This window comes from Cibotium barometz, chromosome 33 (genome assembly GCF_041138505.1).
Source record: "Cibotium barometz isolate CiBa-2024 chromosome 33, ASM4113850v1, whole genome shotgun sequence".
Lineage (NCBI taxonomy): Eukaryota > Viridiplantae > Streptophyta > Polypodiopsida > Cyatheales > Cibotiaceae > Cibotium > Cibotium barometz.
This window is the reverse complement of record NC_141078.1, coordinates 47855391-47927479: the sequence shown is the minus strand read 5'-3', so window position 1 is coordinate 47927479 and position 72089 is coordinate 47855391. Positions and strand designations below refer to the sequence as shown.

The 72089-nt window shown below is 43.5% G+C and overlaps 1 protein-coding gene across 2 annotated transcripts; it reads right to left on the bottom strand.

Moving 5' to 3' along the window:
- Positions 1-20171: 20171 nt before the first annotated feature.
- Positions 20172-69744, bottom strand: LOC147619667 (protein ROOT INITIATION DEFECTIVE 3-like). Of its 2 annotated transcripts, none has more exons than XM_086773355.1 (8): positions 69047-69744; positions 47730-47843; positions 44625-44758; positions 38210-38369; positions 37786-37988; positions 23923-24050; positions 21015-21289; positions 20172-20906 (listed from the first exon to the last, which is right to left on the bottom strand). In XM_086773355.1, exons 1-8 carry the CDS (start codon positions 69209-69211, stop codon positions 20670-20672), a joined length of 1416 nt encoding a protein of 471 aa, XP_086629481.1. In that variant the 5' UTR covers positions 69212-69744; the 3' UTR covers positions 20172-20669. The 2 variants fall into 2 exon arrangements, with proteins under 2 accessions (XP_086629481.1, XP_086629482.1); XM_086773356.1 differs by having other exon boundaries at positions 47730-47837; positions 69047-69489.
- Between the last annotated feature and the right edge of the window lie 2345 nt (positions 69745-72089).

The following is a 72089-nucleotide window of genomic DNA, read 5'->3' as shown; positions in this document are numbered from 1 at the left end:
TGTGGAGGTAATTCCAAAATCAATTTTACTCTGCTCTCATCTGTGGAAATACCATTCTTAGACACAATGTGCCCTAATATTACATCATGCTCCACCTCGAATTGACACTTTAAGGGGTTTAAGAATATACGATATCATCAGCATCTCAAAAGCCTTCCTCAAGCAAGCCAAGTGTTCCATCTAGCGTGAGTGTGCACACAGATTGTCAATGAGTACCTCTAGCCACTTTTGTAAGTAGTCCTTGAAGATCATGCACATCAGTCGTCTCGCGAAAAGTTTTTGGGGCATTGGTGAGGCCAAAAGGCATAACCTTATAAGCATATGTTCCCCACATCGTATTGAAATCCATCTTGTGTTGGTCTTTTGGTGCTATGAACACATGATTATAGCCTGAAAACCCATCTAAGAAGCTGTATGCTTCTTCACCTACTACATGTTCCCTATACGGTAGTGGGTAGTGGTCTTTCATGGTGGCTACATTCACCTTTTTGAAATCAACACAAACTCTCAATTTTCCATTCTTCTCTTTAGCACAATCACGATTGGTGAAAGCCAATCTATGTGCTCAATTTCATAGATGAAATCCACAATGAAGTTTATCAATGTCCTCCTTTACAATCGCTGCATATTTCGGATTCATCTACTTGTACGATTTTCGCCTGGATGGTCTCAATCCTTCCATGATTGGAATAGTGTGTTGAACCACCTCAGGTGGTACACCCTTCATTTCTGTGTATTTCCAAGCAAAATAGTCTTTGAATTCTTTTAAGAGAACAATGAGCTCTTCTTCTTCAACCCACAAAACAGTTAAGTCTTTAGCAATGTACACAGGTTTGGTATCCTCCCTTGGCTCTCCCTTGGCTCTGCAATGTCTGCCTCCTTAACTTTCACTGGTCTGTCGCATAAGACGTGGATTGGCCATTTTCCTTTACTCTTTTGGCCATCAATTGGACCACCTTTCGTTCATCAATGGTGTATGTTTTGAAATGGTCCGACACTGAGCAAGTCTGGCTTGTCGTCCTCCTCATCTTTTGTCCAAGCCATCACCTTTTTTTCCTCACACGCTCAGCTTCAGCTAGAGCCTTATTTCGTCTTCTATGTCCTACCTTAGTGAGTTTAGGAATTTTCAGCTCTTGTGGTGTAGCCTTTTCCTCTCATTTTCCTTCCAGGGTTATCTTAACTCCTCACCCCAGTTCTTAGAAAATTCCTCATGCACCTTAGTGAACTCGAGATATCTTAGCCACTGGGCATCCTTGGGTTTACGTCATAAAAGGGCATTTTGTTGAGCAATATATCTCTTTTGTTTATGCCATCTCCCTCCTGAGGTGTTGGATGCTGCGGCCCTGTGATCCAGACCCTTCTGTGTTGTTGGAGGCTTCATCCTCTCTTTCCTCTTCATTAGGTTGCACATCTACCATGGACACCGAGGTGGTAGGAATGTTTCCCGATTCAACGTATTGGGTTCCTCTGGGGGCAACACATCTATAGTGGCAAGCACATGCATCCAATTTTCAGTAAAATTTAGAGGTGGAAGCGACGCGTACATGTCGGCCTCTTCCTCTCCTCAACTAAGTGACATACTTGTAAGGATGTGGTTCGTTCTATAGTGACCGAATCAATTCCAAACAATTGCCTTTCCATGGGGTGTGCCTTCCACGTATGCAGATTGATTTTCAGAATCTGTGAATCCTTTCGAACATACACTTGGTATAACGCCCAATCATGCACCAATTTGGCTTCCCTCATGAAGGATCTGCCCAAGATAATGTCATATGAATCCAGCTAGCACAGAACGTCCATTACAACAAATGTATGATGGTAGCGGAACGAAAAGACCTTAAGCCAAATGTTTTTCAACAACCCCATTGGTCTTGAGGTTGTTCCATCTGCCATCTCTTGATGATTAGATCTACTCTTTCCAATTCTAGTTTTCCCCAGTTTTCCTAACATCATTTGGTAATAATGCTCACACCCACATCTCCATCCAGGATAGCCAATGCCTGGTACCCGTTATGGTGGATTGGAATTGTGGCATTCGTATCATCACTCTCATAATACCGGCCCAATCGGTTGACATGTATTTTGACAAATCTAGGTGTTCCTTCTTCCTCATGCACTACGTTTTTCTCTGCTAGAGGTGACTGGGTCTCTTCTGTGTGGTGGACATTAGGTTCAATCTTCCTTCTACCCAGTCCTTGACATCTGCCCACAATGCCGACGTGTTGCGTAGCAATGGTCCTAGCGGCATTTTGACAATTGTGGATGGTATGGCTGCAAGACTACCTATCTCTAGGTTCCCTGACAAGTGAGGGCTCCTTACACATATTTTGTTGAGAAGTATGGTGCCATAGAGCACAAGGAAGAGGTAGAGAGTGAGATGAGTAGCCAAGAAAGTGCAAAGAATAGCATGAAGCCCACATAAGCAAAGGGGATTTATCCCACATTGTTGTACAAGCCCAAGGGTGTACCTCCTCATATAAAAGGGAACCATTTCAAGCAATGAAATCAAGCCTTTCTATGAGTACAAGTCTTAATCTTGTAACCTAATTGTGCTTAAGTCTATTGCACACACTCATCATCATAAGTAAGCTTAGATTACACCCACCTTAGATTAATTCACTCTAATCATATTCAATTAGATTAATTATATCACTTGAACACATCTTAAGCCTCTTTATGAGTATAAGTCTTAATCTTGTAACCTAATTGTGCTTGATTCTATTGCACACATTCATCATCATAACTAAGCTTAGATTATGTTGAGATATCAAGCTCAACTCCGCCAGATTGATATCATTAGCAGAGTGTGGACACTAGGACATTAGTGTGTGGACAATAATGGCCGACTTGTTGAAATTTGAGCATAATGATGAGCTATGGTGCATCAAACACTAGAATCAACATAATTAACAAAGTGATTAGTAAATGATTAAGACATAATTAGTGAATAATTAGCAAATAGATTAATGTAGGCATGGATACTCAAAAACTAGAAAATTCTCATTAGGGCTATGCCTCAATTTATAGAGTTTACATCAAGCATCAAATCCCATTGATTTCTCCATGATTCACTCCCAGAATATCTCCACCTTTTGCCTGATTCTCTCCACCTCTTCTCTTTTCCCTGAATATCTCCCAGAATATCTCCACACTCCTAAATTCCCTCATGCTACCCATTATTCTCACCCAGTAGATTCTTCTAACCTTTTCACAGGTTCTTTCACAATTACATCTCCTCTTTTATAGCCTCTATCCAAGAGCTTGTTCCCACACACACCCTATTCACTTGTATATTTCAACACCTCCCCTCAAGTGAATAATCCTAGCACACCTGGACCCTATATCAAGTTTCCCTCTTACTTGATAGCCCGTGACCAGTGCCTCAAGTCCCTAAACTCCATAGTCCTTGACACTCTCTCTCTCTATGTGTCCAAGGCTACTATAAGTGCCCGCGACCTTGACTAAAGTGCTCACACATACATCTACCACGTGGCCTACATCATCGGTGGCTCAGAGGTGGTTTTACTTTATTGGGGCAGGTTACATTGGGTTGTGGGGTCTCTCTCTCTCTCTCTCAGAAAAGATGATCCGACTCCACTTCCCTTGGAGCCTCCATGAAGTTTGCCGATGTCGTTCCTTCTTCACTGGGTTTGCTGTAGCAGTCTCTCGCATGTGTCCTGGCTTTCCACATTTGTGGCAAGTGAAGGTCCTCCCTCCTACTCTGCCTCTTCCTCGTCCTCGTCCTCGAGAGAATCCTCCTCGGGTGAAGAATGCTTTTTCCTCTCCTGCTGTTGAGTCGAGCCCTTTCTTCTCTTTGCCTCTGCTCTCTTGCTCTAGTAGAGCTGCTTCTATCTCGTGTATCTTCAGTTCAGGTACATTCTTTAGTGTTGCTACAATGTTTTCATAATCTCCTTTGTCCACACTCTTCAAAAGTACAGCTAATGCTTCATCATCTTCTACCTTTTTGCCAATATAGCTGCCAGCTGTTGCTTAATGCTTTTAGATTTGTTCAAGTGTGTGATTAAAGGTTCACTTTCCTTCATGTCCAATTTGTAGAATTGCATTAATAGATTTATCTTGGAATTTTTTGCTTGTGTACCAAATAATTTATTAAGTTCATCCCATGCATCTTTTGCCCACTGTATCCCTATGATATGATGAATGATTTCATCATTTAAACTGAGTGCAATAAGTCCCAATGCTTTTTCATTCCTGCTCTTCCACTCATTTTTCCCTCTCTCTGGGCATTCATCTCTCCCTTCAACTAATCCCCATAGATTTTTCCTCATCAGCAAATACATGGTTTTTATCTGCCATGTATAAAACTGTTCCCCATTAAATTTGGCTATTTCCTGTGCTGAACTCATGGTGATGTGAAGGGGGTCTTACCTCTTGATCCAAATTCAAGATTCAAGGGCAGTGTCTACCCTTTTACAACTCAATCTGGTGTTTAATAGATGATTAAAACAATTTTATCAGCATAAAATCACCAGAAATTACATTAAATTATGGGTAACCAATTTGTACGGGATAGTTGGAGTATCAAACCAACTCTGATTTGCAATCTAAAGCTATAGGGATTTGTATCAGATACCTAATGGTTAATTTGAACCCTCAATTGCACCAAAATATAGTGATTAGCATTGATTAGTCACTGATTAGCAAATTAATGCTCTGGTTTGTGTGTAGAAAACAGAGTATGCAGGGAGTCCAGATCTGGTGCCTTCCACTTCAAATGAGCTCAAATGCTTTTAAAGGCATCAATAGCAATGATTCTAGTAGAGGATTAAGCCAAGAAACACAAGATTTGACTAAATATTAAAAGCTTAATCTCTGTTTTACCAAAGTCACCTGCAGATTTGATGAAGAGCTTGGATCTCACTGTAGACTTGATGAAATTGAATTCTGTCTTCACCAGCTTGTAGAGCATGCTTGATTACCCCTTGGGCTAAGAGGAATTAGAAGGATTTGATTTGAGCAAGGAGAGATCTGCAGTTCCCTTCAGAAAAAACGCGCTAGAAAAAACGTCAAATTCTCCTTCATCCGTTGGCGGTTTGCTGCGTTTTCTTCATGGGCTTGAAGCCAAGAGGTTAGCTATGATACGCTAGAAGCTTGTGCCCTAATTGTGAGTGTGCAAGGTGCTAGAGATCCTACACTGTGGTTGGGGGTGAAGGGGAAGGTGAAAAACTCACTAAAAATTGATTTTTTTGCTAATTATCTACTAATCCTAATTAATTAACTAATGGGCTCATAAACCTAATTGATTCTAGGCATGACTCTGATACCATGTTGAAATTTGAGCATAATGATGAGCTATGGTGGATCAAACACTAGAATCAACATAATTAACAAAGTGATTAGCAAATGATTAAGATGTAATTAGTGAATAATTAGCAAATAGATTAATGTAGGCATGGATACTCAAAAACCAGCAAATTCTCATTAGGGCTATGCCTCAATTTATAGAGTTTACATCAAGCATCAAATCCCATTGATTTCTCCATGAGTCACTCCTAGAATATCTCCACCTTTTGCCTGATTCTCTCCACCTCTTCTCTTTTCCCTGAATATCTCCCAGAATATCTTCACACTCCTAAATTCCCTCATGCTACCCATTATTCTCTCCCAGTAGATTCTTCTAACCTTTTCACAGGTTCTCTCACAATTACATCTCCTCTTTTACAGCCTCTATCCAAGAGCTTGTTCCCACACACACCCTATTCACTTGTATATTTCAACACGACCCCAGATGGCCAGAGTGTGTGGACATTTAGTCTAGGTTTACTTTAGTGTGAACGCACATCATTATGTGTGCGTAGCTTGTGTGGAGAATAATGAAGCAAAGCTATGGTGCTCCTCTATCTTGTGTTGATTATTAGAATATAGATCTGGTGTGTGTCTCCTATGTATTGCCCTCTTCTATTTCTTATTACGGTATCAGAGCCTGAGTTGCAAAAAATCTGAGTTGAAGGTGGAAGGAATTGGGATTGGAAATGCAGGTTATGACTCATCTGGCAGTGAGCCTTGATGGAGAGTTGGGCATCCCAGTGGTGAGGACTCCATGTGTAAGGAAAGATAGGTACATTCCACCACATGTGAGAGCTCATGGAGCTCGTAGTGACCCTCAGCCTGTGAGGAAGTCACAAAGGGTTAAGTATCTTGTTGTTCAGAGAAGATTGATGTACATAAGAACTATGCTATGCATTATGCATATGACTTCCATGGTGAAACAGGTTGAGCCCACTCATTTTGAGGAGGCTATTGGGGCAAACAGGCTTGGGACAGTGCCATGGATGACGAGATGGATGCATTGTCTAGCAATGAGACATGGGAGTTGGTTGCCTTACCAAAAGGCAAGAATGCAATTGGTTGCAAATGGGTGTACAAAGTGAAGTGTAAGTTAGATGGATCTGTGGAGAGACATAAGGCAAGGCTAGTTGCAAAGGGTTATGCACAAACTCATGGCCTTAACTATGATGAGACATTTAGTCCAGTGGCCAAGATGGCCACCGCCGTGAGATCCGTGATTTCTATGGCTGCACTCAAAGGTTGGGAGTTGCACCAAATGGATGTGAAGAATGCTTTCTTGAATGGTGAATTACAAGAGGAAGTATTCATGGAGCAACCACAGGGATATGTACATCCAGAGTTTCCCACATATGTATGCAAATTAAGACAAAGCCTTGTATGGGCTTAAGCAGGCACCTCGAGCTTGGACTGATAAGCAGGTACCTTATTAGCATTGGATTTCATGTGGGAATTCAGATTCTTCATTGTATGTGAAGAAGACAAAGAGAAGCATTGTGGTGATAGTCATCTATGTGAATGACTTGATAGTCACAGGTGATCATGGGCATGATGTTGCAGATGTGAAAGCATCATTGAATAGCCAGTTTGACATGACGGATTTGGGAGAGCTGAGATTCTTTCTTGGCATTGAGGTGATTAGGACATCACATAGCATATGGCTGGTGCAAAGGCAATATGCCTTGGACATGTTTGCAAAGTATGGGATGACAGGATGCAAGCCTATGTCTATACCATTGGAGCAAAATGTGAAGCTCAAGGCTGACTTGGGTGATGAGTTGGAAGATGTCACCACCATGTACAGGAAAATGGTTAGTAGTCTTATCTACTCCTATCACGAGGCCTGACTTATGTTATGCAGTGGGACTAGTGAGTCAGTTTATGCAGTCCCAAGAAGCCTCATTTGGATGCCGTCAGGAGGATCATGAGGTATGTGAAGACTACTGCCTATTATGGCTTATTCTATGAGCATAGGGGAGATGTGCTCTCGTGTTAGGACATTTAGTGGCATGATATTCCCAGGCTACACACACTTATAGTCTTGATCATGGCATGGTTAGAAGTAGAAGCAGAACCATTGGCGTGATATGGAAAGTCTTTGATCAAATGATCAACACCACACTTAACACATGAAAGTATAGGCATGACGTTAAACTGTGCTGCGATTGGTTGGGTTTGGCTAGTAGTATCTACCACATTCTTTAGAGGACACTCCGCTACTTGATGAGGTCCATTACAACAAAAACATTGTATGGGTCCCCTTCTCATAGTTGATTTTATGTCTTTTCCCTTATATTGTACCATGGTTTGAAACACATAAGACATAATACTCTGTTGTGATCTCCGTGGGCTTCTCGTAGTAGTCGTTTTATTGACTTCTACCTTGCACATGATTTATCCCTCATCCAAGGGCTCCTCAATCAACACCTGGTTGATTTTGGCCTATGGTGGCTGTGGTGGTAGAACAGGTGGTGGCAAAGGCAACGTCCTGCATTCAGAATATCCCTCTTGGTAGGTAGGTATTTGGCTACCCTGCAATCGCATTGGTTTGCACTGGTGGTGCTAGTAAGGCTAGTGGCACTCTGGGTGCTGGCAATTATGCTAAGGGCTGGACCCTCGGATATCTGCACATGGCAGTGTCATGGTTCCCCAATCTTTGATAGTGAGCTCAATAGAGTAATTGCCTTGGTCTTAAGTGAGGGCATTCGGTGCTCGTGTGATTTTATCTCTCTCCGGGGGTAGAGATAAGCATTCCATGATGCTTCTCTCCCATCCTTGAACTTTAATTTCTCTAAGATGGAATTACTGAGGTCTTCCATTGTCATATTGCTAACTTGCTTGCTCTTGGTTCATGTGTCTTGATGACTGGAGACTCGTGATGTTGCCACTATCGAAGCTACCTTGGCGTCTTCTGGTTCCATGATGCTTCTCTCCCATCCTTGAACTTTAATTTCTCTAAGATGGCATTACTGAGGTCTTCCATTGTCATATTGCTAACTTGCTTGCTCTTGGTTCATGTGTCTTGATGACTGGAGACTCGTGATGTTGCCACTATCGAAGCTACCTTGGCGTCTTCTGGTTCGGCAACTCAAGCATATTGTCCTCATATTCGATTGCCAGCTTACAGCAAGTATCTAGAGTAGCAAGTCGGGCTAACACTAGATAATCATGCATCTTATGATCTCGGACTCGTCCCTCAAAAAGCAAGGCAATAACTGATCTCATCAGTCAGCCTTTCTCTCAACTTACATCTTGAATTCAAGTGCTTGAGCCAAGAAACATAGTCCCACATGGACTCATTTTCTTTTTGTTTGATATTGTGGGAGCTGAGCCCAGGGCTCCATCTGTCACCACTTCAAGCAAAGCCAAGAAACATAGTCCCACATGGACTCATTTTCTTTTTGTTTGATATTGTGGAGCTGATGAGCCACAGGGCTCCATCTTTCACCACTTCGAGCAAAGCTCAGTATATGAACACATTCTTAAGCCGAGTGAAGTTGACTTTATCCTCCGGCTTTAAGGTTCAATACCATTGGTGAGCCTTCCCTTCTAGGGTCAGACAAAAAGTACATATCATGGTTACATCGGTCCTGGCCCACAAGTTTCACAGCTAGACTCAAAGACCTCTATATGTTGGATCGGGTCCCCATCTCCCAAGAAGTTTTGCACAATCTTTGAGATAATATGTGGCTTTATCTGGGAAGGTCTAGATTCTAGGGATATACCTAGTTCCCTAACCATACCTCGGCCCATTTTCGCGGCCATATTCAGTAGGTCCGCCCTTGTGACTGCGTTTAGATCTACGTTGGGATCTACAATTGGCCTCCAAGGAGCTACCCCCCATACCTAGACCATGTCCTCTTCTTGGATAGGTTCTTCTATTCAATTTGGGTCTATGGCTGCTAGTCCTCATTGCCTGGCTCATTGTTAGTAGCCTTAGCCGGGCTTTGTTGGATTAGGAGTTCCATGCTCTGCAAGAACGTGGGATCATTGATCATTTATTGTATATCCTCTATTGTATAGAGACGATCCTCACTTCTTTCAGTGCCCTAGAAGATTGTCCACCTCTTCTTGTGTCTCAAGGCTTTTGTCAGCCTTTGATTCCTCATTGATGGGTTCTAGAGTTGGTATCCCTCCTTTTGTTATTCCCATCCACATGATATCAGTGGCATTTCTAGATGTTTCTAGTTCTTTGCCACGTGGTCGAAACACGTGGCTGAAACGGATTCAAATTCTCCATTTCCCTCTGTTTTGCCCTTGTTCTTTGCATATCAAGTGCTTGTTTTTTTAAGCTTAATAGCCGCAATTGTTGCTCTGCTAGCCTCAGCCCTCTTCAAGTCTGTTTTCATATCCTCCGATGTGGGCAAGAAGACTTGACATGTCTTGGTGGCACTTTCTTTATCCCTTCTAACCCTAGGGATCATCCCACTAATCCTCACTATGTTAGAATTCAGGGAGCCAGAAGGTTGAGTTGGTAAATCCGATCTTAGACTGTGTCCCACGCTTGTTGATGGGCACGTGCCCAAAGGGGTATTCACAAGTTGAATAGAAAAAGGGTGTGTTTTATTCATGAAAAATTCACAAATAAGAGATTTTTAGAGTAAGCCTCGAACACACATGATACACAGAGGGTTTACATATAGTGAACCCCCTGAGCAAGGATTAGGAATGCAATGCAAGTCATGAACACAACCAATGGCTCCTTGTTTTTGTAGCTTTCATGATTTTTAGAAAAAACAATACAATGCATGTCACCAACTGCTAGCTCACGTTGGTGATTAAAAAAATAGCAAAATTGAAGGTAAAACTAAGTGTAGCTTTCCTCTAGGTACTACCAAGTACTTACCCACACTTCCAATACACGATTTTCCACAACTACTGTAATTCCTTCTCTACAACTCAAACCTTATCTACACAGTTTCTTCACAGTGCGCCTTCCAAATGCAAAGACAATAGTCAATCTTGTATAATGGGAGCTAGAGCGCCAAAAATGTTATGGTCGACTACACCTCCCAAGAGAGAAATCTACCCATTCAAAATCTAAAGAAGCAATAGACAACAACTATCATTGGGTACTTACCAATGCTAAGGTCACATCCCTTGAGGCTCCCCAAGCTCGCTTTTGGAAGGTCCACTCCTCTAATCTCTGACCACAATGCAAGGCAATCTACTTGTCACTCTCCCACACACATGCATAGAAGAGGAACATGCACTAGAGTACACTCTCACTCTCTCTCACACACACACAAGACAAAGCAAGAGCTCTCATAGCACAAAGGGGGATTTTCCTCTTTACCTTTTATACATCTAGCCCTTATTCACACTTGGGAGCCCAAAACTTACTAACTAAGGCCTTGGGTGGCTAGTATCTCAAAATGTATAACTTTTATAGTACCTTTACATAACACTTATTAATGTCCTCAATTGGAGGAGCATCTTTGTTAATCCAAAATGGATTAACAATAGTCAAGTTGAAGGCTGCAATCTACTGAGTGCTTATAAGGTTGGATCCTTGTGTGGTGAAAGTGGTCTAAGCATCTACAGGTGTCAGCTGACAATGGATAGAGTCAGATTGAATCAGTTAAGCAGTATCAGAACTGTTATCTATAGGTATATAGGGCTTGCCTTGATCTGTTTAAGTGAGTGTGAAGTGCTTGTAAGCCTGGTCTAGGGGCTATCAATAGTCAGGAGTCAGAAGGGTTGTTTTGATGGTGTTTCTGTGGCAGCGCCAAGAGTCAGTTGTTCTCAGCTGAGTGCTTATAAGGTTGGATCCTTATGTGGTAATAGTGGTCTAAGCATCTAGAGGTGTGAGAGCTAACACAAAGGAAGGAAGTTTGCTTGAGTTGTGTCAGTTTAGTTAGTTGGTCGAAGACAGGCAGTTCGGAGGCAATTGTGTCAACTGCAATCAGCTGAGTGCTTATAAGGTTTGATCCTTATGTGGTAAGAGTGGTCTGAGCAGCTAGAGATGTCAGCCTCACAGAGGAAGGATGTATGCTTCTCATCTGTGTCAGTTTAGTTAGTTGGTCGGGGACAGTTAGTTTGGAGGCAGCTGTGTGTCAGCTCAATCAGCAGTTTAGTTAGTTTGGTTGGGGGGACAGTCAGTTTTTGGAGGCAGCTGTGTGTCAGCTTAGTCAATAGTTTAGTTAGTTTGGAGGCAGCTATGTGAGAGCTCCAGTCAACAAGGTGCCTATAATGTGAGATCCCTTCAAGTTTAGAGGTGCCTGACGGCCTATGAGTGTCAAAGGACATTTGGAGTGGTTTCTAGGTCAAACAGAGGGTCAGATTGTTGAGGCAGAACTCAGTTAGTAGTTTAGTTAGAGGAGGGTCATAAGGGGGTCGGTAGAGTGTCCAAAGAGTTCCTGGGGTTGTGCATATAAGGTCACTTGTCGCGACAAGAGGACATTCTAGAGGTTTAGAGGACATGATTTTGACTGGGGATAAGTGAAGCCATTCAGAGGCAAAAATAGGTGGTTTTGTGTCAACTGAGAGTGGATTTGGTCAGCTGGTTGTCAATTGTGGTCAGGAGGGGCTTTAAGTGAGTGATTAGATCATTTGGAGGTGAGAGCTGAGGAGAGAATAGCTGGAGGTGGCGACTAGATTAGATAGGGATATATGTGAAGGGTGTTTGCCTTTGCAGGTTTCCTAGAGAGTTTTTTCATTCCACCTTACAGATCGTCCTAGCAAGCATCTAAGAATGGTTCCATATCCTCCTAGTAGCAAGAATCTTCAGAGTAAGTGATGATTTTTAGTGTTGTTACATTCATTAGTTTTTTCATGCATGAAAAGTTTTTGAATATAATTTGGGTTTTCTTGTACACCATAGAGGCCACTATGAGCTATGCTCTCACATCGGGACAGACAGGCCGTAGGCATCTTGCCTCCATGAGTCAATGGGCTCATCAACCTCAAGCAAAAGACCTAAGCGCAGTGGTTTGATGCCCATTATTTTGGAGGGAAACAATGCAGAGAATCAAGAGAATGAGGGGGATGATGTGAGTCATGAGGTGGAGGTGAATCAAGATGTTGCACCTATAGTGGAGAATAGTGTCACTATTGTTGATTGACCTCCAAATCATCCAGTTGTCTTTGAGAAAGAGATTCCTAAGAGGCTACTAGAAAACGTGATAGAAGTGTTCATAGAGAAGCATCAAAGTGATCCCCTGAGAATTCCTTTGTGTAGGCTTCTACCAAATGAGACAATTAGAGCAGTGGGGGTTAGGCACCTCGATGTCTTAGCAGCTAAGTTTAGAAGATCTAGGTATTTGGTTTTGTCTGCCCCATTTCTACTATCGTTGAAAAAGCCAAGACAAGATCAACAATTTGTATTACTGATGATGACCTTGAAGAATAGGGCCCACTATGGAGAGAGGTTAATGATGAGTTTGAAAGAGAGCTCCCTCTAGAGTGGAAGGATCTTCGTGGCAAGAAATTCATAGTGTGGGATGGAAATCATCATCTAAAAACATGGTTTTTCCATGATAAATAGAGGTACAAGTGATCTTCTTTCATCATTTTATCATTTATTTCTATTAGAGATGATTCTCAATGGTCAATATGATTTGGAGAATACTCTATGGTGAGATGGAGGCATTGTCGGGTCAAATGCCTATTTGTGCATGTAGATCGTGATACAGAGGGAGAGCTGTTGCTTTACACTACGAGCCCAAAATGAGTAAGTACTCTTCTATATACCTAACTATATATGGCATGGGGTCCATGATGTTTTGTGAATGTTTTTGAGAAACAAATGTTAGGTGTTATAATAGTATTGCTTGGACCACAGTGGCCACAAATTTCTCTCAAGATGTCTTCATGTTTCCAAAATTTGGCACGGCCAATAAAGAGTCCCTATTAAGGGGTGTACCAGTAGAAGATAGACATTGAATTGAGGTTGAGCTTGCATGTGAGCAGAAGACAGGTGGCTCAAGGGGCTCATGGTACAATACCCCAGTGGCTACAATGGCCCAGCTAGTTTGGAAGGTAATCTTCATGTTTTTAAACTTTGAAAGGTTTCGTTGTGATTAAGTAAAGAACTTCTTGTGTATTTGAATTGGTAGAGTGAGTTTGATGCTTCTGTGGTGGAGAAAGCTTGAGGAGATTGCTAGAGACATGACCATTGATGCCTCTATCACCAATAAGAAGAGTGCGGCAATAGCCAAGGTGGAAAGGACATTTAAAGAACATGCCTATAAGGTGATAATTACCTCCTTCAATTGTCTTTGTTTGATCATGCAGATACACATTGATGTTTTATTTCTATGTAAGATGATTGCAATTGCAAATCCAAGCAATGGGCCAGGCTTTTTCTCAATCTTTTTTAACTACAATTGGAAACAAGAGAAGGAGTTTCTTGGATTGACAAAGGATTTGCCGCACTCCTTAGTCAGCACACAAGAATCCCTCCCGAAAGGTATCTTTCAAAAAGTGCATGTGCAAATGGTTATTGTGTTCTATTTACCATCTAATGTTGTTTATGTTTGTGGGTAGAAAAAAAGAAATATTACACTCTATGGCCACTACAAAGCAGAAAAAAAATATTGGTTTTCGGTATAGTAGTGCAGAGAAATTTCGAATCCATATGTGCAAGGAGGTCTATCGGTGCTTTGTGTATAACCATTGTAAGAAACTAAGAGCAAAAATTGAAAATGGATTTCTAGAGGGCTTTGACCTTTGGTTTGGTAGATAGAGAAAGGAGCACATAGACAATGCCTTCGTAGAGCTATGGGGGAAATTCAAGAACAAAGAAGGTGAAAAGAATCAACCAGAGCTTGAGGAGTCATAATCAACCAGAGCTTGAGGAGTCATAATCAACCAGAGCTTGGGGAGTCATCCAAGTGTGTTCTATATAGGTTAAATATCACATACTCTTAGCAATACCATGATATGACTTCTTCTTTTTTGCTTTCGATTCTAACAGATTCTAAGTTTGTATGTATAAGGTGGTTGGTTAAGGTCCATAAGTGACGAGACCACTCTTGAAAGTCTTCCTAAAGTGACAGAGGAATGGCTCAATATACATGGGGATATAAGCATGTATCCGAAATGGATGCAAGACCGTGGCATGAATGAATGGCAGATGCAGTATTACCCTTGGTGGTTGGAATACCCAATAGGAGATTATCCAAGGGAGGAAGCAATATTCTTTAAAGGTAATTTGTATTGCATTAGTAAAATGGCATGTATCTAGAAGTTCTTTAAGTTTTTAATGTTTTTGAAGTTTTTTTATTGTTAAGAGCATTGTCACATAAATCAATTGGAGAATGTTGGTGAGGTGGGGTTGGCATCTAAGATAAGCTCAAGGGAAAATACGACAAGTAGAGTGGTGGAATATTCTATTAAGAAGAGGCTTGATTAGGCATCTAAGAGAAGCTCAAGGGAAAATACGACAAGTAGAGTGGTGGAATATTCTATTAAGAAGAGGCTTGATTATTTGAGCTCAAATAATCAAGCCTCATCCTCGGCAAAGAGGAAGTCCAAGAAATCATCATTTATGACCTCGGGTTCATGATTTTTATTATCTTTTCCAAGTTCATGTTTGTATTTGATACATTGTTGTGCTGGGGTTGATTCCCAAATGGAAATTCTCTCAACTTATTTTTCTTTCGGTGTATGTTTTTCAAGATGATGCTTGTGTACAAATAGAAGCCATGTAATGTCTCTCTTAGCAGACATTGTGAACTTGACTTCACAGGACATTGGGTTTGTACTTACCTTACCATTTACTCACATGCATCTTTCTTGAATTTTGTGAATTGAGATTTTTTTTAATGTTACTCTTTTTATAGAATTGCAATGTTTCTACAAAAAGTGAAAGCCAATGGGTTGCGTCATTATGGAGAAGAAACAATTGAAGAAGCTGTCACGTATTCTTTGCGAATATTCCAACAAACTTCTTGATAGAGTCTAATGATGAGAAGGGGATTTGTATTAAATTTCATGGTCACTTTGACTTGAGCCTCTCACTAATGTAGACAAAGATTTAATGTTTTTGTCATTGTATTGCTGAAGGTGCCAGATTGGAATACATTCTCCATTGCTTTGTCATCTAAGGTTTCCTTCTTGGAAAACACTTATGTGGCCGATTCGGGTTGGTACATAGTGTCATGCTCATTAGACCACTTCGGAGTGGTCCAACAACATGACACAAAGCGAGGATTCAAGATGAAGCAGAGTCTCCATTATATACTAGCCACACATTACACTCAGAGGTCCACTAAGGAGAGGGTGAGCTACTACATCACATGATGATTAAATTAAATTTTTACCATCCATGTGGTAAAGTATTACTAAGTCATATATTCATTTATTACTTTATATCCTCTATAGGTGAAATAAACCCTTCGAGGCCAATAGTTGAGTAATCATGGAGCCTCTATCAGTCTTATATCATGGTCAAGGAAGACATCGTGGACTTGCAAACCGTGCTTTGGAGTTTTACAGGTTGGCGGATGATTATAATGGTATATGTGTATTAGTCTTTTTTTTATAGTACACATGCCAATATCATATTTGAGTTCCTTTTGCATATACCTTCACTGTGGAAGGGGAATCTGTTATTGGCATATTTTTAGGATGCGGAGGACCCAAAAAAAAAAAAAAAGCAAAGAAGAGGTATTATACCTATCCATGTGGCTGAAATGCCTAACAAAAGGAGGAAGTGGTCAAACCCACAAGGCTCTACGTAGACTTCCCTATGAACACACAAACCACAGCCAAACTTGCTTTATTAGATCTAGGAGCAGGAAGAAACTTGATGTCATATGAGACAGATCTCACTAGGGAAACTTGTCCTTGATCCGATGCAAGCTCTAGTACAAACAGTCTCTCAAGCCTATATAATGAATGCAAAGGGATGATAAAGCTTAAGTCCCACATCAATTTTGACCCCCTGGAAGGTACTTTTTTTGTTATGGCAGACGGGATGTTGCATTGCTTCATTACATAATTATGCTTGTCTTTTTCCAAGGTACTAGTGTATGTGCGTAGAGAGCATGCTTGGCTACCTCAAAGTCTTCTTGTTATTGAGCAAGCAAATATTTTGTTATTGCAACCATTAAGTTTAGAACACTAATTATCCCCTCATTGAGATTTGCTACTTGTCCTTGCGCACTCTAGATTATATCATCAAACGTTTTCTTGGCTAGAAAGACTTCTAGCTCGGCACCACCACACAGAGTTTCAAGCATGTTGGTTATGCTTGTGCTAGCCTCCCTATCCATGTCACAAAATGGGTGAAAGACAAGGTGAGCTATATTTGGATAGTCTTCTTGGATTAAATCTTGGTAAGGAAATATCATATACAATATCTAGATCAAACTAATAAATGTCATTAAGCCATAATCACTTTGCTAATCTAATTTTGCACTCTTCTACTCGTTCACTCAAATCAAGTGCTTGGCTTCTACTAAAGATTTGAGAAACCCAAAAGTCCACAAGAGCAAGGATATCATGTACAACAACTCACATCACGCATCCAATGTGGATCAAACTCAAACTGAAAGGCATTTTTAGATTTCTATGGTGACTGGATATGGACCCAGGAACTAGTACAAGTCATGTTTTTTTATGCAATTGAAGCTATAAGAATCTTCAAGTATCATTGATCCATTCTCACATCAATTCCTATAGCTTGATTCGCTTTCTAACCCACTCAAATCTCATCAATCTACTCTTTGTTTTCATAATATAAAGTTGTCTATATAAATAGAGAGTAATTAATGCTTAATTAATTACTCTCTATATAAATATAAAGTAATTAATGCTTAATATAAAGTGTTAATCTCAACTATTGAGGATTTAAATCTTTAATTAGGGTGTTGTTATTCCTTTGTAATCACTAATCCAAAACATGGTATAATTTGCATTTTTGTTTAAAATGAGATTAGTGCATAATTAGTAGAATTTGGGCTTGCATTGGTCATATTTGTACTCATATTGATTGTACAAGTGTTGACACTAACCTTGATATCAATCAAGGGCAAATATCCCCTTCATTGGCATAATCATGGCCACAGGATTTATATTAGAGTTCATGGGTGAGGGATTACCAAGTAAAAATCAAGTATGTACATGAGAGAGAGTTTGTGGAGCATTGTAAATGAGAGAGATGAGTATCTGAAGTCCGGAGTTGAGACGAATAGATAGAAGAGTAGAGATGAAAAGGCTATTTGAGAGAGGAATATCTGAAGTCTGGAGTTGAGATGAATAGATAGAAGAGTAGAGATAAAAAAGCTATATCCATTATTGCATTGGCACTAAGTGATGCATTCATACACCACATTGCATTGAAGAGAATTCCAAAGGCACATGGGATGAATTGGAAAATTTATTTAGGGCAAAGGAAAAGCACTCTAAAATCAGCCTTAAATTATAATTATAGAGGAATGTGACATTATTCCCCCATTTATATGAATACTTTCAGTGTTGAAAGTGAAGGATGAGCACTTTCAATGTTGAAAGTGGAGGATAGTGCATTGTTATAGAGTTATATAGCATGTGATAATGTCTTTACATGGTGAGCACTCGCTTCAAAATCGTTCTCAAGCATTCCCATTGGGAATTCTCATTATACATGTGAGCAACTTTTTCAATTGGGATTTCGATCACACAACAATGATTGCAAAAATACACTATAGACGCATGTGAGCAAAGGGCCCTTAGTCGTCATCACATCATGTCGTATCATTTCGGTCGATCGGTCAAGAAAGCCGAGAAAGCCCAAGGATGACAAGCTTGAACGCCACCACCCACAAGCCACATAAGACCATCGAGAGGTTAGTCAACCTATTAATGGTTACCCACAAAAAACAACCCCAACTAGTCACGCATGTGAACACCCGCTTGAGGCTTAAAATAAACAATAAACAATACCACCAAGTTGAGATTCTAAAAAGATGTATGGGACATTCTAACGTTGATTAAAACAAAGTCAAAGAAAGAGAGTGAGACTATGCACATGAAGAAAAAGTGCGACTCACTTGAGCCATAGAAGAGCAAGGCCCCTTGTAATATGATACGAGGGCAAGGCCACAACCCCATGCGAGGAATTGGACACCACGTCCATCCAAAAGAACCGCACATGGGCAGAGCATCCAAGGCTAAAAGGGGAAGTTTGGGAATGGAGGGCAGGCAATCTCTCCAAGTAGGTGTTTGGTTAGCCAGGCATGAGAGGGTGTTCATGCACCTGGTGCACAAGCTTAAATGATTGTAAACTTATTAGGATGAGAAAATGATTTAAACCTCAAACTGTTGAGCTTCAATTGTGTAATGCAACTGAGAAATTTTTACTCATAAAATGATTACGTGTTTGAACAAGATATGATGAGTCATCAAATGAATGCTTGTGCTTTTGCTTCTCCTTTTTCTTTGCAATTTGATTGCTCTAAGGTGTTATGCGACTAGTATTCTGCAAGCTCTGGATTCCCACAAGGGGGGAATCGATAGGACAGCCTTGTTTGATTCTTTAAGGAGTCGATAGCCAAAGAATTATGCCTTCTACACAAATTGACCTAGAATCAATATTATGACTTCAACAATGTTGTGCCACTTTGATGTGCCATCTCCTTAAAGTTCCTTGTGGATGCCCATTAGGTTAATGCAAGCCAACAATTTCTTTTTGTACATAATTCAATTTACTCTTGGTTTTGCAAAATATTAACAGTAATTCACCTAGAGAGTGACTTTCAATTTAAGCTATTAACATGTATCTTTTTGAGGTTTTACTTTAACTCAAAATAAGTTGAAATGATAGTTTTTTATTTTATTTTTTTGTAAAGGAGATTCACACACTCTTCACCCCTTTGTGGAGTAAGGGGGGGACAATGGGCCACAATCGAACCTACACCCTAGGAGGAGATGGGCGTCACCTGAACCACCCAGCTACTATAACCCCACCCAATTATTGTCCTAGGATTTTTTAACATGTATGGAAACTCTCCCTTGAGAGGGGTGTAGGTCATGTCAAATGATGCAACTAAATGAATAATACCATCACCAAGAGCTTTTTCAAAAAAGGGGTTTATCAAGATGACCAAACAGGCATAAATTTTGTCCATATGAATAGGATGCGTATGTATACGTGTTTTCAGCTCCATATAACTAGTCCTTTGATGACAAATAATTTGCATGATCAAACGCTCCCTTTTACATGTCTTCAACTCCACATAACTAGTCCTTTAATGAGAAATAGTTTGCATCGACACTATTGCTTTCACCTTTTTCAAGAAGTCATCAACCCTGAAACAAACAATCCACTTCACTCAAATCAATGAGTTTTACTTGGAAATATATTGTTCAATGTCCGATATGGAGATGGGATATGCTTGCCATCTCATTTACCACTCGCATTGGAACAACAAAGTAACGCGGGAAAGACAGAGAAGCTTTTTTTTCCCGTAAGGTACAGGGATCAATTAAATGAGATGAGGGATACCATTCTTGATGCTTGGTAGGTGGTGCCAACAAACCTACCCCATGCAATCCTAGACCTTCACTTGCAAGGCACGCCCTACTTGCATTTCATTTTTAATGGAGCACTACTGTTTTGTCCATAGAAAACTTTTCTGTAAATGGCTCCTGATTATACAGCAGCCATTATACTTAATTAAACCCATCCACTTGCAAATGCAAGTGAATCCTCCCCATGAGTTTTTACATTTTTTTTAAAAAACATGCAAGTTAATTGAAGACATCTGAATACAAAATATCATGCTTTATTTCTGTGTCAGTAGTCTCTCTCAACACAACACATCCAATGAGTACTAAAGATAATTGATCAATTCCATCATAGCATTGATGATCACAAGGTAACTTTTCATGGCTTATCGAGAGCCGAGAGTTGTGCTCCAAGATTTTAAAGCCAAAACTATTGAGTTCAAAACTCCCTTTTTTTTAAAGAAAACTTGCTCAAATGTCTGCATGAAAAAGGTGATAATAAGATCAACAGCCATCACATGTTGCACTACACTAACCAGTAATCATAACAACATTCCTAAGATGATCCCTCTTTGGAGCTTCACTTATCCAATCCCATAATTTAGGGAGTCACCAGGTGCCATTCATTTCAACCCACTAGATAATCTGGCGGAGTATCAAACACTTACCTGGATATTAAGTAAAGGGAAACACCTGACCACATTTTGTCTGCAAACTTGTAAGAGGGTTCACAATCTTGACAATTCTTTAAATGTGGGCAGCAGATGCTTTGAGGAAAGTGAGCAACCAATATAAGGAGACAGCATTACAGGAACATTAATAATTTCAGAGAATTTGCTTTTGCACAATTCAGCATTACATGCACTTTGAGAAAGCCAAAAGTCAATGTCTTCTCTATCTTAGCTTCCAAGCCAGAAGTCCTTGTCTTCTCATCTTGGCTTGGCAGCAACCTTACTCCTGCCCTTCTTCCCCTTCTCCATCTCTCTTTCTTTCTCGTTATCATCCTCTCCTTCCCTCTCCCTATTGCCACCCATCAGCTCTTCAACACAAAAATAATAAAGATCCTGGTGTACCTGCTGCCATTGTTGGATCATGATTAAGGCACGTCTTCGATCCGACCTCAGTCTTTCCAGCTCCAACTGCATGGCAGCAGTAGAGCCTTGTTGCTGAAAACCCATAAGAGCAAGACAATCATAAGACAGTAATCAAGTACCAAAGCATACCATTGCCTTAGAAAACGGTTGCACTACAGGGAAGGTGATTACAAGGCATACCTCGAATTCCTTTATTTGTCGCTCCATTGCTTTCAAACTATGAGTGAATCGATCCAAAGCAGTGTTGTCCACCGAACATTCGGATGGAAGAACTACAACAGGCCCCTTGCAAGTGATCAGATCTTGAGAAGTTGAATCGGCTGCAACATACTTGCTCAAGGGTGCTGCTGCAAATGTTGACAGATGCCTATTCATCGCAGAGCCTTGGGAATCAAAAAGTAGCCCATGTTGAAGAGTGGCCGGCCTTGGCAAAATCAGCAAGTTACTTAGAGGACCTGCAGGGCCATGTTACAACTGGTAGATGGTAGCTGGATTATACCAGATAAGTTGAGCTTCAAAAAAATTCTGAACAAATACAAAGCACAAGCATAAATCATAAGCTGAAGGGCACATGTGGCTTAGCAAATTCAAGGGACAACCTGTCTCCCATCATGGCATCTCACCTCTTGCTGTAGCTTAGTGTGAGGACCCTTCTTACCATGCGTGATTTCAGCATAATGAAACTGTCTATGACACTATAACCTTCATTGATCAACCATAAATGGCAATACAAATGTCTCCTCTTCTTCATGGTTGCAGGACCCCACCACCTAGGCTGATACAAGGTAATACCTTGCCATACTACCCTGTGCAGCACACCACCAGGTTATGCTCCAAAAGTTTTAGGGCATCAATAATTATACCTACAATGTCTGGTTGTAGCACCTCATATAGGATCTCCTGACCTAGGCCTCTGGCATTGAGCCCGCTCAAATAAAGCTACGTCAAGAACCTCAAAATCAATGGAAACGTTCAACCTTTGTAAGATTTGATGTTGAAGCATATCTTTAACAAGCTCCTCCATCGGTTCGAAGTCCAGCCTGGAACCTAAACAGGAAGGCCAACAAAGAGGTGCACTCAGGTTCTCCCGCAGAGTTTCTCTGAAGAACCACACACACCCATGGGGAGCAAGAAATTCAGCTTATCAAGGAGCTGAATCAAAACCCATCTCCCAACAGCCTGCATCTACAGGAAGGGTGGCTGGTTTCCTTCCCTCGAGTGTCTTGCTATGGTGGGGCCTAATACCTCTACCTCAACCTCTCTAAGCAATAGTTGTTGGCAAAATAATCATTGACATGGTTGATCTACATCCTTACTTGCAAGGCAAGCACCATTCTCATTAGAGAAGTATCTTTTATACAACTTACTAAGTTCCCGGGCACCCAAACTCGGGTGGCTGGCAAAGGTGCAGAGGGTGGTGTGTCAGGAGGTGAGAGAACACATGCAATTTGGGCTCATTGGCTACACATGGAGATCAGAAGGTTATGCACTCCTGAGGGGGCTGAAACAGGGAGCTACCATGGTAGCAAGGATGATGCAAGAAAAGGGTGTTGGCGGGGTTGTTTCCTCCTAGGCTGACATGTGGCACGCTTTATCCCAAATATATGAAAGCAGTGTTGCACACTTTCGTATAAAGGGTCAGATACCCTTGGGGCGCTCTCATCCCTCAACACACCTTTGGTGTGATTGGACAAACAGGATAGGAGGGAGAGAGAGAGCCCCGGCCTCGAGCTGGCCATGACCTTTCGTGGTTGCTGTTCGTCGGTGATGCGCCGTCTCCAACAGTGGTATCAGAGCCGGTTCCTGCTTTCGCCTCTGTGCGTCCTCTTGTACTCCCTCCGTGTGTACATGCTGCGGGGTATGGCCAAGCCAAGCCCGTTCGTGCCTCTGAGCCAAGCCATTCGTGCCTCTGTGCCCAAGCCTACTGCCGTGACCTCTGAGCTAAGCCATCGTGTCTCTGAGCTAAGTCATCCACATGTTATGCAGCCTCTGTTCGAATTCTGCACTGGGGGCCATGCCGGACAATAGGGGGGGGGGGGGGGGTGGCAGGGTCATTTCCTCCTAGGCTGACATGTGGCGCAAACGGGCGGGCTGCAGTAATTGCAATAGTTGAAGGCAACAATTCTGCTGCTGTTTATTGGTCAGCAAGTGATAGTGTATCAGAAGCGAAATCTGGCTCTCATACCAATTATTGAAAACTACGGTGGATCAAAAGCTAAATACTTCATGGTGATAATGGAAGCATGATTAGGGATACAAGATTAGCAGAATAAATAATGAGGCGGAATGACAGTAGAAAAAAACACCCATATCTTCCTTTGTATTAGATGCGCCTTTATATAGGCAAAAGGTTCAAGCGGTGTACATCACCAATTAGATTTGCAAGTTGCAAATTCTCCTCCACAATCTTCTGCACGAAATTAGCTCCTTGATTCTCTCAATCAGAGTAGATGCTCACAAGCTTCACCTTTTATGCTGGGTGAAAGTGTTTTACTAAATGACTCCTATAATTGCTAAAACAACCTTAGGAAATGTAGCACATGTTTGGGCACGGGGGTGAGAGGAGGAGAGAGAAAACGGAAAGGGAATGGAAAGGAAAGAAAGTGGCCATGGAAAGGAAGAGAGAAGAGGTGAGGAGATGGGAAGGTAGATAAAAGCCAAGAAACAAGCTACTTGACCTAAACTTAACTTGAGCAAACATATGCTGTGTCAGAGAAATGGGTGAAACAGCACAGGGAAAATGGCCGAAACATGGCAAATATGTCAAAGGGAAAGGCTGAAACTTGTTTCCAACATATGAGCCCCTTGAAAAAGGTGTTTTGACTTGGAGACCCCCTGTTTCAACCTAGAGCCCCCTGTTTCGGGGTGTTTCCCAGAACTACTCATCAATCTACAAGCAGCTCTATTATTCCAAAGTGCTAGAAAATCATCAAGTTCGCCATGCATAGCAGTGTCCTACAACATCTCGATTATCCACTTAACTCTATCAAAAGTTGGTATAGATGTATGAGGAAAGACATGTCCAATCTAATATTATAAGAACAATTTCACCATCTTTACATAACATTAGAGAGAATCTGATTATTACCTTTGTTGTGTTTGAAAATGCGTAGTCTTTGGCAGCTAACAGTATCCCAAAGGCATACTGTGCAATCCTCTGCAGCTGAGGCTAGTGAGAGACCATCCATGCTGAAGCCAAGCGCAGTAACGGGACCACTGCACAAGGCAGGAAAATATATGTGAATAAATATGATCACTCTAAAATTTTTGTAGCCTTTGATAAATGCATGTCAAGCCAAACTTCATGGACCGATACGAGCGCGCGAGAGAGAGAGAGGTTTTTTTAACGCCTCTGAAAGATCCAATGGGTCTATGAGAGCAAAAGTAGTAAAAGAGATCCATGTGATACTGAGCCCTGACGGAGACTAAAAGACTCGTACAACAGGATAGAACAGCTGTATCTCCATCTGATCATCATAGTGAGCATGTGGATATATGTGAAAATACGACTTCATAACGATACAAAGGAGAGCGAGAGAAATTGCAGCCTCTTAACACACACACAAAGAGGATGGGGAGGAAGGGGAAGGGGAAGGGGGGGGGGGGGGGGGGGGGGGGGGCTTGGGGGGGTGGTGTGCGGTTTTATTTTGGGTGCGAGAGTGAGAGAGAGAGATGATGACAATAATGATAATAATAACGTCCATAGGGGCCAACTATGACCTATGCGACCCGTACCAGCAAATACGAGTGTTAGAAGCCCAAAACATCGATAAAGGATTGACAAACAATCAAGCTGATAGTAGAAAAACAGAAGAAAAGAGAACCTACTAATCAGCTAATATCGGGTAAAGTCCAGGAGTTGGATCATCTGGTGCGAAATTCTTGGATGAGGGCTCTCCCTTCGCGAAGGACTGCGCACTTGCTTGCTTTGCAGGCTGCCCTCACCTTTTCCAATTCTTCTCCCTTTTGATTGAGCTACATTGGATATCCACAGCTTGGTGCATTTTAGGAGCCTGGATTGCTTAAGGACTTTTAATCTCGCCTCCCTCAAGTTGAAGGTCGCAATGGTATGACCCTGGGCGCTTGCTTGAATGGTAGCAGTCTTGTTTACATCCCATGTGATCTGTGGTGTGGCTTGGGTCATTGGTCATTGCTTGGAAAAACGCATCCCCACAACCTGGGGTGCACTATCCATCTTGTAGGCCAATACAGAGTGTAAGCGCTAGGGCTTCATGTGCTTTTTCTCCTTCAGTTGGACGGTAACCTATCCTTCCACTTCAAGTAAGACTTCCTTGGCTTGAGTCTTGACTTCTGCCTTGAGGCTTCCATCGTTTCATTGTTGATGTTGCCCTCACTTGTTTATCTTTGATGAGAATGGCCTGTGCTGTGCTGCCTCTTAGGAACTCTGCCACATTGAGACTGTTTTGAATGCTTGGAGCCACTCCTTCAGCTCCCAATTCTTGCTCTGCAGCTTGAGGATCTCATCCGGGAGATAGGCAGCCCATTTGCTCTGCCAGGTGGTGGGGGTTTCCGGTTACAAAGAATAGATTTTCCTTGATTCGTGGCTGTCGATGTTTTCACAGGACCGTTCTCTTAAAAGAAGATGAGTTTTGGAAAGAAAACCCTAGACTGCTGCATAAAACCCCCTTCTTACACAGGTATATAGAGGGTATTGTAATATCATGGAGGTGGTTGGCCAGTTTGGAGCGGCTGGGTATGGCAGCGAGCTGGAGACGACTTGAGCTGGAGCAGTGAGCTGGCACTGAAGACAACTGGATCTGGCATTCAAAAAAGATGCTGTCTTGTTAAGCTATGTCAGGCCATGCCGGGGTCGTGCTGAACTGGGCTGAGCTGAGCTGAGCTGAGCTGAGCCAGCCCGCAACTAGTGCTGGAAGAAACTGGCTCCAGCTTTCCTGCTTGTGAGCTCAGGACTAGGAGACAGGGTGCTGCCGCTACAGGGCTGGGGAGCTGCAGGTGAGGTTGAGACCAGGGGAAACGCCAAAGCAAATAGGCCCATGTGTACTACAAGTGTCCTATGTGTATAATGGGTAGTATGGTCCTGTGTAGAATGGGTAGTAGGGCCTCTTTGTGTATAATAGGTAGTAGGGCCAGTGAAACCAGTGGGGCTCATCAAGTGCCATCCTCCTCTATGATAGCATACAACGAGGCAATGTCCGATGCCAGGGGCGGTGCCGCTCTATGGCATTGGAATATATCCCTGGATCTAAAGCTGACGAGAAGATGTCCTGGAGCTTGAGGGGCGGAGGAATCTCACTCTCTGAAAAGAGAGAGAGAAAGAAAGTTGTTTTATCTATGAGATCAAAAATAGTAAAAGTGTTCCATGTGATACTGTGCCGTGGAAAAGACTTCAAAAAATAAAAAAATTCATACAAAAGAATAGACTAGCTGTATGTCTATTGCATCATATCATAGTGAGCATGTGGATACATGTGCAGATACATCTCCATATCAGTACAAAGGAGAGCTCATGTGTGTAGTATCATTCTTATCCATCCACAACATCCAGAATAGGGAAGTCTATGACTATCGAGAGGCTCGCCATGTCCACCATGAGTAAAGGAGTGTTCCTATGTTGCTGGACAATCTGATCTGGAGCTGCCGTGTAGAAGGCTGCCACAGACCGGCAGCTCATGGAGTAGGACATCCGCTGTGCTGCAGCTGGCAGCATGGTCCCAGGTGACTAGACTCAAACAGGTGCATGGGAAGTGCTAGCCGACCCCTTCTGCATGTACTCCACTGTTGGCCGGCTGATTTCCAGCTTGAAGAGAGGCTGGACAGGATAAAAACAAGGAGGAAGAGCAGGTCGTGGGCATCTGAACAGTTTTCCTTCTGACCGCGGGCTTGCAGGCTTGCGTACAACTGCTGGTTGATTTTCTTCAGAGGCTACTGAGGGCTGGTTGATTGCTGAAAACAACCTTTGAGGGCTGGTCGGCTTGCTCTATGAGCCAGATAGGAAGAAGACGATGATGTTGAGTTGTCTCGGGCTGATGTGGGAGTGCTATGGGCTGTCCATAGTTGTCTTGCATGTGCTTGATGCCGGGAGTGCTAACTTGTGCTGAGAATTGTCAGCAAATTCAGTTTATGTTATGTTTTCTTGTTAACATATTATATTGGAAGAAACAGGTGCAACCAGTGCTAAACCCTGGGCACCCGCAAAGTTGTATTGGACGCAGACTCCTTTTTGGTAATCTAACCATAAAGGGGGAGTGTCACCATTTGGCCACCCAATTGGTCCACCCGTGCTTTCTTATCATGTATGCACATTGGACTGGTGTCCATGGCAGTTGTATATGCCGGGGATTGATGCAACTCATGTGATACTGTGGACTCGGCTTTCCGTTGGGGCTTGTGCCTCCGTGTACATGCCCGGAAATGCTTGGTGGATTGGTGTTCCACGTACCTCGTGTACTTACCTGGAGCACGTCTATTTTGGTATAGTCTCATGAACGAGGATTGTCCATACCAATGCTGCATTGCATAGCATCTTTATGTGCTTGCTTGCAATTGAAATTGCATGCTGTTTTCATGCTTGCTTGACCAATGTGTAGTTCTGGGTAAGGGAACGCCTGTCCGCGAACCATGCGTGTGAAACTGTCTGCTGATATGGTTATGTGGCATGTGACAGGTGGTAAGTATTAGTCATAAACCCAGCCTTAAGAGTTAGCACTAATTTATAAGTGAGTGTGTATACACTTCATTAAGTTTTGGGCGACCAAAACTCACTTACAAATTATGACCAACCCAGTGTTGACACACACTCATGTCCCGATGTGGACCTACCACCTACACTGATAAACTCACAACCTCACTACTCCTCCTCTCTCTAGAGATTGGCGCCTCCTTCATGAAGGCTGTTGGGCTGCATTTTCTACACGTTTTTCCTTCCCAACTCCATTTCCAAGCTTGCTAAGGTGTTTCTCAAGCTTCCAACAGTGTTTCCGGATGCTAATCACTCTCCTACACACTCCCAATGACTGAAATTCAGTAAAACAGCTCTCTTTATTGCTGTAATTTCTGATCTTTTTACTAAAAACCCTAATTTCAGCCCTCCTTTCTCAAGTTGAACCATAGGGGAAGCTTTCCCAAGGTTCCCTTCATCCTCTTGAAGACTTTTGTCGTGAAGAAATGCGACAAATCGAAGATCTCTTCACTCCAAGGACTTCCATCGCGAAGACTTCCACTGTCATCGACTCTACTTGCAATTGGTAAGCTTTAATGCTTAAATATGGAAGAAGTGGCAAGAGGGAGGAACCGGATTACAAGATCACATACCCTGTGTAGTGTTCTCTTGTCCTACGTGCTCTCTTGCAGATTGTTGCTACCATGTGTTGGTGAAACAATAGAGAGCAGATGGTAGGGAACATGGGCACTTGAGAGGGTGGTGTGGATTGCAAGTCTACATCGACAACCACTTGTTTGCAATACTGTAAGCATATGCATTGGTATGGAAATCTAGTCAAAAATGCCCATGACTCTATGTACTTGATTCTCCCAAGATCAATATATTTTATTTGAGAGAGGAGTCGGCCGTTCTGGCTCATTGTGTGTCTCTTGTCAATTCAACAATTTACTTCTTGTATTTGAGCAAGTGTCCATCAAATCTTAGTATATTTAAGTGTATTGATTAGCATTGTGTTCAACAATGTTACATTGGTATCAGAGCATACGGTTCTCTTTCACTTCTATCGTGAGAGACAATCATCGTGAACACTAGCTATCTCTACACTTAGAAAATTATGGACAGCCATACAATGAATGTTGGCGATGCTAACACGAGAGGCAGGGACAATGAAATGCATGCTTCCAATGCTTTATAGGATGAGCAAACTCATGTGGTGAACATGAATATGTGGGACAGCCGTCCCGTGGCAAAGAGAAGATGCAGGAAGAAGAGTCCATAGTCTTGAGGGCTGAACTTACTCGTATGCAAGCTCTTCTCCATGCACAACAAGAAGAATTGAATCTCTACCGCCACGAGGATCCATTGGTACATGACCGTTTGAAGGCCAAGAAAGCTGAATCTTATATGGATCATGCAATGACAATGATTGCTCTAGAGTTGCACATGCAACCAAGGGATGCAACATGTGCATACTTGGCTCGTACCAAGGATGCCTATGCAGAAAAGACAACCATCCCACATGTCTTGGAATCCCCACAAGTGCCCGAACAAGAACTTATGTCTAAGAGGATGTATCTCCATGCTATGGGAGAGGAACAATCAGAGACTTCACGCCATGCAGAAATACCTTATTTAGCCCGTGAAGGATGCAATGTTTATGGCAGTGGTCAAAATGTATGTCAAATTGAAAGTGGTGCTTCAAAGCATATCACATCTCGCAAGGATTTGTTTTGTAATGTATGCCCTGCCCCTGTTGGCAAGACTGTTCAGTGTGCCAATAATGCTTCATATCCAGTTCGTGGCATTGGGGAGATTCAGCTCACAGCCATTGATGGCTCTATTCTTCGCCTTACAGATGTCTTATATGTACCAGGGATAAAGAAGAATCTGTTGTCCATTTCTTCTTTAGCACAGTGTGGTATGCAAGTCAACTTTGATGATGACAAATGCATGGTCAGAGACAAAACTAATGCCTTGACCTTGATGCTTACTGGTACATTATGTCATGAACTTTATCAGTTGGATGCATTTCAACCAGTGGATCAGTCTGCTTATAATGCATTCACTCTTACTCCAGCTATGGTTGATGCGGAGTTATGGCATGCTCGCATGGGGCATGTAAATTTTGGTAGTCTTATGCTTATGCAGCGACATAACATGTTCACAGACCTACCTCTTATGGAGAAGCCTCCAGATCACATATGTGAAGGATGTATTTTGGAAAAAATGCATCGCTTTTCCTTCCCACGTGATCAGGCTCTACGAGCAACTGCAAAGTTGCAGCTTATACACAGTGATCTTTGTGGTCCCATGCAGACGAAGTCATTAGGAGGTTGCTTCTATTTTGCTACATTTATTGATGACTTCTCTCGTATATGCTAGGTCTATCCGTTGACACAGAAATCACAGGTATATGATGCAATTTTGGCCTTTGTAGCACTTGCTGAAACAGAATCAGGATGCAAGGTTAAGACCTCCGTTCTGACCGAGGGGGAGAATATGTGTCACACATGTTGAATTCCTTTCTTGAGAGTAGAGGTATTAAGCATCAGTATACTACTCCTTATACTCCACAGCAGAATGGGGTTGCAGAAAGGAAGAATCGGTCACTCATGGAGATGGCTAGATGTATGTTAAAGGCAAAGAAGCTACCACATATCTTTTGGGTGGAAGCTGTTATGTGTGCTTGTCATATTTTGAATTGATGTCCCACAAAGACGTTGGTTTCCATTACTCCTTTTGAGACTTGGCATGGCCGCAAGCCTTCGGTATCACATTTTCATACTTTTGGGTGTCTTGCATATGCACACATACCAAAGAGTTGAGGAGGAAGTTGGATGATAAAGCCACAAAATGTATTTTTGTTGGGTATAGCCGTGAGAGCAAGGGCTACCGGTTATATGACCCACTGTCCAAGAAGATATTTACTAGTCGGGATGTGATTTTTGATGAAAAATCAGAAATATCCATGGCTGGTTATGATGCAAATCAGGCTGAAAAAGATGTGTTTTTAAGATCTACTACCTATGGAGTTTCATTCCACAATTGGTGATCCAACCCATAAGGGTGCAGGACAGCCAGCCAATCATGAAGGTGGTGCAGAAATTCAGCAGCAAATTGAGCCAGAAGTTGAGCCACATATGAGGCAACAGGCTCCACAGGTCAGACACATACCTAGATGGTACTTGAGGACATTAAAGGACAGCCATCTAGAGGGTCCTCTTGCTGGCCATACTCGTAGGGAGACACGGACCAATGAGCATGCACACATCATGGATTTAAATATGGTTATGGCAGCCAGTTTACAGGATGATGATGAGCCTAATTCATTTGTGGATCCACGAGACAATGTACATTGGAACAAAGCCATGCACGATGAACTTGATTCTATTAAAAAGAATCAAACGTGTGATTTGGTTGATCTGCCCAAAGGCAAGAAAGCCATTGGTACTAAGTGGGTCTATAAGTTGAAAAGATCTAAATTTTCGGTCACTTTTGGATCCTCGATCCTTTCAAGAATTCCTGATTCCTTTCTTAGGGAATCTAGGAATAAATCGGTCACAAGTATTTACATTTCATCCAACTAAGCATGTTTCAGGTCTTTTTTGGGAAATCCTTTTCCCGTTCAGAATATACCCAAGATTCTATTTTTCGAGAATCTAAACGTATACTTCATAATTCCAAAAGTTAAATGTGTTCATGATTCCTCTTTCTAATTAAAATTTATCCATGCTTTCTCGATGCATTCCTAAGAATATTTTCACATTCTTTTCTCGATTTTCCCAAAATAAAATATCATGGAAATCCCTCTTTTTGCATAAAATATTTATGCACACCTCCTAATAAGCCCGTCTAGTTGCAAAGGGCTATGCACAGAAGAAGGGCATTGATTATGAGGAGACATTTGCTCCTACATCCCGTATGTCGACACTTAGGTGTGTCATTGCATTGGCTGCACATCGTGGTTGGGTTGTTCATCAGTTGGACATCAAGACTGCTTTCCTACATGGGGACCTCGAGGAGGAAGTTTATGTACATCAACCCATAGGTTTTGCAGAACATGGTCATGAAGGGAAAGTATGCAGGCTGAAAAAGACCTTGTATGGTTTGAAACAAGCTCCACGAGCTTGGTATGCAAAGATAGATGCTTTCCTGCTCACTCAAGGCTTTGTGAACAGTCCATCAGAAGCCACTTTGTATGTAAAGAAAGAAGAGAAAGATCTACTGGTCTCATTAGTCTTTATGTAGATGATCTTTTGCTCATGGGATCAAATGATGACAAAATTGCAGCTTTTAAAGAGATACTGCAACAGACATTTGACATGTGTGATTTGGGGCTCATACACTACTATTTGGGCATACGGTTTGTGCAGGATAACAGAGGCATTGGGTTGTTGCAATCTCGGTATGTTGCTAAACTTCTGGAGAAGTTTAAATTTCAGGATTGCAAGCCTATTAGCACTCCTATGGAGCCTGAGATGAAACTGTCACTACAAGATGACAGTATTTTATTTGATGCTACTACATATGCTCAGGCTGTTGGGTGCCTTATTTACTTGTGTACTACACGGCCAGATATTCAGTATGCCGTATCTCAGTTGAGCAGATTCATGCACAGCCCGCGATTGTCACATTGGCAAGCTGTGAAGCGTGTATTTCGGTATTTGCAGGGTACCTTGTCTCTTGGATTGCTTTATCCTGAGGGGGGTGACATGCAGTTATATGCTTACAGCGATTCTGGTGATTTTGATACCAGACATTCCACTAGTGGAAATTGTTTCTTTCTTGGCTCTTCATGTATTTCTTGGCTAAGCAAGAAACAGACCACAGTGGCCACTTCATCTTGTGAGGCAGAGTACAGAGAGCAGCTTACACTACTACCGTTGAGTGTGTCTGGCTGCGTCGTCTTATGACTGATATGGATATTTCAGTGGAGGAGCCTACACCTATCTATACTGATAGTCAGAGTGCCATTGCCGTGGCCAGGAATCCTGTGTTTCATGCTCGCACGAAACACATTGAGATTCACTATCATTTTGTTCGGGAGAGACTCCAAGCAGGTGATATCAGTCTGATTTATTGCCCTACAGATCAGAATGTGGCAGACATCTTCACCAAGGCATTACCACGTCCGAAATTCGAAGCATTCCGCACTGCTTTGAATTTGTTTCCTTTTGGTGGATGATGTACAGTGATCACATATCACTCCATGGGGGTTTGTTGGGTTTTATGCTGTGTATGCACCCAGGGGAGTGCTAGTGATCATCAGTAGGTTACTGGGGTACTTTTTACTTCAGTTAGTGGAGGTTTTTTCCCCGAGTTTTAGCTTAGTTTCACTTATAATGGTTTATAAGTGATTTGGTCCATCTGGCACACTTTATGGCCGGACCATGTGAACACACCTTTTAGGTCACATCTTTATGTGGCTATTGTACTTCATTTTATCAACACTCAATACATGAGCAGTCGTGTTCCTCTCTCTGACTCTCACGCCTCTTGCTGAAGTGCCTTCTAAACCCTAACCCTAACAGCTCAAATCCCTACTGGGTTTTATGTTGTGTATGCACCCAGGGGAGTGCTAGTGATCATCAGAAGGTTACTGGGGCACTTTTTACTTCAGTTAGTGGAGGTTTTTTCTCCCAGCTTTAGCTTAGTTTCACTTATAATGGTTTATAAGTGATTTGGTCTATCTGGCACACTTTATGGCCGGACCATGTGAACACACCTTTTAGGTCACATCTTTATGTGGCTATTGTACTTCATTTTATCAACACTCAATACATGAGCAATCATGTTCCTCTCTCTGACTCTCACGCCTCTTGCTGAAGTACCTTCTAAATCCTAACCCTAACAGCTCAAATCCCTACACCACCTTTGGTGAGAGAATCATCTGTACCTTTCTCAGATATTTCACATGTGCTATCCTGTAATTAAAACCGAATTGGATCATATAGATGTACTAGCCTCTTATGTCTATCTTGGGATCACCTTTTCTGGGCCTCAGTTCTCTATGCGGAAAGCAGCCAAAGCCAAATTGATGCAAGGGTATGCAGCTCTGGGCTCACTTAAGAGGCATTGCTCACAAATACAGTTCGAGAAGCACAGGAAGAAGCTCTGGCTGTTTGACACATTAGTCACACCCACGTTATTGTATGGAGCTCCCATTTGGGGTCCCAATTCGGAGAAGAGTCAGCTGCAACACATACAGGAGAGGTATATAATGGACCACGAGTGATGATCTCGCACATGATCATAAAAAAAGCCTTCAGTGCCACATGAGATTGTGCGAGTAGAGGCTTAGCCTTAGGGTTACAGCTAGAACTCTACAACATCCTCTTACCTTGATTTCAGTATTAGTGTGGTGACTGGTAGGTAAGTTAGTGTTTTCAAGTTGTTTTCAAGTTTTGTGTCCTTAAACAAGTCCTTAATTTTTCCCACTGATGTGCCTCTCGAGGTTTAGTGCTTGTTAGTTAATTGTACAGGTTAAAAAGTTTGAGGTGGGTTCGCTTTCATAGTCCTGGGACTGTCGCAATGTTCATACATGGATATTTACATCAAATTGCAGGTATTTCTCATCGAATCAAGGAGATCTCCAAAATACAGATGTAATTCTTTCATGCCCACTCTCTTTCATTTTTACTGTTCAATTAATTACATGAACCATAATGCATGACCACATGGAATTTGTTACGCACTACTTAGTTTTTGAAGTTGCATAAAATGTTAGTGTAAATCATTAATTGAGTTTAACCTTATTTTAGAAATTCTTGATAATACATTATGTCTTTAGTTAATCTTGGAATATGGTTGTCTTAGGTCTAGGATTAAAACCATCTTAATGCGTGAACAACCTGGCCGTGTGTGTTGACCTCAAAGACATTGCTTCTACCCCTTTGTCTCAAAAGGATATAAGAACACATGATAATTTGGGAGCAAAAATCCAAAGAGATAAATAAAAAATAAAAAGAAAGGCCTATAAAAAATGACAATGTATGTCTGTTATGTGCTTTCATGTCAACCTATCGCCCTATTGACACTTGGTAGGTGAGGAGTATTCCACTCCAGACCGATACCCTAGGTTGGTAGGAGGTCGCCTTGCCTAAGGTGAACTAGTAGATTCCTGGAGAAGGCCTTGTGGTAAACATGACACCAGGATCGATGCTAGTTTTGCTTTAGGGAGGTCGTCATTGTTTGAAAAAATTGTCACGTGCATAAAAGAAATAAAGGCAAAAGACTCCTATGACTCTGATGTTTCTTGTGTCCTTAGGCTCTTGGGATTAGCTTGTTCTTAGAATGGACACATGGTGGTCATCTATTTATTTATTAAGCTTGGTAATTTTCCTTGACTTAGGCCTATTGTAGACCTTGATTAACCTTCAACACCTTGCTAACTCTTGAATTACTTTCAATAATTTTTAACTCTTGTTAATTTGCTACGCTAGCTCCTTAATGTGACCTCTTAAACTAGGTTCTCATGGCATACTTCCATTGTGGTCTAACATGCTTGATTTTATTTTTGATACACTCTATATCTTTTGAAGACCAAGCATGCTTTCACTCTACTTCCCTGTTTTGCAGATACAGTCTACCACAACAAACCCTATCGAGCTTCCCATACCATAGCTTCCGAGCACAGAATCTACATCAGGAAGGGGAGCATGTTAACCTATGGCGGACATTGAGACATATTACTTTTTACGTCATATAATTATTTTACGTATTCTGAGTCATGGGCCGGGCTTGTCGGCACCACATGTAAAGGGTAAGGAGATTGGGTGATCGCCGATGAGAGGCGTACCTCGAATTTCATCAGGATAAGGGTTAGGATCAGCCGGCCATGTGTGGGCGCCCATGTGTGAACGGCCAGATCACATATAAAATCAAATGTAACCTAAAACCTCTCATTCTCAATACAAGGAGTGCTCTTGCTTCATCTTCTCCATCTCCTTTTCCAGTGCGTGTGTGTGTGAGAGAGAGAGAGAGAGTGTGTGTGTGTGTAGCAATCGAGCATTGCGTGGCGACACAGCGACGGCGAGGCGGTAGAGCAGCGGCGGCGGCTCCTTCTTCATCGCGGCGCCAGAGTCCTTCACGACGGCGGTGTGAGCAGTGAGTGACACACCATTGCTCCCTGTTTTGAGCTTGCTGGTTTCCTGGTTGTGTGCTTGCAGCCATTTGTGGCTCGCACACGACGGTGTTTGGCAAGTCCCTAGCTCCGACACGTGCGGCAAAAGCGCACAACCACCTCCTATGGAACCAGTTTTGGAAGATCCAACAAAAGTGAATGAACTTGAGGAGATATTGCAACCTGAGCAGATGGTTTTTCATAAAGAGCGCAAGCATGCAGGTGGCAAGCTAGTGCGCAGGTATCTTGTGAAGTTTAAAAACTATTCGGCTATGGATGCAAAATGGATGGACGAGAATTATTTTGCGGATTATCCAGAACTTCTGAAAGCCTACTTGGAAGCTTTTCAGATGCGGCCAGCTGCTTAAAAGCCGGGAGGAATGTCACAAAATTCCTTACAGCTTCTATTTTTCTACTGTTCATGTGTGGCATGTGGATCCTGACATGACATACATGTGGTTGATGTAGCCAGACATGGTGTGTCTGTGTGGCATATGGAGCCTGACATGCCAGTACATGTATGGCTGGTGTAGCCTGACATGATAGTACATGTATGGCTCATAGAGCCTGACATGATGTAATTCCCTGGGACTAGCTATCCTAGAGATCTTTTGTATTTACGTTTTGGGAAGGTTCCGGAAGGATCATGAGCCCTGGACATTTTATCAGATACAACTGAGCATATGGGTGTTTCTTCCAATCTAGTTGCACTCATGTGTGTGCATGACTTTGATTTTATCTTTGGATGACTTGTCTTGTTTGCCTCGACAATGCCTGAGATTTCTCCCTGCGTTGTCCATGGAACCAGGGACGCCTGGGCACCCTGTGGACATGTATGTGCACACCTGTTTGGGAGTGAGAGGTGGTCTACATGTGTTTTGCAGGTGGTAAGTACTCCGAAAAACTCAATTTACAACTTTATAAGTTCACATGCTAATAATTATTGATGCAGGTTGACACTCACTTATAAGTGGCCAGGCAACTTATAAGTGAGTACACATTGAGCAAGACTTATTTAATACACGTGGCGGCCAAAAGCTGGGCACCGGACATTATTTGGGCCTCCTTCAAGTAGGCGCCTCCTTTTGCACCTAAAAAGCACACGTGGGAGCTAAAACTGGCAAAGGAGCTCCAATCTTGAGCAAAACTGCAGTTTTATGTGAGGCTCCTGCTTTTCTGGGTGCATGGGAGCTGGTCGACTGCTTCTACAGGCTGTTTACAGCCTTCTACCGCGACAAAAACCTAACAGGTGCATGGGAAGTGCTGGCCGACCCCTTCTGCATGTACTCCACTGTTGGCCGGCTGATTTCCAGCTTGAACAAAGGCTCGACAGAGGATAAAAACAAGGAGGAGGAGCTGGTCGTGGGCATCTGGACAGTTTTCCTTCTGACCGCGGGCTTGCAGGCTTGTGTACAACTGCTGGTCAATTTTCTTCTGAGGCTACTGAGGGCTGGTTGATTGCTGAAAACAGCCTTTGAGGGCTGGTCGACTTGCTCTATGAGCCAGACAGGAAGAAGATGATGATGTTGAGTGGTCCTCGGCTGATGTGGGAGTGCTATGGGCTGTCCATAGTTGTCCTGCATGTGCTTGATGCCGGGAATGCTCACTTGTGCTGAGAATCGTCAGCAAATTCAGTTTATGTTATGTTTTCTTGTTTTCATATTGTATTGGAGAAATAGGTGTAGCCAGTGGTGAACCCTAGGCACCCGCAAAGTTGTATTGGAAGCAGACTCCTTTTTGGTAATCTAACCATAAAGGGGCGGGGGGGGGGGAGGGGGGGTCAGCCCATCTTCTGGCCCCTAGTGTGGTGTAATGGTCACAGCTGTAAGGTGGCTGAAAGGTGTCCCAAGGCTGGGCTCTGCTAGCTCTAAGAAGTGAGAAAGAAAGAAAGAAAGTTATATTAAACGTCTTCAAAAGACCCAATGGGTCTATGAGACCAAAAGTGATACAATAGTGTCCATGTAATCTCATCATGGACAAAAGAAAACAAAGACGAGCTATGAGCTGGGGGGGGGGGGAGGGGGGGGAGAGAGATAGAGAGAAGCTATTGAGCTTTCCTTCTGGCAACAAGATATGCCATTTTAGGCTCCCTACACAATCAGCATGGTAGTCCAAGATTAAATAAACCCCCACAAAAAAAGGCCCTTCAAAACTGTCAAATCAACCACAGGAAAAAAAATCAATACCTGTGGCCAACAAGGAAGGAGATCATGCCATCTGTAATCATTCCGGTAGCTCCGGGTACCCCAAAGTTCAGAGCAATCACAAATATCCTGCCATCAGTACTGCCTGCATACAATGAGTATTCCCCAGGGTCTACAACAACTGCATTAATAGCACTTGGAAACCTGATGGTCCGAAGAAGACTCCCCAATGCTAAACTCCAAACCTGCACACGTATCATTCTGAATGCTCGTCAGCCTTAGTAGCAGTGAAAGAAGACAGATGGTCAGTACTACAGAGTGAACAAGTATCTTGCTTAAACAATCAAGTCACCAGCTTCAAAATATTAGTACAAAAGCTGATTAATAAAACACACAGATAAACATGTAAATCTTAACACCAACAGTACAAGGTGTGGATTTCTGCATGAAACCCAACAACACAGACCTTACAGAGAGTATCAAGGGAACATGACACGACGATTGCACTGGAGCCCCCACATCCACAAAAGACGCCCGTAACTCCCAAAGTGTGACCTGACCACGAATACAGGTATGGGACTTGTGTCTTCCCTTGACCTCCTCCCTCTTCTGACAGATCCAAGACCCTGGAGAAATCAGTCATCATCATTTTACAACTTCTCAAACACTACGAACCAGGAAAAATGAGCAGAAATGAAACATGAATGACAGTGAAGTCACTTCTCAGACATCATCATCTTTCAAAATCCAGCATAGCACAACCCATACACTCTAAAATTTTGAAAACAGCTCAGAGCTTTCCATCACATTGACAAGTGTAATGATCAGCTCAGAAAGCATAACTATTATATTGTAAGTAGAGTTTTTGCTAGGACATGGCACCTCTCCAATGGCCTGCAGGAAGGGGTGTGCACTAAATAAGCAAGGACCACCAGGTGTTTTAGGGCCTTCAGTGACATTGAATTAGGAGCCCAAGGAGCAGCAATGTCATATGCACCCATGCACTGAGGTGCAGTGTGACATATTGGCTCATCATGAGTGCTATACTTGCACAGAAAATAGTACCTTTTAGGAACATTTGTCGTACGCTATGACCCCATCGTGAGCCCAAGTCCGGGACATGTAAAGCACGAGCTACATAGGTCAGTCTCCCAGCCTTATCTGTCAGGGCCAGTCCCTTAACCCACTTGGAGAACAAGCATTTAGGTCACCTGAGGTTAGGGCATGAGATGTCACGTGAACGCCCGTGCCATACCTAATCTTCAGCATGAACAACATAATCCCTGATTACGACAGCAGTTAGGACAGCATTTAGGACATCAACAGTATCGTCTTCATCAATATCATCATCAATAGCATCATTACTGAATGAGTGCACAGAGCGGAAGCAAATAAGCACTAGAGTGTGCTGAGTAGAGAGTGCAAGAGAGAGAGAAGAGATATGGAGCAACTATGCTGAATATACTGAAGTGATGCAGTCCCAAGCAAGAGACAGAACGTGTCTCATAAGTGAGGGAGCAAAAGAAAGACTAGGCAAGATGGAAAAGTGAGAGGCCAGCCCACCTATTTATAGGTAAGAGGGGCTGGCCGACTGGACATGCTAATACTGGCTAACTGGACATGATGTAGCTGGCCGATTGGGGAAATTACATCCAAGCTAGGAAAAATCCCAGAAAAAAAAATAAAAAAAGGGGTGGCCAACCCACAATCAAGGGCCATGAAAAAGGGACCAAAAGGGACACCAAACATGGGCAAAAACTGGGGATGAATGTGCAAACACCCCCTCTCAGCACCAGATGTTGAACATACTCCGAGAAGCCGAAGATGAGAAGCCAAGGAAACCTAAGAAACCAGCTTGGTGAACAAATCTACAGCATTCTCCGCTGAAGGACAATACTCCCAACGCAAATCTCCAGCAAGAACCCGTTCACGAACGTAGTGATACTATATCTCAATGTGTTTCATACGAGCATCAAACACTTGGTTCTTGGCGATGCAACTCTGATTGTCACACCAAAGAAGAGTAGATCTGGTAGGAGGACAGCCAAGCTTCTCCAATAATCTCCGCAACCAAATCGCCTCACATGCAGCATAACAAACCACACGATACTCCACCTCTATAGAGGAAAGCGCCACAGTAGGCTGCTTTTTACTGCTCCAAGAAATGGCTCCAGACCCAAGTGAAAAACACAACCGGTGGTTGAACGCCGAGTATCTGGATCTCCAGGCCAATCTGAATCAGACCATCCAAGAAGAGTGCATCCTTGGCCATGGAAGATGCCAAAGTCCAGAGTGCCACGCAAGTACCAAAGAACTCTGAGAGCACACTACCAATGCTGCTGATGGGGTTTGGATGAGAAAGAACTCAATAAGCTGACTGTGAAACACACGTCCAATCGGGAGTAGGTCAACCAAACCAAACAACCGACGAGAACCCGATACTGTCCTTGATCAATCCCTAGAGAAGCATCAAGAAATTCTCACTAGTATCCATAGGAGAAGATACTGGTTTGCATCCAGTCATCTGAAATCTGTCAAGAATCTCCCGTGTGTACTTCTGTTGAGAGAAGAAAATGCCCGTCGGGGTCTGCCAAATCTCAAAGCCAAGAAAATAATGCAAAAGGCCAAGATCCGTCATCTCAAACTCCATCTCCAAAGCATCCATGACTGAACGGATCTTCACAGAGTAAGAACCTGTAAAGATGAGGTCATCAACATAGACCACAATGATAACAAGCAACCCCCTCTCAAGGAAGATATAAAGGTTCGAATCTGCATGAGAACGGCGTAGGCCGAGCTTCTGAAAGAACTCATCAATCCGTTGGTACCAAGCCTGCGGAGCCTGCTTCAGACCATATAAAGCTTTCTTCAGCCGATACACCTGATCTTGTTTGCCTGGAGCAACAAATCCCGACGGCTGATCAACATAAACCTCCTCTGAAAGCTCTCCATTCAGGAAAGTCGACTTGACGTCCATCTGGAATACGGGCCATCTATGATGTCCTGCAAGAGCAAGAACGGTGCGAATGATAGTCATCCGAACCGTCTGAGCGAAGGTCTCATCGAAGTCGACTCCAGGGCACTAAGCATAACCCTTGGCAACCAACCTCGCCTTGTGCGCCCCAAAATCTAAGTGCCATTCCGTTCAATAGCATCCAGCTCTGCCTGCATAGCACGACGCCAAGGCTCAAGTGAAAGAGTCTCGTCCACAAAAGTGGAATCAGAAGGACCATGAATGATAGAGGACATAAGAGCATAGTTAACAAACATGTTGCCCTCATGAATTTGTTTCCCTGAAACTTTGGAAGATCACCTGAGAGAACCAGGCGGAGGAGTAGCATGAAGCTCATGTAACCCAGAATCACGAACTGTCTGATAGTACCATCCAGGCACAGATCTACTCGAACTCGCTGGAGGAGGAGCAGAGTCATCATCATCTGACTGAGAATCCTCAGCTGGAGGTGTAACAGAAGTAGAGGGAGGAGGAGGAGGAGGAGGCGGAGGCGGAGAAGGAGGCGGAGGAAGAAGAAGCTCACCACCCCCCTCTGAAGATGTAGGAGTCTCGTCGAACACCACATCACGGCTCACAACAACTTTGCCGGCTTGCTAATCACAAAGACGATATACCTTGGACACAGTGCTGTATCCAAGAAAAGTCATGCGCTGAGACTTCAAGTCCAACTTCGAGCGATGCCCTTAGGCACATGTACATACGCCAAACAACCAAATACACGAAAAATGAACAACAGAGGGCTTCTCACCATGGAAAGCCTCATATGGAGTTTTATCTGGAAGCGCAGTAGTAGGAGACCTGTTCTGAACGTAGACAGTAGTAGAAGCCGCCTTAGCCCAGAAACGTCGAGGTAATGAAGAATGCTCAAGCATAGCATGAGCCAGTCGGGGACAGCCATCACAAAAGCTTGGGCTCAATCTCAAAAATATACACAATCTCGGAAGGAGTGTCTACCACAGGTACCAAGGTTGCCACCAAAGACAGAACCACCACAAGACCCGCTCTGCAAAAGGGAATGTCCACTGGAGAGGAAAACGCAGCCAAAGAGGGACTGCAGTCCTGAAAAAAACAGGCCGCCTAGTTCCAAACTCCAAGAAGGAAAAAAACGCTGATGAAAATATATACCTTCAGGCTGTAAGCGATGAAGCCAAAGTGAAGGGAAAACAATCAGCAGCAACGGTCCAGAAAACGCAGCATCCAGAGGGCTGCAAATCTGAGAAAAACGCAGAGGTGAAGGAGTTGTAGATAGGGCACAATCTGGGGCAGCAGAGGGAATCGCTAAAACGAGAGCGATGATACCATGAATGAGTGCACAGAGTGGAAGCAAATAAGCACTAGAGTGTGCTGAGTAAAGAGTGCAAGAGAGAGAGAGATATGGAGCAACTATGCTGAATATACTGAAGTGATACAGTCCCAAGCAAGAGACAGAAAGTGTCTCATAAGAAAGACTAGGCAAGATGGAAAAGTGAGAGGCCAACCCACCTATTTATAGGTAAGGGGGGCTGGCCGACTAGACATGCTAATACTAGCCGACTGGACATGATGTAGCTGGCCGACAGGGGAAAATACATCCAGGCTAGGAAAAATCCCAGAAAAATATATAAAAAAAGGGTGGCCAGCCCACAATCAAGGGCCATGAAAAAGGGACCAAAAGGGACACCAAACATGGGCAGAAACTGGGGATGAATGTGCTAACAATTACCATCAGCAGTAGCTTCTTCAGCATCAGCATGAGCATCAGTGTTGGCATCAGCATCATCAGCAGTATCATCATCTTCAGCATCACCATCAACATAAGCATCATTGGAAGGCATGGGAGTGTTGTAGGCAGCCAGCAGAACCCTATGCAGCAGGCGGCCAGGTGCTAAGTGAAGGCCATCAGGTGTGGGCAAGGCATTAAGTGAAGTGCAACATTTTAGGGATTTTATTCCATGAATATTTCTCCAAGCAGCAGGCCGACCAGTAGCATCTTCTGGCCAACCTGCATCTCCAACATATATATAAGCATAAAGTCCTCATTCATTCAATCAATCAGTCATTCATCATTCTAAGAAGTAGTATTCAGTAACTAGCATGTAGAAGGGCCACAGGTCACCCCTTCGGAGCTGACCAAGGCCCTAAGTCATGTACAGACAATCATGTCACCTTTTTGTACCATATTAAACAAAAAAAACCCTGACACCCACTATCTCTCTTCTTCTTCTCTCTCTCCTCTGTCTCAATCATGTTTAAATCAGCATCTTGTCCTTAATCAAGCTAGGGCTGTGGATCAATACTGCAAGGCTTCCACGCATGCAACATGAGAAGTCAGTCCTTAGGTACATACACAAAGCATATAACAGCATCATGCAGAAATACATATAGGTACATGGGCCAGCCCATGGAGCAGTCATAAGGCATGTTACATAAATGTTCACCCAAAATTTCTTTTTCCTTCATTTTTAGGCTCAAAAAATTTTGCTTTAGAAAAACTTTGGAGTTAATGATTTTATTACCAAACAAATTATGTAACTTGTCCCATACCTCTTTTGAGCTCTTGTTGAAGTCCACATATGAATTAGGTTGTTAGACAACCCGAGCCCAATGAGTGCCATGGCTTTGTCATTTCGATCACTCCAGGTGCGAATCTTCTCAACTCCTCCTCTTGATTGTAGGTTTGTGCCCTCGACCACATTCCAGACACCACCTCTCATCACCAGAAGATGCATCTTTATTTGCTATGTTGGGAAGTGGTGGTTGTCAAAGGAAACAACAGCGCATGATGGCGGACCCGATGGTGGTGTACGGCGGTGGCGAAGCTGTTGTAGGTGAGGGAGATGTGGGCAGTAGGGGTGCCCAGTTAAATGACATGAAAGGGCAGCACATGGACGGCACACAACTGCTGTGGCACACCGCCAGTGGCAAAAAGGAGCTGCACGGCTGCGTTGGCAGAGGTTCATGGTGGCACTGTGGCGCAGCAGAGGTGTCTGTAGTAGAAGAGCAGCTGCAGCAGGTGGGTGAAAGTGGCACAACACAAGCGAGCTAGCCTCGCTCTAATATCATGTAGGTTGACATGGTACCAGGAGAACTTGTAGCATGCACGTGCGCAAGAGAGAGAGAGAGAGAGAGAGAGAGAGAGAGAGAGAGTGTGTATTGCATGATTCAATGATTACTTGATTGATTGATGTGTTAATCTTCAACAAGTACAATGCTTTTATAGGCATGTAGCCTTATCTTTTGACCCAAAGAAATCACACACACTAGATGAGTGACACATGGCACACTTAACCTATCCCCACCTAAGGGCAGGTTCACACACTTATAGGGAGTGTTCACTCACAGCAGGCTCTGATCCCCAACAGATCCATGGCCCACCTCGACCCCCTAGAGTCACATTGATTACGCTGTAGCCAGTGAGCGTTGTCCATGTCCACAAGCACCCGGCCTGCCAGCAAGCCTCCATACCGCAACTCCAGATCAGGGAGATTCTCCTGCAACATAGGGACACTCACCCTAGTGGTGGGCATGGCAACCTTGAAAGAAATAGACTCTCCTATGCTAGATATTCTGGATGGATGAGGAAGATACCAAACACACATGAGTTCTCCTTCGTACTGATATGGAGATGTATTTGCACCTTTATCCACATGCTCACTATGATGATGATCGTGATGATGACGAGATAAGACATACAACCAGTCTATCCTTTTGTATGAGTCTTTCACTTAATCTTTTCCATGCCTCGGTATCACATGGAACTCTTGTGCTGCTTTTGGTCTCATAGACCCATTGAGTCTTTTGAAGTCCGTAATATAACTTTCTTTCTTTCTTTTTCTCTCTTACTATATTACACTTAAAGAAACAAGAGAACTGCTTATAAACAGCATACCTTAAGAGTAGCCACACATTGACAAATCCATCATCAGCTCCAGATATAAGCAAGGATTCGTCATCCGAGAAAACAAGGCATGTTACAGGTTTATAATGAGCAGCCCAAACCCTTAGCAATCTCCCAGTTGAGACCTGAAAAACACAAAAATTAGAGTTCTATCAATCTGCTGCACACTTGCACAAAAGCTGTACAACTAGAGCTTTCATTTAGTTTCCCAAGAAGGAAAGTTCAGGCGAAGCTTGAAATCATCAACTCCATCATGCATAGCATAGAGTACGTGCTATAACGTTCCCACTTTCGTCATCAGCACCCAAGAAAAAAGTGCAGGTTCATGCATAAAGTTGTGTCACCTTAGTAGAGAAATCCTCATAAAAAAATCACCAAACTGAGTTTCTATCACTTCTATCTGACGTAAAGGCCAGACTCAGCCATGATGAAGGCTAGCTTGCATGTGCACGCACACGCACACGCACATGCAGTAGCTGGTTAGCAATTGCACTGCTTTGGATAGGAAGAATTAATGTTAACAGCCACAGGTTGACAGCCCAGTGGCATTTGTTGGTGCCCCTTCACTGGGAGGTGAGGGATTCAAACCCTACTAAGGCTCCCCACTGGTACATGGCACGTATATGTGCCTGCGGGGCGGGGAAATTAATGCCCATGGACAGTGGAAAATGTTAACTAATCGTAGGATCTACTCAAGGAAAAAAAAGAAGGAATTAATATAACTAGCCGGCCACAACTTGGTTGCCAAGAATCCTTTTTCCATCTCACAACTAGAGCTGGTAGACACATACATGAAAGTTGGGTTTGTCGCCGTAAATCAATCAACCATATCCACCTGCACGACTTCAGCACTCTGTATGGTGGAAATTGTTCTGAAGATGCATGCTGTGCCATGGTCAAGAAGATCCCCCATCACTATGGATGACGACACTTCCTTAGATATAACATTGCTTTTTGGTTTCATGGTGGGCTGATCCCCCACAGATACAGTGATCCATACTGATCGCAGTTTGTAACATGTCAACCAGCAAGACATGCCAAGGTCACTTTTAAGGGCATCTAGAGCTTCAAGGTCAATAGATAGTGGGGCAACACACCATTGTGTAATGGTCAGGGTGATCTTTCAAACATGATTGGTTGTTTTTTTTTTGTCGTTTTGGACCAGTTTAGACTAAAGTTAACCAGACCAGACCAAACCCTTGACAATTATTCAGCGTGTTTTATTGTTTTGGACAAGTTTTGACTAAAGTTGACCAGAGTAAACCAGCATTGGTGACAGTTCCATAACTTTGACAAGCATTTGTGCAATACAGCTTCAAAATCGGCTGGTTGATACCACACAAAATCATATGATCCATTTCACACTTAAAATAAAGAATATTTCATTTGGAGTCCTTTCTCACTTGATTATGATACATGTGGCTCAATATGCATGGCCAAGAACCAAAAATGGATGGGGTATGTAAGTGAGAAAAGCACACGAAAAAGATCCAAAGTTTTCTTTATTGAAAAACTATATAAAGACATGCCAGCTATCAGGCCACGCCGCCCAGTAGGGGGGCTTGAGTTTGAAGCCCCACACCTAAAATATAACATATAACTCAGAGAAAAAAAAAGACATGCCAGGGTCGCTAATCAAAGGATTTGAAGATTCAAAGCAAATAGAAGGGGAGGCAACAAAAGATGGTGCACAAGTTATAGTTTCTCTTGACAAATTGAACATATATGACCATTCTTGACTGTCCTGGCAATTTGGTCATTCCACTCAAAGTTGGCCAATGTTTGTTTCACGTCGAGTAGCATTGACCAGACTTTATGACTTAGGCTGACAGACCAATGTTTGAGCATCGTGATTTGCTTTTTAAATACTCTTAGGAAAAAGACGGCCTGAAGAGCTAGAGCGCACCCCTGTTGGATGAGAAAACTTTCATAAGTCAGCAATGGACAACCAACCTTCTGACTCTTTCCCACAGGAGACCTTTTAATTTACTGAAGAAATTGATAATCAGAATAGACTTTCATATTACCCCTCTCAAATAGTCGAGGATGTAGATTCCTTTAGGAGTGCACACCCCATTAATTTGTACTGCTTAGTGATGGGCGGAACTATTCTTGACCGTTCTGGACCAGTTTTGGGCAATTTCAACCAGCATTGGCCATTCCATTCAAAGCTGCCAACATTTGTTTCACATTGAGCAGCATTGACCAGACTTTGACTTGGGTTGACAACTAACCTTCTGACTCTTTCCCACAGGAGACCTTATAACTTCACTTACAATCAAGAAATTGGTACTCAGACCATCATTTTCTACACTTTCAATCTCTAAGCCTTAGTCTTCCCTTTTAAACGTGGTTCCACCACTAAGCAGTAGAAATTTATAAGGTGCATGCTCAAAGGGACTTGACAATTTAAGAGGCGTAATATGATTGAAAGTCTATTGGTTTACTTGCCCATTGTATCTAGGTTGGCCAAGTGGTGAACTCACTCCAGCCTACGCATGCTGTGCAGATGGCAACTCAGAGCTAATTTTGTAGAATGGTGTATGAATAGAGCATAGACCCTTGAAAATTATGCTTAGAAGCATGTTTAATAACCCAAGATGGTTAGAAATGTTGGGTGCAGTGCATACTAAGTGTGTACAGTACGGACTTCTGGCTCATAGAAATAGAGGGATAAGATGGAAGAGTACAGAAAATACTGATCATGATAAGTTACATTAGATACGTTGCCTTTTTTAATCAAGAAAAGTAAGTATAAAAAGTATGCTGAATTATAAAGAATTGTGCATGAAGCAAGCATATCGACTCCATAAAATATCATATGGACCCAACGGATGAGGTGTAGAACAAAATGGTCATCAAAGTTTTTCAAAAAAAAAATGCATTACATCCTGTGTACGAAGCATTCCATACAGTAACTCAGTACAAATCAGAGGGTTCCATGCATGTATGAATGCAACTATGACCTAGCTTACTCCATTGTTGGCTGTGCAGCCCAGAAATGTAGGCCCTGCTATTCTTTGTATTGTTTATGCTAGCTATAAAAACACCCCTTCAACTTATAAAATAAAGCACTTTGCATTTTCATGTCATCACCTCCCAAATGTAGATTCTTCCCGAAATGCCTCCACCCACAATATATGACCCATCGCTTGTGCACGCAAGAGGTCCTATGGGTTCAACAGGGTAACTTTTGAACTCAGGCTGTGACTGCCAAAAAAAATGAACAAACAAACTTTAGATTAATGCTTGTCTCTTGAGACAATTATGGAGATTAAGTAGCAATCACCTCAATGCTTCAAAACACACACACGCACGCACGCACGCACGCACGCATGTGTGCACGCACACCAAACCGAAACAAGAAGTGTTACATGCGGAAGCTCTGAGATGCTTCTTTCAGCCCTAAACGTCATCTAGAACAAGCTGATAAAAAAACGTAGACAGAAGGGAGAGTAGAGAGAAAGAGATAGCTGGAAATTCAGTATTTCATATGGTACAAAAAGGTACATAAATGCTTGCAGCCATGGGCTGCCTTGAAAAGGTAGTAAAATACCTAAACAAACTCCTAGTTCTATGACCCAGCCAACAAGGGGCCAAGTGATCAAAACGATGAGCAACTATGCCTATTTATAGGCTGGATATGACATAATAAACTGGCCAACCAGCTTCCTGGAGCAATATTATGAATATTGCTGCAACCGACTGGACATACTCCTACAAATGCTGGCCGACAGCCCTCTTTGTCCTCCATTGGTCAAATCCCTGCCAAAAGTAGCAACAATGTTCCAAATCTGTGTTTTCTAGTGAGGCTTTATCATGTTGCCTCCAAGATTAGCCCTGAGATTAGCATGTACATGTGTGTGCGCATGACATCCCCCTCTGCTAAACTTGATGACGGGATTCCAATCTGTTTCTTGGATGAGTGTCATCATCCCATTCTATTCCCAGAGTCCCTCTGTCATCCTTCCAACTCTGGCAACCTTTTCATTGAATGCCCGGCCCGGTCCCCAAATCCACTAACTCTGAAGCCACTCTAACTCTCAAGAAGATCTATGCATCTATTCCATCCAGTCCCCAATCCGTTCCTGCTCTGTCTCTGAACACCGTCTTGGTCTTCATTCTTGAGAAATGAATCTAGCACTCTCACTCCACCCCTTGGAGGATCATCCTCCCTTGGAACCGTTTGCCCGAAAGCCTTTCCTGGCTCACAAGACTGCCATCCCCTTTGGGCTTTGTGGAACACCACCAACCAACCTCCTGGGAATTCTTCCCGGTCTTGTGTTCCTTGCCTTGGGCCTCGTACCTATGCACTTTCCTATACCTTGGACCTGTACACCTTCATATAGGACTGAATCAGTGTTTAGCCTTGCCTTGAAAAGGTAGTAAAATACCTAAACAAACTCCTAGTTCTATGACCCAGCCAACAAGGGGCCGAATGATCAAAACGATGAGCAACTATGCCTATTTATAGGCTGGATATGACATATTAACTGGCCAACCAGCTTCCTAGAGCAATATTATGAATTTTGCCGCAACCGACTACACATACTCCTACAAATGCAGGCCGACAGCCCTCTTTGTCGTCCATTGGTCAAATCCCTGCCAAACGTAGCAACAATGCTCCAAATCTGTGTTTTCTAGTGAGGCTTTATCATGTTGCCTCCAAGATTAGCCCTGAGATAGCATGTACATGTGTGTGCGCATGACATCCCCCTCTGCTAAACTTGATGACGGGATTCCAATCTGCTTCTTGGATGAGTGTCATCATCCCATTCTATTCCCGTCATCCTTCCAACTCTGGCAACCTTTTCACTGAATGCCCAGCCTGGTCCCCAAATCCACTCTAACTCTAAAGAAGATCTATGCATCTGTTCCATCCAGTCCCCAATCCGTTCCTGCTCTGCCTTTGAACACCGTCTTGGTCTTCATTCCTGAGAAATGAGTCTGGCACTCTCACTCCACCCCTTGGAGGATCATCCTCCCTTGGAACCATTTGCCTGAAAGCCTTTCTTGGCTCACAAGACTGCCATCCCCTTTGGGCTTTGTGGAACACCACCAACCAACCTCCTGGGAGTTCTTCCTCGTCTTGTGTTCCTTGCCTTGGGCCTCGTACCTATGCACTTTCCTATACCTTGGACCTGTACACCTTCATATGGGACTGAATCAGTGTTTAGCCTTGCTGAGCCTGATGCTCTGATACCAATGTTACATGCGGAAGCTGTGAGAGCCGGGGAAGACTCGACACGCAAGCGAGCTAGGTGGCCTATGGGACATCGGCTAATGGAGGATCCAGATTCACAGATACACATAGCAGTTTGGAACTGCAATGGAGCACTTTGCACACATCTTGGGAGGATGGAGGAGGTCATGGAGGGACGGGACATCATACTACAGAGACGCACCAGAGCCGAGAGAGGGGGCTACCCAAAGTAGAGGGTTATCAGTGGGAGTTTACATACAGGGGGACCACACGGCAGAGCACATCGAGAGGATCTAGAGGTATAGCGGTACTCTTCAAGCGAGAGCTACAAGAGCGCCTACAGGTGGTAGCACGTGACCAGGAGGCTAGATACATGTGGATTAGACTGCAGCTCTCAGCAGACAAGGTGTTATACATTGCTCTATGCTACTCACAAGTGCCTGATCAGGTCCAATAGACGATGAAACTTTCAACTTCCCCTGTGAAACTAGGATGGATTCCTCTTCCAAGTGGAGAGTACACAGATCATCAAACTCGAGGGAACGTGTTGTGATCTGAACCCGCAAAGCTTGCGAAACCATGTCATAATCTGCAGGAAGCCTGATGAGGAGGAGAGCAGCTAATTGAGAAGAGGTCAGGGCAATACCCATTGCCACTAATTTGTGAGGATTATGTTGTTAATCCCTCATATTGTGTACTAATTACTACTTAAGTACTTAACTTAGAGAACAAGAGACTTCAGGAGAACACTTGAGAGAAGATTGAATTGACTTATATTAAACTGAGTACCCTTTGTTGGTGCTGCGTTTTCTTCTCCAGTGAACACAGATCACTTGCAGAGGGTGTTTTGTTTGGATTATGGCTTTGGAGGCAGTTTGGTACTTGAGGAGGACACTGAATTTCTGATTTCAGTCAGCGTTTTGCTGATTTTGGAGCATCTATACCTGTATTTTGTTCCTGGCCTTCACAGTTTCCCCGTTTCTTCATGTTCCTTGCCTTCTATTGGCGGTGGAGTGCTATTTTTTGCTGGACAACAGTGTTTTGGCAGCATTTTGCTTCCCACATGAGTTTTCTACACTCGAAGGGGGCCCATCTCAAGCTACTTCACTTGAGGATCAGTTTCGGGAGCTGTTTTGTATCTGTGGAGACTTTCTTCTGTCTCGCAGGAGTTTAAAGATTTGGAGGAGAGCAGTGATCTTTTCAGAGATCCTGAGTAGATTTTATTTTGTCCAAGCTGTGTTCTTTGCAATGTTTGCAAAGAAAGGAGAGTGTTTTGCCTGTGTGGTGTGATCCTTTCACATGGATCACTTGTTTGTTGCTGATTATTGGGATCCTGTTACCATTCCAGTTTATATTCTTGCTTCCCTTCCTCATTGTGAGGAGTCTACCTATGCCTCTCTTTGTGATGCTTCTGAGGATGCCCCTCCCCCTCCCAGTTCTGCAGGTTTGTTGTTTTGGAGGATGGTTTTTTGGACCCGGTGGAATGCTTTGGATCTGTGGTTGCTAACCGTGCCTAGGGCACAATGGTACTTCCATAGTTTTTTGGAATTGGATCAGAATCACGTTGGGCTTGTACCAATCCGACGACATCATTTTTTAGAGGGGGATGTGGAGTCCTTTCATCTGGCGATGCCCACCTCAGTGAAGTGTGCTTATGTACAACATTGGGCAACTCATGGTACACAGTTTGAGCAAATGGACCCCATCTTTTCTAGAGAGTCTTTACATCTTGCGATGCCGACCCTTTTCAAAGGATGCTTTTGTACAGCATTTGGCTACTCTTGGTACAGAGTTGGAGCAAATTGACTCTATTTCTTTTGAGGGTTCCAGTGAGTAGTAGTTTGCTTCTCCCAGGTTTGGAACCATTATTTGGAGCAACATGTCGCAGCCTACATGGTTGTTTTCTTCCAGAGGAGCGGTGTACCTAGCAGCTTGTTCTGTTGCTTTTGTAGCTGAGTTGCTGAGGAGATTGCTTGTGGAGCTTTCCCAGCACAACTGTTTCTGCAATCTTTCATCTTTGATCGAGGACGGCGTCTCTAGCTTCTTGGAGTTCACTCAGCATCCGGTGTTGAGAGGGGGTGTTAGACATCATCTCCTTGTTGCCGGCTTCCTGTTTGGTGTCCTATTTTAGCCTCTAGGGCTGACCATGTTAGCTAGAGGGACTGGTCACCCCTCACTTATTTTACCCATATTTTATTCCCATTTTATGGAGTCTTGGGCACCTTTTATCCTAGTCGTGGAGGTTTTTTCCCTAGTCGTGAGCTAGTTGGCTGCCTACTTCTGGGCATATATATAGCCGGCATACCCTCAATCCTTTTTCATTGCTTAGCATTCTTTGCTGCAGTCCCTCATACGCGGTCTTCTCCCCTCTTGCTCGGGACTTCTATTCTTGGTCGATGATATTGAGAGCAAGTCTATACATGTGTTTCCTCTCCATGTTTCTCTCTCACTCTCTCTCCTTTGTTTCCACTTTCCCTTCTTCCGTTGTGCATTCTATCACCGACCTTGTGTATCATGGGGCACATTGACCTTACGACCTACCATGGCCCTTGGAGATTGGCTTGCACACATGCAGTCACCCCCGGCGGAGGTTCAAGAGAGAAGTTTGGCAGGGATCCAGATTAGAGGCACGCTCAGCATCGACATCGGCTTTGCTATTCTTCAAAAGTGGCTAACTCCTATCCCAGACCCGACCCCCCCAATGTGGCTAGGCATGATATCGTTGTGGCAGTTCACGAAGCGGATGAGGGCAGTGGTTTGCTCACTTTTTCTATCGGATCCCATGGCAGACTAGAGAGATCCGAGCCCCCCCTTGAAGAATTTCAGTGGCTGCACCTTACAGAGGGTGAGGGTGATTGGATTTAATGCATGGGAGTGGCACATAGACCCACCACCGGCCAAGGTGGCCAAGAAGAGATTCTGGCGGCTATGGATATGGGAGTGCCAACCCCTCACGCGCCTCAAGTGGGACCCAAGAGAGTGGACTTACCATGATCCCACTAATCAGGAGGAGAGATTGGCTGCCCCCTTTTTTGCATATTCAACGCGGCTAGGCCGTAGGATCCCGATGCCAGAGATTGATGGCACCCCGGTAGCAGCAGCACATTGGTAGTCATAGGGCCTCTCACAACGTTTCTTAGATTTTTGGAAGAGGCTTTGGGACAATTTTCGGCCTAGAAAGATCACCCTCTTTCTTTGGCCGATAGCACACATGAGTTTGGCGGTTGGGACTTGGCTCGCAGTTGGAGGTCGGCCAGCAGCCTGCCCGAGGTGCAGTTGCCAGCCACCCTCAGGAGTCATGAGTCTCAGCAGCATTGTCTTTGGGATTGCCCGAAGGCTCAACAGGTTTGGTGGCGTATTCTCCGCATACTCACGATGGACAAGGCCTCTACCCGGATCATTACATGGGGCACTGTCACTTAACAGGTTTGGCAGCGGATTCTCCACATACTCACGATGGACAGGGCCTTGACCCGGATCTTTACATGGGCACTATCGCTTGGGCCACAGAGGCTGAGGTGGCCAAGGCTTACGAGGAGGATGGTGGAGGGCTAGCCCTTCAGGTCTCTCACCTCTGCATTTCGGCAGAACCAGTCACAGCCCCACCTACAGACCACTGGCGACTAGGCTCACGCCAGAGATGGGAGATTTGCAGCAACATTGCAACCTGGCACATATGGCGAGCTAGATGCAATGAAGCCATCGAGGGTACCCACACTCCGCCTGCAAAGTCTATCACGAGCATTTAGCTCAACATCATACGTACCCTCTGCGGTCAGTGGGGGAAGTTGCAAGGTGGCTCTCTAATCGCATGCAAAAGCGGCGGAAAGCTTTCTTGAGGGTCTCGCGGCCTAGTCCTTTTCTCACTAATAGAGGTGGTGACCATGTAAACGGAAGGGGCAACTGAACACGGAAAATCTAATCAATCATGAAATCTGAAAATACACATATGCATACCAGATAAAACAAGATGTCAAAGCTGCACAATACACCACACTAGGGCCAGAAGAGGGCTGACCGCCCCCCTTTATGGTTAGATTACCAAAAGGAAGTCTGCTTCCAATACAACTTTGCAGGTGCCCAAGGTTCACCACTGGCTGCACCCATTTCTTCCAATACAATACGAAAACAAGAAAAACATCACAATATCTGAATTTGCTGACAATTTCAGCACAAGTGAGCATTCCCAGCATCAAGCACATGCAGGACAACTATGGACAGCCCATAGCACTCCCACATCAGCTCGGGACAACTCAACATCATCATCTTCCTCCTGTCTGGCTCATAAAGCAAGTCGACCAGCGGTCCAGCCCTCAAAGGCTGTTTTCGGTAGCCAACCAGCCCTCAATAGCCACAGAAGAAAGCGACCAACAGTTGTGCACAAGCCTACAAACCCCGGTCGGAAGGAAAACTGTCTAGAAGCCCACGACCAGCTCTTCCTCCCTGTTTTTAACCTCTGTCTAGCCTCTATTCAAGCTATAAATCCCCCGGCCATCAGTGGAGAACATGCAGAAAGAGTCAGCCAATACAATATGAAAACAAGAAAAACATCACAATATCTGAATTTGCTGACAATTTCAGCACAAGTGAGCATTCCCGGCATCAAGCACATGCAAGAAGACTTGGCCAACTTCAGTTGCGATCGATGGCTATAGAAACTTGCCAACAGGCTGAAAACCAGCCGACCACCCCTCATGCACTCGTGAAAAGCATGCGCCCCCCTCCAATCTAGAGTTTTGTCAATAATAGAGGCTTCCCCGCTGAAAATAGCCCCCACGTGTGCTTTTTTGGTCCAGAGAGGGACGCCTACATGAAGGGAGTCCAAATAATGTCCAGTGCCCGGTCTTTGGCCGCCACGTGTATTAAATAAGTCCTGCTCAATGTGTTATAAGTTGTCCGGTCACTTATAAGTGAGTGTGAACCTGCATCCATAATTATTAACATGTGAACTCACAAAGCTCTAAATTGAGTTTTTGGGAATACTTACCACCTGCAAAACACATGTAAACCACCTGTCAGTCCCAAACAGGTGTGCACACACGTCCACAGGGTGCCTAGGCGTCCCCGGCCCCATGGACAACACAGGCAGAAATCTCAGGCATTGTCCAGGCAAACAAGACAAGTCATCCAAAGATAAAATCAAAGTCATGCACACACGAGAGCAATTATATTGGAAGAAACACCCATCTGCTCAGTTGTATCCGATAAAATGTCCAGGGCTCATGATCCTTCTGGAACCTTCCCACAACATAAATACACTATCTCCAAGATAGCTAGTCCCAGAGACTTTCATCATTTCAGGCTCCATGGCCATACATGTACACCATGTCAAGCCCCACAAGCCACACATGTACTATCATGTAAGGCTACACCATCCATACATGTACTGTCATGTCAGGCTCCATATGCCACACAGACACACCATGTCAGGCTCCATATGCCACACAGACACACCATGTCAAGCTCCACATGAAAAGTAGAAAAATAGAAGCTGTAAGGAATTTTGTGACATTCCCCCCGGCTTCTATGCAGTTGACCGCAGTTGACCGCAACTGAAAAGCTTCCAAGTAGGCCTTCAGAAGTTCCGGATAATCCGCAAAATAATCCTCATCCATCCATTTTGCATCCATAGCCGAATAGTTTTTAAACTTCACAAGATACCTGCACACTACCTTGCCACCTGCATGCTTGCGCTCTTTATGAAAAACTATCTGCTCAGGTTACAATACCTCCTCAAGTTCATCCACTTCAGGTGGATCTTCCAAAACTGGTTCCATAGAAGGTGGTCCCACATAAGGCCTTAACAAACTGACATGAAAGGCATTGTGGATTTTCCAGTGATCGGGCAAAACCAATCTATATGCCACTTTATTTATTTTCTGCAAAATTTGGAATGGCCCGTAATACCTGTTTGAAAGCTTAGAAAACCGGCCTTCCTTACCTCGCCGCTTCCGAAGACGTGCTTTCTCAAACTTTAGTAATACCCAATCACCTTAGATGCTTTTCCGAGATTTTAGGCTGTGTAAGAAAGTGCCGTAAACTCTGATGGTCTGTTTTCACCATAAATTCAGCGCCCAAAAGATAATGCTTCCATGTTTAAAGGGCATGAATAACGGCTAACAACTCTTTCTCATAAACTTACAAATACAATTCCGCATGTTGCAGGCGGCGGCTTTCAAAAGCCACTGCATGTCCCTCTTGGTTCAAAACAACCCCCAAACAATCTCCACATGCATCACACTCGACAACAAAAGACCTATGCAAATCTGGAATAATAAGAACTGGCCCTGATATGATGGCATCCTTTAACTTCTGAAAAGCTGTCTTTTCGGGTTCCAACCAATGGAATGCTACTTTCTTCTTCGTTAGATCATGTAACAGTGAAGCTAAGAAAGCAAAGTGTCGAATGAATCGACGATAGTACGAGCATAAACCAATAAAGCTCCTAACATGATGCACATTCTGCAGTTTTGGCCAATCCTTGATTGCTTGAATCTTTGCAGGATCCATGCGTACTCCATCCTTGGAAACAATATGCCCTAAATAGTGAATTTCTGACAAGAAGAATTCACTCTTCTTTCCATCGATAAAAAGCTTATGTTTCCTTAGCTCTTCAAAAACAATGGCAAGATGCTCTTTATGTTCAGCCTCACTCTTTAAGAAAATGATAATATCACCAAAGAAAGTTCCTGTGAACTTGCGGTGAGGTCTAAAAATTATGTCCGTCATTCTATTGAAAGTGGCAGGAGCATTCGTCAGTCCAAATGGCACAACCAAATACTCATATAATCCAAATGATGTTCGAAAAGCCATGTTGTGCACATCTTGAGGTACCACTCGAATTTGATGGTAACCACTCTTAAGATCACTGCATCTAAAACAAGCTGCTCCCTCAAGTTTATCAAGAATATCATCGATTCGAGGAATCGGAAACATGTTCTTGATAGTAATCTTGTTAAGGGCCCTATAATCAACACACATCCTATATGTCCCATCCTTTTTCTACACAAGTAAAACTAGAGAACAATAAGATGAAGAACTTGGCCTTATCAAACCCTTCTCAAGTAAATCATTTACTTGAGTCATGATTTCCTCATGTTGGGCAGCACTCATTCTATAAGGAGGTCGGTTAAGAGGAGAGTTCCCAGGGATTATGTCAATACAATGATCCTCTGGTCTCTCTAGAGGTAACTGTCCTGGAAGTGAATCGGCAAAACACCACATTCTATCATGGTATTAGAGCGCCGGTGATTTTCAGCGTTGGATGCTCCCTCCTCTACCTCTTCATATCTGCGTTTTTCCGCCCATGGACAGATCTGCGTTTTTGTGTTCATGCGTTGAAGCTTGCGTTTCTTCAAGGGCTGATTGATACCCATTCAGTGGGCTGCAGTTTCCTCATCAGGGCGTCAATTGGCAACCTCTAGGCAGCCTGACAGGGGCGTTTTTTTTCTGGACAGCATACCTGCCCTTCTTGGTGGCTCCTTCCACGGATTCTCAAGCATCTTTTTTCAAGTCTGGACAGCAACATAGCTGTCCCAAACAAGCTACGTTTTTGGCCTGTTTGGGCTTGCTTTCCTAGCCCTGATCTTGGAGCTCTTTGGGCTCCCTTTTGCCTGTAACTTCTCGTTATCTTGTGCCATCCCCCCCCCCCTTATTGTTCTCTGCAGCAGTTCTTGATCTGAGGCTTCAGCATTTCCATATTCAGTCCATTCTACATCCCCTTATACCTCTGCGCTATCAGATTTGCAGCCATGGTTGCTGCGTTTTTTCTGGACCGATCTTGCTAGTAGCTCTACCTTCAACTGGGCTTCATCTAATGGACCCGAAGGTACCTTCTCTTCAGCGTTTTTCCTCATAGGAGGTGTGGATACTGGTTGACCTGAATTTTCAGGTTTGTAGTGCCTTGTTTGGTTGCGTTTTCTTCTCCAGTGGACACAGATCACTTGCGGAGGGGGTTTCTTGTTTGGATTGTGGCTTTGGAGGCAGTTTGGTAATTAAGCAGGATTCTGAATTTCAGATTTCAGTCAACGTTTTGCTGATTTTGGAGCATCTAAAACTTGTTGGGGTAAAGGCGTTATGCCCACCCTTATAGTGTGTACAAGCCCATAAGTTATAGTACATAGTACACTTAGTACTTTTAATGTACTAAGTGCACTATGTGTACTAGTGCAATATACATGTGTGATAGGGGAGTCACACACTCATGCTATTGATGAGTTGACTTATCCCCACAACTCTCTCTCTCTCTCTCTCCCTTGTTTCTCTGTGTATGTCTCCCACATGACCTAACCCTTCCTTCTCCCATCAACTGGTATCAGAGCTTTGATCACCAGGTTCTCCTCCCTCTTCTGCTCTGCTGGTTGCCCTGCTGAATTGCAGCAAATTGCAGTGCAAATCAAGGGGCTTTTGTGCCGATTTGGTTGATTTGCATGCAGGCAATCGCATTTGATGCTGTGGATAATGTGTTGATGCCTTACAAGCACTCAATGTGCCTGTAAATCAAGGGGCTTTCATTATTTGGATGTATATGTGGCCAGGGGGAAGCATCGTGAACACTCTGGATGCCTTCATGTGCGTCAATGTACCATGTATGATCAGAAATTGATCTCAAATCAAGGGGCTTTTCAAGTTTGTATGCTTGTTGAGCTTGGCAAAGCAGCAGGCAAGACATTTATGCCTTGAATCCTCAAAAATCAGCTTGCAGTCAAGGGGCTTTTGCCCAATTTCTGTTCGGGACTGTTGTATGCAATGTTCGGGACTGTAAAAGTCTGATTTTTACTCATTTGGACAGCCAGGAGAGCATTTATTGCTATTGTACCTGCTGGTACAGATTTGGCACAGCTTTGTGCATGTTTTGGCATGGCTGTACACTGTTTTGAGTGACCAAAAGGTTCAATTTCAGCCGCTGTACTTGCCGGGACAGGTTTGGTACATCATTGGTGAGCACTTGGTACTGCTGTACAGTACTTTGGAAGGGCAAAAGAGCACATTTAAGGTGCTGTCCAAAATCTGCAGCAACCAGATTTTGGTGTTTTCATCACATAAAGTGGGAGAAAAGTTGCATTTGTGCTTCCGCAGTGGGAGATAAAGCTTGGGAGAACAACTGTGAGCACTTTGTGTGCTTTAGGTGCAGTGTTTGCACATTTTGCAGGGAGTCAGGCATTTACAGGTTGCATTTTGCTATGGCAACCACAGGTGAGAGCTCTTCATTGCTTCACATCAAGAAGCTTGAAGGCTCGCATAATTATGATATTTGGCAAACCCAGTGCTACAATGTGTTGCTCCAGAAAAAGCAGCACAAGCCTATTAAAGAAAGGGGTGTAATGCCCGCTTCTCTTACTGCTGAAGAGTGGGAAGATATGGATGAGCTGGCAAGATCTACTATCATGTTGTCTGTGTCAGACTCATTACTTTTCAGCATTCGTGAAGAGAAGACAGCTTGGGGAATGTGGCAGAGATTGCAGGACTTGTATGCCCAGCAAAGTGCCTCAAGCAAAGTGTATTGGTTGAAGAAACTCATAGGTCTTCAGATGAAGGAAGGGGCATCTATGACAGCCCATCTCAATGAGTTTAATGGTATTGTCAGCCAAGTTATAAATCAAAAGTTGGCAATGGACGATGAGTTCAAAGCCACTTTTCTGTTATGCACTTTGCCAGAGAGTTGGGACACATTCAGGACAGCCACTAGCAATTCGAATGCTATGCTGTCATATGCAGATGTTGAGGGTGCTCTTCTTCAAGAAGAGATGAACAGGAAAAACAACTCTGTTGGAAAGTCCAATGCAATGAATGCACGTGGGAGATCCCAGCAAAGGGGGAAAAGCCAAGAAAGGGGAAGGAGCAAGTCTCGCTCCAAAAAGGATTTGGAATGCCATTATTGTGGCAAGAAGGGACACATTAAAAAGCAATGCTACAAATGGAAAAATGATCAAAAAGAAAAGGGAAAAGGCAAAGACAAAGAGAAGGATGAAGCCAAAGATGTAAAGCCAAAGGGCAAAAGTGGAGTCAAGATTGAAGAAATCAATGTGTCACATGCAGGTGGCAGTGAGGATGAGGTCCTATTTACTTCTTCACTTGATGCCCATTCACTTCTTACAGGTGGTCATGGTATGCACTCATGGATCATTGATTCAGGTGCCTTCTTTCATGTCACAGGTTGCAAAGACTTGTTTGTCAGGTATACTGCTGGCAATGAAGGAGTGGTTTATTTGGGTGATAACCATGCATGCAAGATTCTTGGCAGAGGTGATGTAAGGCTTGTATTTTCAGACGGCTCACAACTTATGCTCCATGATGTCAGGCATGTGCCTGAGATCAAGAAGAATCTGCTTTCTACTGGACAGCTTGATGATGCTGATTATGTTACCACATTTGGTCGTGGAAAGTGGAAGATTAGTAAGGGCTCACTGGTTGTTGCCAGAGGCTCTAAGGTGGACACTCTTTACTTTATGCATGCAGGTGACCATGCTAATGTAAATGCAACCGAGCTGCCGGAAATCTCTATGTGGCATAGCCGGTTGGGACACATGAGTGTCAAAGAAATGGAGCAATTGTCTCGTTTGGGTTACTTGCCTTCTCTAAAGTTTTCAAGTTTTCAGTTTTGTGAGCATTGTATTTATGGCAGGCAACTCCAGTGCCCCCACAAGAAAGCTCTTGGACAGAAAGATGCTCAGTTAGAGCTTGTGCATACAGATGTATGTGAGATGCCTCAGTTTTCTTTGGGAGGGGCAAAATATTTTGTATCTTTTATTGATGATGCCACACGCAAGGTGTGGGTTTATCCTCTTCGTTTGAAGAGTGATACATTCTCAGTGTTTGAGAAGTTTGTTGCTCTTGTTGAGAATCAAACTGGCAAAACACTGAAAGCTTTGCGTTCCGACAATGGTGGAGAGTATATGTCCAAACAGTTTCAGGACTTTTGTGATGCTAAAGGCATCAAGAGGGAGCTCTCTACTCCTTATGATCCTCCACAAAACGGGACAGCAGAGAGGATGAACAGGACCATTCAAGAGAAGGTCCGTTCTATGTTGTCACATGCTGCATTACCTCATGGTTTTTGGGCTGAAGCTATTATGATAGCCGTTCACCTTATAAACAGGTCACCTAACACGAGGCTTGGTGGGAAAGTGCCAGAAGAAGTATGGACAGGGAAGCCTCCGTCATACAAGCACTTGAGAGTGTTTGGTTGCGTTGCGTACGTGCACATACGCAGGAAAATGCGCACCAAACTTGATCCTAAGTCTCACAAATGCATATTCCTAGGATATGGTGACAGAGGTGAAATGGGGTATAGACTTTGGGATCCCGTGAATAGAAAGATTATACGCAGCAATGATGTCATTTTTGATGAAACATGCATGTATAAGGAGCCTGCAAGGCAACAGGAGCCTGGCAGAGTCATCTTTGATGATGATGGACATCATGGACAACAACCAAGGGCTGTAAATCAGCCATTACAGCAGGAAAACCAGCCCTTAAATGGTGCTGAAAATGGTCGAAATGGACAGCCAGAGATGGCAGAAGATATCCCTATGGATATACCACAGTTAGAAGAAATACCGGGCATGATATTTCAGCCTTATGGCATAGAACAGGAGCCACCAATGGGTGATATGCAGGCTGGACAGCAACCTGCAAATGATGGTCATTGGGTACAGAGGTCCACTAGACCCTCCAGAGCCCCTGACAGGTTTGTTCCAGGGGTTGACTACTTGATGCTCACTGACTGTGGGGAGCCCTCATGTTATAAAGAGGCTTTACAGAGGGCAGACAAGGCTCTTTGGGAGCGTGCCATGAAGTCAGAGATGGATTCTCTGCACAAAAATGCAACATGGAAGTTGGTGCATTTACCTGCAGGCAAGAAGGTTTTGCCATGCAGTGGGTATACAGGCTCAAAGTTGCACCAGATGCAAAGCCAAGATACAAAGCCAGGTTAGTGGCTAAGGGCTTTAAGCAGGAATATGGTGTGGACTTTGAGGAGATCTTCTCTCCAGTGGTCAAAATGACCACACTTAGAGCTGTGTTGGCTTTGGTTGCACATGATGATCTGGACTTGATTCAGATGGATGTGAAGACTGCTTTTCTTCACGGTGATCTCCATGAGGAGATATATATGCAACAGCCAGAGGGTTATGCAGTAAGTGGAAAGGAGAAGCTTGTATGCAAGCTGAAAAAGAGTCTTTATGGGCTCAAACAGGCAACAAGGGAATGGTATCATAAATTTGATACATTCATGAAATCTCAAAAATTCAGGAGAAGTGACATAGATCACTGCTTGTACACCAAAAAAGCTTTGGATGGCAGTCTATTGATCCTCATCTTGTATGTTGATGATATGTTGATTGCCGGGAAATCTCGTAAAGAGATGGATGCCTTGAAGCAGAGGCTGCATCAAACCTTTGATATGAAGGATTTGGGTGATGCAAATCACATTTTGGGTATGCAGATACTTCGGGACAGAAATCAGCATGTGTTGTATTTGTCTCAGAAGGAATACATTGGCAAAGTCTTGCAGAGGTTCAATATGGACGGGGGGAAGAAAGCTAGTACTCCTTTGCCTCCATATGTGAAACTCAGTGCTATGGACGGGGGGAAGAAAGCTAGTACTCCTTTGCCTCCATATGTGAAACTCAGTGCTATGGACAGCCCACAGTCAGATAGAGACAGGGCTGATATGGCCAAGATTCCGTATGCTTCAGCATGTGGCAGTCTCATGTATGCCATGGTTGCTACTAGGCCGGACATTGCATTTGCAGTGGGAGTGGTTTCTAGATACATGGCCAACCCTGGCAAGAAGCATTGGGAAGCAGTGAAAGGTGTCATGAGATACCTGAAGGGCACACATGATTTGTGCATTTGTTTTGGCAAACAGGATGCATTAGTGCATGGTTACACGGATTCGGATTATGCCGGTCATCCAGATAACCGGAAGTCTACTACCGGTTATGTGTTTACATTCACAGGAGGTGCTGTGTCATGGATATCCAGGATGCAGAAGTGCATAGCCTTATCTACTACAGAGGCCGAGTATATTGCAGCCACAGAGGCTTGCAAGGAGGCATTATGGCTATCTCGGTTAGTGGTTGATTTGGGCTATACAGGGGATATTCCATTGTTGCATTGTGACAGTCAGAGTGCCATCCAGTTGGCAAAGAACCCTGTCTTTCATGCAAAGACGAAGCATGTGGATGTGAAGTATCACTTCATCAGAGAGGTGATAGAGAACAAGCAAATTCAGCTTGTTAAGATTCACACGGATGACAACCCGGCTGATCTGTTGACAAAGAGTTTGCCTCCGGAGCGGTTTGCTCATTGCAGACACTTGATGGGCATTGGATGAGGCCAATTTCAGCCTTGATATGGCCTTGTATATTATCATGTACATGCTGATTTTTTTTCTTTTCCTTTACTTAAGGGCACTTTGCCTTTAAGTGGGAGGTTGTTGGGGTAAAGGCGTTATGCCCACCCTTATAGTGTGTACAAGCCCATAAGTTATAGTACATAGTACACTTAGTACTTTTAATGTACTAAGTGCACTATGTGTACTAGTGCAATATACATGTGTGATAGGGGAGTCACACACTCATGCTATTGATGAGTTGACTTATCCCCACAACTCTCTCTCTCTCTCTCTCCCTTGTTTCTCTGTGTATGTCTCCCACATGACCTAACCCTTCCTTCTCCCATCAAAACTGTGTTTTATTCCTGGCCTACACAGTTTTCCGGTTTCTAAATGTTCCTTGCCTTCTATTGGCGGTGGAGTGCTATTTTTTGCCGGATAGTAGTGTTTTGGCTGCGTTTTGCTTCCCACAGGAGTTTTCTACACTCAGAGGGGGCCTTTCTCTAGCTACTTCACTTGAGGATCAATTTCGGGAGCTGTTTTGTATCTGTGGAGACTTTCTTCTGTGACAAGAATTTCCAGTTTTCTGGAGGAGAGCAGTGATCTTTTCAAGGATCCTGAGCAGTCCGAGCTTGTGTTCTTTGCAGTATTTGCAGAACAAGGAGAGTGTTTTGCCCTTTGCGGTGTGATCCTTTCACATGGATCCTTTATTTGTTGCTGATTCTTGGGATCTAGTTCTACTTCTGGAACAGTCTTCTGCTATCTATGATGCTTTTGAGAACTTTGTTACCACTGCAGTTTATATTCCTGCTTCCCTTCCTCATTGTGAGGAGTCTTATCTCTGCATCTCTTTGTGATGCTTCTGAGGATGCCCCTCCCCTTGCCAGTTCTGCAGGCTTGTTGTTTTGGAGGATGCTTTTTTGGACCCAGTGGGATGCTTTGGATCTGTGGTTGTTGCTAACCGTGCCTAGGGCACAGTGGTACTTCCAGAGTTTTTTGGATTTGGATCAGAATCAAGTTGGGCTTATATCAGTCCAACGATATCTTTTTTCAGAGAGGGATGTGGAGTCCTTTTATCTTGCGATGCCCATCTCAGTGGTGTGTACTTATGTACAGCATTGGGCGACTCATGTTATGGAGTTTGAGCAAATGGAGCCCATCTTTTCTACAGAGTCTTTACATCTTGCGATGCCGACCTTTTCAGAGGATGCTTTTGTATAGCATTTGGCTACTCTTTGTATAGAGTTGGAGCAGATTGACTCTTTCTTTTGAGGGTTCCAGTGAGGAGTAGTTTGCTTCTCCCAGGATTGATTATATACAGGATCTGATCTTGGTTGGTTATGAGGTTTTTCATGCCTTCTCCAGGCTAGATACACGACGTTCGACTTCGGGGAGTGTTCTTACACTTGGGTTTGGAACCATTATTTGGAGCAGCACGTCACAGCCTATATGGTTGTTTTCTTCCAGAGGAGCGGTGTACCTGGTAGCTTGTTTTGTTACTTTTGTAGTTAAGTTGCTGAGGAGCTTTCTTGGTACTTGTTTCTGCAGTCTTTCATCTTTGATCGAGGACGGCGTCTCTAGCTTCTTGGAGTTTGCTCAGCATCCGGTGCTGAGAGGGGGTGTTAGACATCATCCCCTACTTGCTGTGGTGTCCTATTTTAGCCTCTAGGACTGACCATGTTAGTCTAAGGGGCTAGTCACCCCTCACTTATATTTTACCCATATTTATTCCCCATTTATTGTCCTGGGTATTTTTCCCAGTCATGGAGGTTCTTTTGCTCCAGTCGGCTGCCTACATGTAGTAGTATATATAGCCGGCATGCCTCCCTCATATTTCACTGCTTAGCATTGCTTGTCTAGCTTGTCTAGCTGCAGTCCCTCACTTACGAGGTTCTCCCCTCTTGCTCGAGACATGTATTCCTTTTGGTGATGATATTGAGAGCAGGTTCACCTGTGTATTCTCTCCATCTCTCTCTCTCACTCTCTCTCCTGTGTTTCCACTTTCCCTTCTTCCGCTGCACATTCTATCAAAAAGACCAAGTAAGAACAAGCTGATTTCTTTATTGCCTTTGAAATAGATATATGGCTTACAATGAATATGGTACTCCCAGTATACCCGCATCAATACAAACTTCCCTACCCCTATGAGAAAACATAACTTTCTTTTCTTTGTGCAAAATCTTGGGATCCAAACAGTAATGCCAAGGCATCCCAAGTAACACATCACATCCTGTAAGTGGTGCCACAAGGAAGTCTTCATGATCCAAATATCCCTGAATCTGTATGCGAAGCTTCCCAATGATGGGATCTGCATGAAAGTCCAACGCAATTCCTCAGGCTTTAACCCAAGAGCAGCAACCATCTGTATGCTGAAAAACAGCAGGTATTGAGGGCTGATTATGAGCCAAAATGGGCTCTAAAGCATTGGCACATGTACCAAATAATGGTAGCAAAGAATCAAACACATCCATGGGCCCAATAGTTGGCTGTTTTTGACATAAAAGCATAGGTTGAGATGCAAATTCATCAAAAATTACATCTTGTGACACATTGATTTTGCCTATACCAAGCACATAAAGACTATAGTCTTTACTCTCTGAACTATAACCCACAAAAATGCATTTAATAGCCTTAGCATCAAGTTTTGTTCTCTGAGGGGGCAGGTATCATTTTGAGTCTAAAAATGGGGCTCTACAATGGTGACGCCGTCGGCATAGCAAACCGCTCAACCGACAGAGCGGCCGCTGCTAGAGCAACGGAGGCGCAAATCAATTTGGGGCTTCTTAAATTGGTGCTTGGGTAGGGCCTTTGGCATAAGTAGCGCTTCGGATCAGTTTGGTAGAGCACACAGGTGACGGTTGACTTTGGGCAATGGCTACAGTCAGCTACAAGGCTACGCAAGGCATCATGTGTAGGGTGGTGCCAAAAAGCAGGGCAGGTGCGAACTCTGACGTGCTGTTCGAGGGCCTGAACTGACTGTCGTTGAGCTTGAGGTCACACGTGGGCAGTCTTCAATGGTGAGGGTGTGCTTCACAAGCTTCGATGCACAAGGTACCCAAGTACAATCTTTTGGTTCTAATATCAATGTTGGGAGGAGGCTAAGGCAATGGAAGCACACACACACACATAGAGCCATGCAGGTGGACAAAGAGAGAAAAAACAATATCGTTGGGAAGTACTCACAATAATGACTATACACCTAGGGATGAGTGTCCCAACAACACACCAAGGGTGTGTTCACACTAGAAAAAACCCAAGCCAACACTTGGTAAAAAGTGCCCGGGTGTTAAGTGTTTGTTCACACCAGAACTTTCAAGAGCCAATGGCTAACACCTCCATTGATGTCCAGACATGCTTTATCTTTTCTCAAACTACTCATATGAAAAGACTCATGCCTCAAAAACTTGGAACCTCTTTATAAGCATGCACACTAATCCTCGCAGTCACTTTGGCCTCTGTCCCTTTTATCAATTAAAGCTGACAAATGGTCAACATGTGGCACACGAGGGTCAATATGGGGCTGATTTGCAGGCTGATTGTGCTGAAAAACAGCAGGTATTGAGGGCTGATTATGAGCCAAAATGGGCTCTAAAGCATTGGCACATGTACCAAATAATGGTAGCAAAGAATCAAACACATCCATGGGCCCAATAGTTGGCTGTTTTTGACATGAAAGCATAGGTTGAGATGCAAATTCATCAAAAATTACATCTTGTGACACATTGATTTTGCCTATACCAAGCACATAAAGACTGTAGCCTTTACTCTCTGAACCATAACCCACAAAAATGCATTTAATAGCCTTAGCATCAAGTTTTGTTCTCTGAGGGCAAGTAAGGAGGATCTAAATGGGCTTATGCTTTGCCCTTAAGCTTAGCACTAGAACCAGGCTACCAGTCCCAAATTATCCTTTACCGTGATAAGAGGTAGCAAAAGCTTGATCTACAACAACCATGTTGTTCTAGTTGGACCGGGATTACTCTTCCTGTAACAAGAGAGCTACCAAATCATCAAATGTGTACAAATCTGAATTTCTCTTCGTCAAGAGCTGAAGAGTGGTAGTAAATCCTTGATAGGATTCAGGCAAACCATTGAGAAGCGTAGAAACAAGTGAACTGTCAGGTATCACCTCATCAATATTGATTAACTGCTCTTGCAAATCCTTAACACCAGTGAGAAATCAATCCATAGAATCACCCTTGGTCATATGCTCTGTGTCAAGCTTTTTCCGGAGATAAGCTACACAGGCTTCATTGCGGATCTGATACAAAGAGGCAAGTATATCTCACGGCTCAATTCAACTTTGTTTTTGGAGAAGCTGGAAATTTGCTGAGGGGATTTGATGGCCTCAATGGGCTCCGATTTGAGAGTTTTTTAGCTCGGGAGACTCAAAAAATGATGAGGTATACCAATAAGCAAAAACAGGTTAAAAAATTTTGAGTCTAAAAATGGGGCTCTGCAATGGTGACACCGTCGGCATGGCAAACCGCTCAACCGGCAGAGCGGGCGCTGCTAGTGCGGCGGAGGCGCAAATCAATTTGGGGCTTCTTAAATTGGTGCTTGGGTAAGGCCTTTGGCATAAGTGGCGCTTCGGATCAGTTTGGTAGAGCACACAGGTGACGGTTGACTTTGGGCATTGGCTATAGTCAGCTACAAGGCTACGCAAGGCATCATGTGTAGGGTGGTGCCAAAAAGCAGGGCGGGTGCGAACTCTGACGTGCTGTTCGAGGGCCTGAACTGACTGTCGTGAGCTTGAGGTCACACGTGGGCAGTCTTCTCAATGGTGAGGGTGTGCTTCACAAGCTTCGATGCACAAGGTACCTAAGTACAACCTTTTGGTTCTAATATCAATGTTGGGAGGAGGCTAAGGCAATGGAAGCACACACACACACATAGAGCCATGCAGGTAGACAAAGAGAGAGAAAACAATATCGTTGGGAAGTACTCACAATAATGACTATACACCTAGGGATGAGTGTCCCAACAACACACCAAGGGTGTGTTCACACTAGAAAAAACCCAAGCCAACACTTGGTAGCCCGGGTGTTAAGTGTTTGTTCACACCAGAACTTTCGAGAGCCAATGGCTAACACCTCCATTGATGTCCAGACATGCTTTATCTTTTCTCAAACTACTCATTTGAAAAGACTCATGCCTAAAAAACTTGGAACCTCTTTATAAGCATGCATACTAATCCTCGCAATCACTTTGGCCTCTGTCCCTTTTATCAATTAAAGCTAACAAATGGCCAAGACTCTCATTGTTTTCCCAAGTAGTATGATACATGCATTCATGGTTGCAGGTCACACCCCTTCTTATCTTGGAACTTGGAACTTGGAACAACAAGGAAGAGACTCATTCTACCCAATGCTGAACAGCACACAATTGAGCACTTGATAGAGCAAGTCTAGATTTAAAGGGGTCTTAATAGTGTCTCCAATAGTTAGCGGATCCAACCAAAACAACTAACAATAAAATTGACTAGTCCTAGCAAAAGGACACCTCAAACCACATTGCCTCAATTAGACCGTAACGTAAATTTTGGGGGTTCACAAAATTATAATATGCATGTGTGTGTGTGTGTGTGTGTGTGTGTGTGTGTGTGTTTAAATCTATAAAAAAAAGTGAAAGCTAAGCTTCTCAAGCTGGCCACTATGGAATGTATATATTCTGGAAATGATTATACAAATACATGCATAACATACACATACATGTCTTTGTACATACATACATATGAACGTGCATACATAGTCATACATACATATATATATACACAGTGGTAACAAGCAGCCACCAAAATTTGCGTGAGTAAAGAATTAAATATATAACAAAAAAATGCATAAAAATGAACAATGGAATCAAATCGCTAACCTTGTTCCAAGCCCAGAGGAAGACAGCGCCACCAGCTGATGAAGAACCAGGTTTGGGCACCTGGGAGGCGGCCAGGAAAGGGCGCCCAACACAAGCGAGGGCGTTGCGGGGGGAAGCACATGACTTGAGGTGGGTGATTTCTGCACCGGAGCCCAAGTCCCACATAGTGATGCCCGCGTCCACACTGGATGAAACGACCAGCACTTCGCCGCCTGAAGAAGCCAGTTTGCCCCCATCCGCAAGCGGCCCGAAGGCCGCCTGTCCCTTCTCTCTCTCTCTCTCTCTCTCTCTCTCTCTCTCTCTGGGTTCCCACGATGGAAGTCTGAGTGTTCTGTGTGTGTGTTCTGTTCTGACCGGCTTTTCCTTGAGAAATGCGTTGCCTGCGGCAGGTATAGGCGTTAAAATGAAGCGCAAAGACTACCTACGTATGCCGCGCGCTCGTATATAAAACCTTATCATTAATCATCTTCATCATTCTAAACCCTACCCATGTCCTTAGTAGGCTGGTTACACACAGCCTAGGCATGTCCTTAGTAGGCTGGTTACAAGGCACCCTTCCTCCCCATGCCTTGGGCATGAGTAGTGGTGGTTATGAGAGCTGCCCTGCTCACCAGATCGCATAGAGTAAGCACAAAACACATCTTTGCCCAGCCAAAGTTCATCCTCCAAATTTTCGCACATTACATGGACATGTGCTAGTTAGCATAATGGCACGTGAGCCCTATAGGAGGTACCGCCCATGTGTCTAAAAAGGGGTGATGGGCACCCATTCTATATGTAATCATCTTTACTAGTCTCTTTCTTTTCTCTCAACAAGATGTCTACATTTGTGTCATTTCACTTGGTTGTCACTCTTGAGAACATGTGCCATTGTACACCACACCTCCCATTATTTTTTACACATCCTCCAAAATGTGCATGATGGTGTAATGTGGCTTGTCTTATCCAGTTATGCTATTACAATTATATTCCTTTCTCTACTTCTTTGCCCTCTGCTTATTCCTACCTCTGCTTTGATGTCTCATGTTGGTTTCTTACTTACACTCTTGCATGTGTTGGTTTCTTACTTACACTCTGCATATGTTGCAAATTGTGTTGATTCATCCTCTTATTCATCATTTTTGCTTCAAGTTTGAGTTGTTTATTGGATTGACTCTATTTCTTAGTACTTGCTCTGCTTTGTGACCTCAACACCTTTGATGATACGGGTGCTTCAGATCAGATTTAGTGCTTTGTTTCATCCCTTTTCATTTCTTTATTATTGTTCAACTTTATTACCCTTGGGTAGAATGTTTTAATGTAAAAAAATGTGAGCACTTCTTCCTATGCATCATTGATCTCACCATAGGTGTCTCCATCATTCCCTTTGATCTCGTTGCTACTCTAAAATTGTGTATTTGCATTGTTTTTCTCCTCCAATGATTTACATTGTGTTTTTGTCCATCATTGTTTTTTTATTGTAGAGTCCATAGTGTACTCAATGAATCCATTTAAAACTCTATCAGACTCCATCATGAACTCTATTAAATGCAACATTTTATGTCAAGACTTTATGATGTATATGTATGATACAAAGAAGTGACTTAATAAACATGAGAGTCTAGACATTTAATATGCATGTGATGAGGTCACATAGATGATTAGTGTAGTATTAATTAATATATATACAAAGAATATACATAGTGCAATCATAAATAGTATACTATGTTGATCTTTATAAAAAACATAAAATATATAAGATCTATTAATATACATAGAGAATAAGAGAACTATAGGTATACATAGATGTATACTTAGAGAAATAAGGAACATTGTTCAAGTCAAGAGATTACCTTAGCCTTGATAAAGCATGTGCCATTGAGTTTTGCCTTAGAGCCGTAAATATAACTTCCCATGTGAGTGTGCTAGCTCCTCCATCTCGCGTCCTCACTCCATTGTCACACCGGAATGCACCAAAGGTGTGAGACCACTGTCCCCTTTGCGTATGGAACTCTGGAGTGTTGGCAGTGAAAGTAGCAACCTTGCGCACAGGGCAGAGCTTCCCACTCGGGGCCTCGCCCAACGAATATCCGAACAAGAGACTAATCTGGCGGTTCCTCCAAAACCGAACCCGAAAAAAACTTCCCTCGCCCAGAAAGCATAGGCGATTTCTCCAGGAAAAATCTTTTAATGTAGTCAAGGGCCTTAACTATCCTTTGTATTCCGACCGAACCCGTGGGTCACATATAGAACAAGGATTTTCCTGTGACTTACTTCAACTATCGTAACTTGAACAGAATTGAATTTTATCATAGGAATCCATCGATCCAGCCTAACCCCATCCAATCCCATGAGTTAGCCGACCGGCCAACCACTGTATTGATAGGATCCATTATAAAATTTTGGTTATGTTTTGTCCCGGGTACCATGGAAAAGAGTTCCCAGGCCCCCTAGCCGGCTCTCATGCAAAAATTAAATAGACACACCACTTACACACACTCGATATGAAATTGCCTTTTCTTAGACTTAACTATTTCCAAAACATCATTGCAATAAAACCACAATGTTTAGATCATTATCCTCAGTATTCCATTTCCAGTCCAATTTCTAACTTTTTCACTTTCCAACCATAAAATCCAATTTCCAATCATTTCTTCCTCGGCGTATCTATGGCATCATCGGCAACCAGAATGCTCACCACCTGGTCAGTCCCTCTAGGCTCACCTAGTACTTCACTCAGGGGCCTTTTCAATAGTTCCTAGCCCATAGTACCCAAGAGAATAATCTCATGAAATCCATATGGACTCTCCATTTGAAGATCAGCTAGATCAACCAGCTAGATCAACCAACAAAATCCATTTAAAAGAGCCATGAACTCATCCGTTTAAGGACCAGCAAGGCAAATCAACCAGATCCATACCCGTGTAACTCCAACTCCTTTTCTTCCTCGTGGCACACGTGGGTATCCTAGGCGACCCAAAGCCCGAGCATCGTATGGTCAGCACCCTCTAGGTTCCTTCGTAGGTGACCTAGCACTTCACTCATAGGCTGCTTCCTTAGTCCC

What these genes read in the sequence shown, in the direction of transcription:
- LOC147619667 (XM_086773355.1), bottom strand. Translation starts at nt 69,211, where the DNA reads ATGTGGGACTTGGGCTCCGGTGCAGAAATCACCCACCTCAAGTCATGT. An exon ending in AATGTGTGGCTACTCTTAAG is followed by an intron (nt 38,370 to 44,624) that starts GTATGCTGTTTA and finishes TGATTTCTCCAG; the next exon opens with GGTCTTGGATCTGTCAGAAG. An exon ending in CCCTTGATACTCTCTGTAAG is followed by an intron (nt 37,989 to 38,209) that starts GTCTGTGTTGTT and finishes ATACGTGTGCAG; the next exon opens with GTTTGGAGTTTAGCATTGGG.